The sequence below is a fragment of the Prionailurus bengalensis genome, chromosome A2 (assembly GCF_016509475.1).
Source record: "Prionailurus bengalensis isolate Pbe53 chromosome A2, Fcat_Pben_1.1_paternal_pri, whole genome shotgun sequence".
NCBI lineage: Eukaryota > Metazoa > Chordata > Mammalia > Carnivora > Felidae > Prionailurus > Prionailurus bengalensis.
In genome coordinates this window covers 115615346-115687434 of record NC_057348.1, presented here as the reverse complement: position 1 = coordinate 115687434, position 72089 = coordinate 115615346, and the positions used below count along the sequence as shown (strand labels likewise).

Genomic DNA, 72089 nt, shown 5'->3' with positions numbered 1-72089 from the left:
GCTAAGCATCTGACTTCAGCTCAGGTCACAATCTCACAGCTTGTGAGTTTGAGCCCTGCATGGGGCCCTGTGCTGACAGCTCAGAGCCTAGAGCCTGCTTTGAATTCTGCGTGTCCCTCTCTCTCTGCCCCTCCCCTGCTTGAACTCTGTCTCTGTCTCTGTCTCTCCCTCTTAAAAATAAATAAACATTTTAAAAATTTTTTTAGAAAATTAAAAAGACTGAGGCAAAAGGTTTCCTGTGCCAGGAAGATGGGGATAGGAACTGCCCAAATCAGGGAAGGTGGCTGGCTAGGGACAGACAGTGACCTATACTGGGAGTAGGATTGGGGGAGTGAGGAGGGACAGGAGGGCAGGAGAAGCCCTGCACTTGCAATAGAGAGCATTTCAGAGGAGAGTGAACAAGAGATGGGGTAGGAAACCACCTTTCCCTGGCCACGTCAACAGGAGCTTACGCCAGGGTGGACTTTTACAGCAGAAGCAACAGGATGTCCAGTAACTAAAGAGATGCAGGACATCCCTATAGAGGTACAGAGACCCAGAGGACCACACAGAGACCAGCACCTGAGTCCAGCTTCTTTCATCAAAAGCTTCCTTTGGTATCTAGACATCATCTTGGCTGAAAAAAGGCAAAAGAGAGAAACCCACAAGACTGATATAGATCATTTACTAAAAGGAGACATTTTTGTGTCTCCTTTAAGTGGCAAATTTAAGTTTCCCTGGCTGTTTCCCCACCACCATAAGCAAGGAGAAGGCAAGTTTTTTTTCCCAGAGCAGTTACAGGAAGTAAGAGAAATTGTTCTTTTGACCGTGATTCAGTTGTTCTCTGCAAGTTATTGACCCCATATACCTAAGTCATTCAAAGCAGAGAGATCCTGTTGGGTTTTTTTTCTTTAAAGTAGCCTAAGAGGAGGAGAACATGGAGTGATCCGAGTTTCTCCATGAGACCTTAAAGGAGGCAGAAGAAAGATCTAGCAAGAAAACACAAACAATTATTGTAGTATCTGCTGAGTACTGCACTCAAGTAAGGCTTATCCCATACCACAATGCTGTTTTAAATCTGGCCAGTTAGAGAAAGTGGTTTCTCAACTATCTGTAAATTTGGTAGAAAAGGGACTATTATGTCACTTTATAGCCAAATCAAATGTCATAAAGAAGTTCTTTTCAGACTTTCCATGGCTTCTTAGGCCACTATTTGGTGGTTATCTCTTCCTGCCTCCCCTGCATACCTGCCCAACTGCTTTCTAGGCCTCCAACCCATCCCAGGATAGGATCATTAAAGGGGGACTTCTCAAAAGGACACAGGCTCTTTAGCATATGCACGAGGTTGTGTTGAGAGGCCACCAATTTAAGCAGTAGAAATAGTCACTTAAAGTGTTCTCTTGTATTAAGCATGTCCTGTTTTCTGTATTCAGATGCTTTGACATGTAGGGCCTCACTGACCTTGGACAGACTGCCCCTCCCAGGCCTAGCCAATTCCTAATGATAATAAATGATCCACCTATGAGCATGCATGCCTTTCATTAGTAACCAACTAATCCAGAGCCCACACTTCCAACCACCTCCTCTGTTGGGCCCTCATGCTCAGGGCCACTATTTCCCTGCCCTAATTGCCCCAGAGCCAAGCGCCAGATAACTAAGAACTGCTCCTGTGCCCCAGAGCCCTCTGAAATTATTCAAACTAGCCAGTCCTATATGTGCTTACCTGCTTCGCCCATTCCTTCCTGTGAAAACTAAAATAAAGGCTCTTGCCCATGTTTTTGCCTTACTCTGCTGCCTCCTACTGACCCTGGTGATTCCCTGTGTGGCCCTGTGTGGTTCTCCACACCTTCCATTTCTAGGGAACTGTGACTAAATTTCTTCCTTCATGAAAATCATTTCTGCATCGATGTCTTACCACACCCAATTAACACAAATCGCAGATACCCTTACAGCACTTGTCCTGTTAATGGTCCAGACCAGGAAGGGTCACTTGCTCATTTCCCCTCCTTGAAGAATGCATAGCCTCTCCACCTTCCACCCCAACACCAACCCCAGCCTCAACCCCATAGAGAAGGAAACAAAATTCAATAGGATAGCCAATGGCCTGAGAGAGAGAATAAGAGGAGTTAAGAAATGACACGGCTGAAGAGGGGAGACAAGAAATGCAGGCAAGAAAGGTGGCTGGCTGGGGGTGCCTGGATGGCTCAGTCAGTTAAACGTCCAACTCTTGATTTTGGCTCAGAACATGGTTGCACGGTTCATGAATTTGAGCCCCACGTAGGATTCTGCACTGACAGCACAGAGCCTGCTTGGGATTCTGTGTCTCTCTCCCTCTCTCTGCCCCTCTCCCAGTCATTTTCTCTCTCTTTTTCCCTCTCTCTCCATCTCTCTCTCTCTCTCTCTGTCCCTCTCAGACTCTCGAAATAAATAAACTCTAAAAAAAAAAAGAAGAAGAAAAAAGGAAGGTGGCTGGTGGAGTGAATACTGAGAGGCAGTTCAGAAAAGCAAAGAATTTTTTTGCCTTGTCCTTTTTGGTTCCCCATTCTGGTTTGATCCTATAACAGAAAAAATCCCCCTGCCTCACCCCTCCAATGACCACCACCGCCTGGACGGCAAACCATCAACAGTACTTTCCTGCCCTTCCAAAAGTCAAAAGCAAAAGGGGTCAATCATTTCGCTACCAGTGCAGTGGCTTTCCAAGTCCTCTGATAGTTCCTCGCTAAGTCTTCTGGTTGCTCACCACATGATTAAAGTTTAATCTAGTTATGTGGCATTTTCATGTGGCTTTTTACCATTTATTTACAAACAAAGCACTTCTGCTCCCCTCACCTCATTGGATTCCCCCAACAATCCTGAGAGGTCAGCAGGAATTAATTTTCCAATAAAATCCCTTCTCTGTTCATCAATCCCTCAATTTCAAAGGAAACCTCAGCAAAATTTCATTATCAGAACACACTCAATACCAATGGGATTCAAGTCTTTTGAGGCCATTTCCACCAATCCTCATGATGAATCCTGACATGAAACTTGAGACAAGGGAAGTTATTCTAATACCATTTAAGTCTCCAATACTTAAATCAAGACCATGAACAACAACAAAAAAATCCATATTCTACACATTCATTCACTTGGGAAAAACTCAGATGCAAGAGGTTCAGGAAAGAGATGTGGAAAAATGCATTTGAAATCTCACTACAGCTGAAGCCATAATTAGGAGCCTTGCACTCACTTGCCAGCTCCTAAGTGCTAATCTCTAAGATGGTGCAGATATGCAGGAAAACTAATAAATCCCTATTAGCACTATGCTTCTCCTTATAGCACATGAAAATGTGATTTTTAAAAAGTGCAAGTTGGGTAATAACTTACAGATACACCTTGCTTTGTACAAAAGATTTCTTTTTTAAAATGTGTGAGTTGTCTGTGAGTCAGACTGCATTTGATATGAAAGGATATGGGGAAGGGAGAAAGGGTGGATTTGCCTTTTAAAAGAACCCAACAGATATCTTTTATAACTGGAAGAATAATTGCCTTAAAAAAGCAATTATCTTCTCATTTCAATACTGTGTAAATGTGTGATTTTACATGTCATATTTGCTTAAAGTGGGATGCAGACAGATCTAGTTTGCAAAGCACTTCATTTAAATTCCCTTAATTAGAAGACTTTTAATGTATGAAAACAAGGTTCATACATAATTGCTGGTGCTGCACCTAGTATGGGGTCTGAATATCCTTTTCTATTTCCAGTTTTGTTACGAACTATTTGTATGACTTAAGGTAAGTTACTTATCTTGTCATGATTTGGTTTCTTTTTCTGTAAAATAAGAAGTTTCAAATAAGTTATTTTTACTCACTGGTTTTTCTTTATACACTCATTGGTTTAACTTTTGTATTTAACATATATCAAGATGTTAATGTATATCAAGATGAACAATTCGGAGAACAATTTTTACATTTTTCCCCCTTGGCTTTAATGATATTAAGTTCAAGCCTGCTTAATGATTCCATTAGCTTGAGATTTTGCAATATGTTTTATGTATCCAGCCTTGTTTACTCCTGTGAAGCAAGGAATATTATTGGGGGAAAAAAACTATATGCTGTAATCCAATGGATAATCATTACATTTATTATCTTGAATTTCTATTGAATTTCTCTCTATGTGTTTATTATCCCATATTCAGAAAATTACCATATGTTCTCCTCTAGATAGCTATTATTATGTCAGATATATGCTTGTAAGATTTACTTTTTGTCATTATTTATCTTTTAATCATAGTTATGCTATGCCATAAATGAGAGAAGACAGATGGATCATTTCCCCAGTCCTGGCAGACAAAAAGGGGTATATTTAAAGTCAAATAAACAATGTAGCAAATACTCACTTCTTTTGCTTCAAAACAGACAGTGCTAGAATCAGGGCTGCCGCGTATGGTTGTGCAGGTTGTATACTGCACAACTCTCACATATACCATTAATATCATGTGAATGCTACCTTTGGCATTGTGCCAATACAACCTGCTGAGCCATATGCTGAGGCCCTTGCAGAAATTTATGCAAGACTTAGACCAGTCAGCATATTTCCAGGGGAAAATGCAATTCTAACAGTAGGGTGTACAATACCATGAAGTTTATACTAGATCAGCAATAATCAGAGATAAGATAAATCAAACCGAATCAACCACAAAGCGTCCATAACTGATAAGTTTCTCTTTACTACTTAATTCTTACCATCTAAAGGGATACCTGCTCTATTTTCTCATTACCTTCAAGACTCTGCAGTACAGCTTCATCCAACTTACTGATCCAACTTATTGTTCCCTCTCAGGTTACCAGCAACATGATATGGAATTAATTTCTTTGGAGTCTCTCCAGCATTTATTTCTGCTGGTCACCCCCCTTTTTCTATGGCCTTTCTTGCTGAAATGGTTTCTTCCTTTAGGTTCAAAGATGGATGGTAAAGATCCTACCAGAAGAGCACACTGCCTGTATGGATAAGACCTGTGTTTTGTTACAAAAGTTGGAACTACATCCCAGGCAAGAAAAATAAATCATCTGGGTGCCCCTAAATGGCACCTCTCTTAGAGACACATGGAAAAGGATCTTCCATCTTAACAGAAGTATAGATCATGATGGAGGGAAGAAGGATGTAGTATTGGGACCACACTCTGACCAGGACTCTGGTTTCTGCCTGGCCATATCAGGTGGCTTTATGTGAAACTTAGTGACTCTTATCACCAATGGGAGTGCACTCATGATCCAGACTTCCAGGACTTGAGCATCCCATAAAGGAGTGTGATTCTGGAAACTCACTCTGGATTCTCAAGGAAGTGCTAAGAGAGGATTTGCCCCAGGACCAGCCACAGAAGGAAAGGACAAGCCCTCATCAGTGTAGTCTGAACCCTAATGACAGGGCAGCTTTACCTGCAAAGATAGAGTCCTTGCTCTGTGTAGCCAAGGAACCCACTCCACCCTGAACTTCAGCCATGGAAGAGAGCCAGCACCCCTCTCCTCGGCGTCTCTAAATCATCTGGGATACTCATCCACTGTAGCTCAAACCTCCACAACCTCCTTATCCTGAGATATCAGGAATTGAAGAATGTTAACCCCATGGCCACTGTGGGAGCTGGGGCTTCACCCAGCTTCTGCTATTGAGACACAACTCCCTGAGATAATCTTCTACTTATTCTTAGCCAGAAAATGAGGTAGGACTGAGCCAGACTGGACATCCTCAGTCTAAGTCTCAAGTCTCATAAGCCCTAGGGCACCCTGAACACTAACAGGGAAAGGATAAAGTCCTGGAAGGGAATAGTCAGGATGTGGAGACCTCTATTTTCAAAAGACAGGAATGTAGATAGGTCTCGAGTATTATTCCTCTGGGGAAAAACAGAGCACATTAGTCATAATACCAAAGTGTAGAGGCACCCCAGTCATAGTGTTAAACGTAGACAACCCTTCTCCTTCCACTGAATAACTGCTCTTGTGCCCTTTCCCTGTCTTTTCTTTCTCATACCCCATCCCAAATATCCCTTAAGATTTAGGCTAAGGTGCACATGTCCACTCTGTGCTATTCTTTCTCAAATATCTTTTTCTTACAGATATAATGAACTTTCACAACTTCAACACTCTCCTAAGGCTATAGTTGGAAAAGCCCTTGGTTTGGAAACAGCCAAGAAGAAGCAGTCCTGAAGACATCCTCACACGGCCAGTCCAAACCAAAGGCAGACTGCTCATGCAAAAGATCACAATAAAGATAAACCCACACACTGAGAAGAGAGAAGAGATCCCATCTGTGAATAATTAGAGGACCTGATTGACCTGATAGAGCCAGAAATGTAGAAACCACAACCAGAGAAATAAAGATGGTTTTGGTGATTTGAAAGACAGGCTAAGCCTCACTAATAAGCAGACACAGGCACAGAGTTCCCATCAAGAATAAGTCTCAAAGAAAGACTCCCTCCAGACAGAATAATCTTCCAAGTTTTAGACATTAAAGACAAATGACTACACTTACAAATCACAAAGAAGAAAGGATAATGTTTAAAGCAGAGAGAAGAACGATATCAAACACTGCCTCAAGTGAGAAGACAAGACTTCGGGAGGACACCTACATATCAGAAAACAGATGTGATCACAATGCACACCAACCCAGCTGACTCTTCTCTCTGCAAGAAGGAGCATATTCCAAGACCTCGTGACTGAATCAATTCAACAACAAATTCTTGATCTACAAAGACGGCTCCAAAAGGCTATGAAAAATTGAAAACAGATGAAAGCCATTCAAAGGAGACATTTGTGAGAGTAGAGACCAAGGTCGGGTTAATCATATGAGGCAAATCAAGGAGACAAAAATTATAAAAGAGTTTATGAAGCTGAACAATAGGTAATGCTGTAACAGGCATATGGGAAAATTTTAATGATAACCACAAACATTTTCAAGTATATCCTGAGAACTTGCATGGATCATGAAAAATGGATCATTTTGTAGGAGATCAGAATATGCCATCCCAAAATATTCTACTTTGACATATGGATTATTGGGGGCTGAATAAAATTGAGAAGCAGACAAAAGAAAAACCCTCTGCTCTCCCCCTCGTTGCTAGCAAGGGAGGATAATTCTTAATCACTAAAGATGACTTTAAACCATCATCTTAGAGATAGTAACAGAGGAATCTACATAACAGACTTTACTAAAATAATGCTTATTTTCTAACTTGCCCTATATTTAGCTTTCCACAGTTTGCTACCCCTGAAAACCTAAATTCTTTCTCTTTGTCTTGTCACTTCCCTCCAAATTTATTGTCCTTCATGAAGATGCTATATAAGTCTGAAATTAAAACCACCTCTTTCTCCCACATATATGTACTCTGTATGTGTTAATAAACTTATTTGTATTTCTCTTATTAATCTGTCTTTTGTCAGTCTAATAGGTTGGATCCCAGGTGGAGAATCTAGAAGGGTAAAAGGAAAAGTGTTTCCTCCCTTATAATATTCTGGCATGTAATGTGTATTTAATAAAATCAAAAGTCAAAATTTAGTCTTCCATATTCTCCCATTATAGTGCAATAAAACTGAATTTCATGTCATGCATTAAAGTGTGCCTAGCTCCATGAACATTACAAAAAGAGGTAGGATGGGGCGCCTGGGTGGCGCAGTCAGTTAAGCATCCGACATCAGCCAGGTCACGATCTTGCGGTCCGTGAGTTCGAGCCCCGCGTCGGGCTCTGGGCTGACTGCTCAGAGCCTGGAGCCTGTTTCCGATTCTGTGTCTCCCTCTCTCTCTGCCCCTCCCCCGTTCATGCTCTGTCTCTCTCTGTCCCAAAAATAAATAAATGTTCAAAAAAAATTTTTTTAAGAGGTAGGAAAATTCTTAGACAGTATATGTACTCTTTCCCCTCTCCTTATAGTCTATGCTCAAATATTTTTGATTTGCCAAAAGCCCTATTCCAAATATCCTGATTCCTTCCTGACCCCTTCTCTTAAGCCAATTGAATTAAACATTTTTAGCACCAGGCTCTTAAGAAAGAAGCCTATTTCTCAGAGCCTCTTACGACATATTGACATCTGTCCACCCTATACTCCCCCACTTGGGTCTAGACTTTCTCTCTGGAATGAAATGGCAAGTGGTAGGGACTCTTCTTGGGCCATGGCCAGATCCCCTACCCTCAGTGACTTATTTGAGAGAAACTAAATAGCTGAGATAGGCCACCAAAAAAATACAAGGTTATTTTGCTTACTTTTCTAAGTACTTTAAGTACAGGAAACATGCTCAGCCCTTGATCTCTTTTCATACTTCCCTGTAGAATCACAAAGCTCAGGCTTTGTGTTTGCTATCCCCTGCCTGAAAAGACTGTCCCTCTCTCTGTTTCTTTGTCAGCTGGCCAACTCCTACTTGGTTTTCTCATCTCAGATTAGACAACCTTTTCCTCTGGGAGCTTTCCTTGACTCCCTAAGACTGGGTTAAAACACTGCTTAGTGTTCTTCCACGCTGCTCCCTATCAATAGCCTAGCACTATGCAACTGTTCTGTAGTCGGGCACATTCACCTGTATGGTCGTATAGACTGTAAGATTCTGGAAGGCAGGAAGTGCCCTTCAGATATCACCTTCTTTAATATCGTCAATGCCTAGCACAGAGCTGGGCACAGAGAAGGAACACAGTAAATCTTATGTTGAAAAAAATGTAATATAGATCCAATATTACTTATAATATCTTGAGGTAAGTTCCAGCTAGGTTGAAAGACTTCAGCAATTAACAAATGAAATAAAATTGAAGAAAGAATTTGGAATCTCTGTAAAGAAACTACTCTAAATACTGAAAATATTGAAGTTGTCATCAAAGATAGATATCTTTATAAATATAAAATGAAAACAAAATATGGTAAAAATCCATTTAAATAAGTAGGAATGCAACAGAGCAAGGGAAATGTGATAGACATAACTAAAGCTTAGCATTCAACATACATAAATATGATACAAATATATATAAGACCATATTCCATAATTGGAAAAGAGAGATCTATGCTAAAGCATACAAACTGTAAAAAAAGATCCACTGTTTCAGTAACAATTCAAGAAATGGAGATTTTAAAAGTCTGGAGGTGACATCATATATTAAAATAAATAAAAATAATAAACCCACATATTTATAATTCTGTGGGAAAATGCAATTATTACTGTTGACATTATAAGTTGCTTCAGCCTGGAGAGCAATCTGGCAAGACGAGAAAAAGAACTAGAATATGTTCATACATGATACTTTACAATTTCACTTTGAGGGGTACATCCTAAGGAATTAATCTCATTAGAAAGCCAAGGATGAGTTATATAAAGAAGTTCGTAACTAAGCTATTTAGGGATTATAAAAACTGGATCAATCCAAGTGCCAGTTGATAGAATTATGGTATAACTGCACTGGGCATCTATTAGAGTAGCATTAATATGGACTATGTCCCAATGTGGGAACCTGATATAAAGTACAGAAAAGAGAAAAATGCAAAATCTAAAACATGTACACAGTGTTTGCTGCCACATAAAGGTCAGAAGGGTATTCAGAGATACTATATCCTGCTTAGCTTTTGATCTTCCCCAGCTTCTGTGATAAAACTGCTTTCCCCCACCTCAAGTATTTTAGGGGGAAAAGATAAGAAGGGTCTAAAAGGAAAATGTCTGTACAGGCATTTTAATTGGTATGCAATGTACATAAAGCTGATTGCTGGCTATTATGATTACAATCATTATTATTTAATGTACCAAAGCTAGAATTGTTTTATTAAGTAAAAGCCAACTAATTAAAAAAAAAAGAGGGGGTAATCAGTGGTTGCAACAACACATCCTCCATCACACATTCTTTCCCAGCCACATGCACACACATCCCTCTCCCATCTCCCCTCACTCCTTGGCCAGTGGCCCACCACACCCCTCCTCTCACTAGTCATTTCTGCTACTGACTTATAATTAAGCAAGATTAGTTCAAAATTTGTAGGGATTATTAAGCCTTGATGTCTATGAAGTAGTGATACTTTTTTGATTCTAGAAAGAAAACACCATGAACGATTTGAGGTAAGGAGAACTGCAGAGACTCACTAAAAAGGTAGAGAGGTATGAGGAAAGATGACTACCCAAGAAGCCACATTCCAGGCTAAAGAACCAACTCAGCCCTAAAGGTTCCTTACCTCAGACAAGTTCCTCACTCTCTGAACTTCAGATTCCTCAGGTTTCATATGGTAGAGTTGAGCTACAAGATTTCTCAGTCCTTTCCTTCCATTGTATTCTTCTTAGTGAGGTGGGGAGTGTGGTCTGTTAAATGGTTGACACACAGTTGAGGAAGCATAATTTCTCTAAACTTTATTTCCCACCATTTGCCTTTTTCTCAATTCCTGGGGTGATTCTTTTATTGATTGTCTCAATTTCTTCCCCAAACTATTGAAATGCCATTTTTCTTTGGCCATTATATTCTCATTTTTCTTCAAGTCCTCTGAAGCATTTTTAAAAATAAACCTTACTTTAAGAACAGTTTCAGGGGCACATGAGTGGCTCAATCAGTTAAGCACCGACTTCAGCTTAGGTCATGATCTCACAGTTCACGAGTTCAAGCCCCATATCAGTCTCTCTGCTGACAGCTCGGAGTCTGGAGACTGTTATGGATTCTGTCTGTCTGTCTGTCTCTCTCTCTCTCTCTGTCTCTCACTGTGCCTCTTCCATTCATGCTTTGTCTCTCCCTTTCTCTCTCACTCAGAAATACAATAAACATTTTTAAAAAATCAGTTTCAGATTTATAGACTCTGAAGCACTTTGAGACATATAAAAACAAAAAAGAGGGGTTTTTAAAAAACCTGTGTAAAACACAAAATATTCATAATTTTGGTTAAAATAGTTACTTTGTAAAGACTAAAATATTCCTACATTTTCTTTTAGTAGAAAAATAATGGATAGGGGCACCTGGGTGGCTCAGTCAGGTAAGCGTCTGACTCTTGACTTTGGCTCAGGTCTTGATCTCACGGTTTGTTGAGTTGGATCCCTGCCTCAGGTTCCGCACTGGCAACATAGAGCTTGCTTTGGATTCCCTGTCTCCCCCGCACCCACCCCACCCCTACCTGTCTCCTGCTTGCCTACCTATGTGTGTGCTCCCTCTCTCTCTCTCAAAATAAATAAATGAAACTTAAGACAAAAGAAAAAGAAAAAGAATGGGGATAAAGCATCTTGATTCTTAGCTAGTCTCTGGGCATAGTTAAGTAGCTAATCTGTTTCTTCTTTTTCTCCTTCTTCTGCTTCTGCTTCTTCTTTCTAAAACATCATTGTTCTCATTTGTGAGACAGAAAAAAATAGTATATAGCTAAGCTGTTAGAATTTTCATCATTTATAAATTTAATGTCACATTTGATATAGCAACAAATAGCATAAAGATCTGTATGCTAAAAACTATAGAAAGTTTATGAAGGAAATTGAAGAAGATATAAAGAAATGGAAAAACATTCCATGCTCATGGATTGGAAGAATAAATATTGTTAAAATGTCAATACTACCCAAAGCTATCCACACATTCAATGCAATCACAATCAAAATTGCACCAGCATTCTTCTCGAAGCTAGAACAAGCAATCCTAAAATTTGTATGGCACCACAAAAGACCCCGAATAGCCAAAGGAATTCTGAAGACCAAAGTGGGAGGCATCACAATCCCAGACTTTAGCCTCTACTACAAAGCTGTAATCATCAAGACAGCATGGTATCGGGACAAAAACAGACACATAGACCAATGGAATAGAATAGAGACTCCAGAATGGACCCACAAAAGTATGGCCAACTAATCTTTGACAAAGCAGGAAAGAATATCCAATGGAAAAAAGAGTCTCTTTAACAAAATGGTGCTGGGCGAGCTGGACAGCAACATGCAGAAGAATTAAACTAGACCACTTTCTTACACCAGACACAAAAATAAACTCAAAATGGATAAAGGACTGAATGTGAGACATGAAACCATCAAAACCCTAGAGGAGAAAGCAGGAAAAAACCTCTCTGACCTCAGCCACAGCAATTTCTAACTTGACACATCCCCAAAGGCAAGGGAATTAAAAGCAAAAAGGAACTATTGGGACCTCATAAAGACAAAAAGTTTCTGTAATGCAAAGGAAACAATCAACAAAACTAAAAGGCAACCAATGGAATGGGAAAAGATATTTGCAAATGACATATCAAAGGAATAGTATCCAAAATCTATAAAGAACTCACCAAACTCCACACCCGAAAAACAAATAACCCAGTGAAGAAATGGGCAGAAAACATGAATAGACACTTCTCTAAAGAAGACATCGGATGGCCAACAGGCACATGAAAAGATGCTCAACATCGCTCCTCATCAGGGAAATACAAATCAAAACCACGCTGAGATACCATCTCACGTCAGTCAAAGTGGCTAAAATGAACAAATCAGAAGACTATAGATGCTGGAGAGGATGTGGAGAAACAGGAACCCTCTTGCACTGTTGGTAGGAATGCAAACTGGTGCAGATGCTCTGGAAAACAGTGTGGAGGTTCCTCAAAAAATTAAAAATAGATCTACCCTGTGATCTAGCAATAGCATTGCTAGGAATTTATCCAAGGGATACAGGATTGCTGAGGTATAGGGGCACTTGTACCCCAATGTTTATAGCAGCACTTTCAACAATAGCCAAATTATGGAAAGAGCCTAAATGTCCACCAACTAATGAATGGATAAAGAAATTGTGGTTTATATACACAATGGAGTACTACATGGCAAGGAGAAAGAATGAAATATGGCCTTTTGAAGCAATGTGGATGGAACTGGAGAGTGTTATGCTAAATGAAATAAGTCATACAGAGAAAGACAGATACCATATGTTTTCACTCTTATGTGAATCCTGAGAAACTTAACAGAAGACCATGGGGGAGGGGAAGGAAAAAAAAAGTTAGAGAGGGAAGGATCCAGACCATAAGAGACTCTTAAAAATTGAGAATAAACTGAAGGTTGATGGGGGTGGAAGGGAGGGGAGGGTGGGTGATGGGTATTGAGGAGGGCACCTGTTGGGATGAGCACTGGGTGTTGTATGGAAACAAATTTGACAATAAATTTCATATTAAAAAATAAATAAATAAAATAGAAAACAAAATGAAATAGCAACAAACATATTAAAATGTAAGTGATGAAATTATTTTTTTTTAATGTTAACTTTTGTGGAAGAAGAGCCAATTATTCACCGGTCATATCTCTATTAGATGTTCCTATAGGATTTTACTGCAGTATAGAAGTTTCTAGAGCTGGCCGCTCTGTATAGTTTACATTTCTTAGAACTATTAGGGATTGACTCCTTAAAGAAATAGCTTAAGACTTAGGGACCCACTTGAGACATCAAGGCAACCTTGAGAAAACTGATAAAGTAGAGATTTATACATGAACCACAGAAAGATCAAATGGTGTAAAGGTTTTAACTTGTCTGATTGTGGGTTGTGGACTTCAATGACAGATGGAATTGGTCTCTTTGTTATCACTGTATTTGCTTCCCAGCAATGAGGTTCAATTCCTAAGAAATCTCTTAGCAAGAGAATTCATGTTTGAGAAATTTATAACAAAATAGAAATGGAGCAATAGGTTGGAAATGACCCAGTGAAAGTTTTATGAATAGTCCTTCTATTCTTGAAAAAAGGTATTAAGATGGGCAGAGCATAGAGGATTTTCAGAACAGTGAGACAACTCTATATGGTACTATAAGTGGGGAACATATGTTACTATTTATGTGTCCAAACCCATAGAATGTACATCAAGAAGGAACACTAATGCAAAGTATGTACTTTGGTTGGTAAACTATGGACAATGTAAGTTCATCAACTGTAAAAAAATGTTTTACTTGGGGAATGGGGTTGGTATAGGGGAGGCTATTCATGTGTGAGTACAGGGAGTATACAGGAAATCTCTGTATCTTCTGTTCAGTTTTGCTGTGAACCTAAAAATACTCTAAAATACAGTCTATTTTTTTAAATCTCCTAAAATAAAAAAATATGAATAATACTATCCAAACCTTAAATTAGCAACAGTAAGTACTGTATTACCAATTTCCAGGTACTATTCCTCACTGAAAACTTTTTTGCTTACTTTTCTCGGAGATTCAGTGTGATGTTTATAAATTCGTTTTGTTTTGTTGTAGAAATTTGCACAATAATGCGGATTATGACTCAGAGTTCCTACATCCTGCTTCTGGGAAATTGCCTCATTTCAAAAGGCCCAGAATAACCTGGCTATAAGACGTTTTGGATAACGCTGTTCAACCTATTTGTTGCATATCTCTCAGTTCCCTCTTCAACAATGTAGATTTAGCTCTATCCATAATAAATAACCTTTTGCCAAAACATCAACTGCGATTCTCCTCCCCCTTCCCTGACACACCATTCAGCTCCTCTCTCCTCTGATGTGCCCTGTTCAGTTCTGAGGTCTGCCTGAATCATCCTTAAGTTCTTCCGGAGGCTTATGAAACAAATATCTACTTCTCTACCATCTACTATTATCAACTTTGTATGACCGTTCCCTAGTTTACTCATTTTCTAAGTATCCCCAACAAGACCTTATTTGCTTCCTGCCTATCTTCCTACATTCCTGATTTTCCTGGCTGTGTTCCTGCATTTCTAAATAATATAGTCTGAAAGCCATTATGTGGGCCAAGCAAGCCAGGCATCTGTGTTGAGGGTAGGGTGCTATCAGGGTCAACTGCAGGCATTGGAGCCTCAGTGGGATGGCAAGGGCTCCTAAACAGGTTGGGGAGTAATGATATAGCCTAATGTGCAGCACTGGAGATGAGTGGGGTAAGGAATGAGTGGTGGGAAGAGGGCTATGGCAGCCCAAAGTTGAGTATAAGAGCCAGAGAAGTACAGCAGCTGCTTGGGACAGGAACAGGAGAAAGTGATGGCTATAGGAGACTGATTACACACAGGGAGAGTTAATCTAATTACTAAATGTGTTAAGGATGATTGGAACCAAGTTTCTTGCTGTTGGATAAAGGAATTACAAATGTGTTGGACTGAAACTGAAAGTATTAAGTTCATTTATTAGTTCACGAATATTGAACTCATAGGTCTCAGTATAGAGATGTAGGAATACAGATATTCCAGAAAACCTGGTTATCAGATCTTGGTTTTTAAATGCCATTGTCCTTAAAAGGAACCGGTGCTCCTTGGAGAAATGTTGGATTTCAGAGCTGAAGCAGGGCAAGTACAAGTTGGTCTGAAAAATCATATTATGCTTGAAAGTAAGGATGAGTTCAAAGAATAATGGATACATGTCAAAGGGAAACAGGATCCAGCTTTAAGGGTATCTCACTGGCTAAATCGTGGACCATTTCAGAATCAAAATAAATAATTATATTAGTATATTATAATCCATTGACTACAACAGAAACCCATGATATAAACAAACAAACAAAAAAGCCGGGAGAAGAAAAAGTTATTATTCCTCCTAATACAATGCCAACTGATAAATGTAGAAGTAATGATAGAATTAGAAAAATCACCATATAACAATTATTATAGTAATAATTAACTAAGCAAAGAAGCATCAAGGGATGCTTACAGTAGTGGATAACATTTTGGTGAGAAATAGAATATTTCATAATATCAAAGTGCCTACTCACAAAATTCTTATTAATTACAAGGAGAAAAAATAGTAACTTTATAGTGGAGAAGCCTGGCAAACAACAGCAAGTGACCAAAGATAATATTGCTAGTAATGGGTTAAATCAAAATCATGTACCACCTGGTGGGATGCAATGAGAACACAGCATCATTTCTGTGATATTCCTGCTCACACACAACACTCCGCGCCAAATGTATAATCTGAATCTAATCAGGAGGAGATATCAGACAAACCTAATTTAAAGGGCATTCTGCAAAACAATTGTTCTGTAATCTTCCCAAGTGTCAAGTCATGCTGGTCAAGGAAAGACTAGGAAACTGTCCCAGACTGAAAGTGGTTAAAAAGACATGACAGTAAATACAAGACAAGATCTCAGACTGAATTCTTTCATAAGTAGGATATCATTAGGATAATTGGTAAAACCTGAAGAGGGTCCAATGATTAGATAATAGTAATGAATAAATGTTAATTTCCTGATTTTGATGGTTCTATTATAGCTATGTGAGAGAATGTTCTAATAGGTAGCAACTATATGCTAGTGTATTCCAGGGTAATGGTACTAGGTACACACCTTACAAATAATTCAGGGGAAAAAATGTTCTTGCAAGATTTCTGTAAGTTCAAAAAGATTTCAAACTAAAAAGGGGAAATGTGAAATAGAATATGCTGGTTGGGGATCATTGCCTGAACGCAAAGAAACTGATGGTGACCAACTTGAAAAATAAAGAAATGTATTTACTGGCAGGAGACTGGATAAGCATAAGGAAGCCTTGAATAAAAACACAGCTTCAGAGAAGAAAAGCATAAGGCAGCACTGAGAAATCTGGTTCAACCCTATCCTGAGGTCGGAGCTCTTTGGAGCCTCCTCTTAGAAACTCCACCTGGAAAGCCTTGAACATCCTTGGCCTCCCCAAGTTTAGGTTTGGCAGAATCAGTAGTTCCATTTTTCCACTTGCCTCTATGGGTTCCTGCTTTCCCTTGGTTTACCCTCTTGTCAGTTCTTCCATATATTCAAGATTTGTTTTCAATGGAAGAGTTTGTCCAAATAATCTAGATGACCCTATTTCCATAAAGAGAAATTCCTGCTTTATTCTCTTCATAGCCCTTACCTCTTCCTAAAAAGCCTATATATTTCTTTACTTTCTGTCTCCCTGCACTAGACTGAAAATTGAGATGACAGGGCTCAAATGCCTTCGTCACCATTATATCCCATCCCAAGGAAAAAGCAAGCACGGCCACAAAGAACCTTTGCTACCAGAGGTCTGACAAATGATTGACCTAGGCACAACTCTTCAAATTAGCCTGAGACAATAAAAGCACATCCGTTCTTCCACATGTTATTGTTGAAACGATTTTCAAGATCTGGCTCTCCTGGGCTCACTGTCCCCAGCTGCTCCCTTTCAGATATACACCTTACCTCTTCCTCCTCCACCAAGTACATACTGAGAATGACTCTTCTTGATTTGGTTGCTTATCTTTTCATAACCTGCTCAAATGTTACCTGCTCTATGAAACTTTCCCTTCATCCCTATGCAGAGCCCCATAGCCTCTTCTGCCTATCTGTACCATAGAGACCCTTACCATACTGTAATGAATTCTTTGGTTATATCTCTGGTCTTCTCACTATAATGTTCATGTTCATCACTGTATCCCCAATACCTAGCACAGTGCCTGGACCATATTAGAAGATCTTTATGTTGACAATACCCTAGGGCATCAGAGCCAATTGGTGCTCTCTGGTCAAACTTCTCTCAACTACGTGTTACTGACTCTCAATACCAGGGAAGTCAATAAAAACTCATTTTAAATATTAAAAAATAAAATATCCTATTAGGCTTAGGATATTTTAATTCTTTCATTTGACATTGTGGCCCAAAGATCTGCATTTTGAACAAACATCCCTTGTGATTCTGGGACAAATTTTGCGAAACACTGTTCCAGACCATTTTAAACTTTCACTACATTCCCCATCCATTCCAGTCTTGGCTAGTCCTCTCTAGCTAATCAGCCTCTATAAAACAAGGCAGACATCCCCTACAGTTCTGCTTTGCTGCTTTGGCATTTTGATGCAGATTGCCACTGTCTTAGTTGGATTTCCACAGAGACTTTGAGGCCTCAATTGTTTTGTTGAACTCTACTTTAGCATTTTATGTGATTTTATGTCCTGTGTCAACTCATTCTCATTTTGATTTTTAATTCCCATGCTTTATGGTTTCTAATCCCAATTCTAAATCAGCTATCTGAGACTCTCAGCTCTATCTCCACCCATGTAATTTTCCATAATAAAACCACAGGACTTCCTGGACCTTGAAAGCCACTCTCTACCCAAGGCTCCCAAAGGTCTCTTCTACATAAGTTTTTCCTCACATCCACAGTCCTTCCTAAAATGCTGTGTGGTAAGAAGCAAAATGAATGCAAGCTTTGAAGAAAAATTCACCTCTTTTTTAGTTATAAAACTGACATTTTTGTTTCACTTGATGTTGGTTTAAGGGGCTGAAATATCTGAGTTCTCTAGCTTCATTAACCACTATCCCATTAAATGTCGTGTCAAGTGAAGAGGAATCCCAAGGCTCTGCTGCTTCCTGGGATGTGGCATGTTTTATCGTTATCCCCCTTGATGAATCCCACTAAATTTGTTTTCTTGTCTGGTTCCCCCAGGAACACAAGTAAGTTAGATATAGCCTGTTTATACAATATCAAGATGGTCCCAGCAGAATGGCACTCCTAAGAGTTATTTTCAGGCCTCAGTGAATGTCAGTAAGTGATGTGATCAGATGTACATTATCATGTCCAGCCTGTAGAACATTAAAGAAACCCTGCTTATTATCATAGGATGTTATAGGAGTTTTCAACATGAAAAGAAAATAGATTGTTTCCAGGAGTAACAAACTCAAATGTCAACAGGAACCTGGAGGATAATATAAATGTGTGAATCTAGTAGATATAAGAAAATAGGGCTTGGTGGGAATTGTGGGGAAAGGAAAATATATTTCACCAAAAGGTATTCAAATTGAAAAACAAAATTGCTAGAAGTCCCTAAAATATAAAATCTGCTGAACTGCCATCCTGCCACATTAATCTATATTCTTAAAAAGATATACTTGATCCACCCAGTTTTTTTTTCTTTTTCAACTAGGTATTTTAGTTAGGCTCTAGGTTAAGCTACTGTAACCAAGAAAACCTGAAAATTCAGTGGGTTAAATAAGACAGAACTTTATTTCTCTAAGAGACCAGAAGTAGGTAGTCCACGTCACTGGGCAGCTCTGCTCCATGAGCTCTCTCTGGTGTCCAAGGTGGTAGAGCAGTTCAGCCATCCTACACACATGCTTACATCTGTGTGTCCAAGTGTCTGTTCCAGTTGCCACCACTTCTCAAGAGGCAAGAGAAAGAGGGGGAGTAGATTGATTTTAAGAACATGTCCCAAAAGTTGTACAAATCTCTTCCGCTCAATTATACCATCTCTCCTGGGGCACGATGAGCACTGACAAAACCCATAGAGGGAGTTGTAATACTAAAAGACAGCAGAGAGTAAGAAATACTGGGGGGTAGGAACAGTTTCTGTCAAGCTAGGTTTTCAGGTAAAGCCAAACCAAGTTTCATAAACCATAAACCTAAATGTTTACCTACTCTTTAAATATGTGTTTATTGGCAAGTCAATTCTAAACCAATCAGCTTTCAATATTTGTCATTTAACTCTACATGAAATTCACTCTATAGGACTGAAGAGAACTACTCACAAATTCACTTGAGTAGTACAGTTGTAGAAAAGCAAGAATAACATAGAGAAGGCTGGACGGCATTGAGTCTTAAGAGCCTCATTTGATAGGTATAATGAAAATGACCAACTACAATTATTGCTAGAACATTACCTACTATGACAACAACTGCAAAGGAACAAAAGGTAAAAACTAGTCCATTTCAGGGCAAATGCAAAGGGTGAAGGTCTTATTCTCTATTATTTAAGTATCTAATTATTGTTGCTATTATTAACCCATCTTATTCCAAAAAGTAATGATGGAAACACAATAAGGATACATAAATACAGAAGGTAACAAATTAGACCTACATAAGAAACTTTTTAAAAACAAAGGTAAGGGTATAAATGGGTCTAAGAAGAAGCTGGCACTGCTTTGATAAGTGACTTTTAGCAGGTGGCAGCTTAGGCCATCAAAAAGACTGATTAGCTGCAAAATTCACAGCATTACTAAGGTTATTTCCATTCAATTTCTATTCCTTCAGCTTAGTTCTCTGCGTGTATCTTGCATTTTCATGGTACATGACTATCCACGCTGTTGCCTCTGCCTGCATACCATCTGCTCTACCTTCTCTTTAGCACAGTCTCCCCTAGCCCAGGCCAGGCAGTCGCTGCCTTTGGAGGTCTTCCCAGATTTTCCCCAACAGAGTTAGTCATTCTCTTTCGTACTCTCACAGTTATATGTACATTATAGCAGTCATAATCTAAACTTATGCTGAATTCCATTTATTTTGTGATAATATCCCCTTCAAAAAGGTGTATATTCATTAAGCATGCTCAATAAATGTTGCTGAATCTGTAGGAAAAAATATGCATTGCTAGCTGCACACTCTACTGAAAAATGCTCCTCATTGCCCATTCATCCTCACCATCTCTTGAGCACCCCATACTGCACAAGGAGCCATGCATAAGGATGTTCACTGCAACTTTACTTACAACTGTGAAAAACTAACAACCACCTAATTTGTCTATCAGTGAGTAGATATAGACATAAACTAAATTCATATGCTAGAATATAATATAGCAATTAAAATGAATAAATCAAAGCACATTTGTTAGTCAATGGATTGTCTTTTCACTAAAAATCTAGGTAAATTTTTTTAAAGAAAAATAAATTTAAAAAAATAATAAGGACTCTTCCCTTAACCCCAATTTACCTCTAACTTCTGTTCTGTCTTTATTTTTTTTAATATTTTATTTTTAAGTAATCTCTACACCCAACATGGGGCTCAAACTTACAACCTTGATATCAAGAGTTTCATGCTCTGACTATTGAGCCAGCCAGGCATCCCTGTACCATCTTTGTATGGCTTATTCTGGTATGAAGCTTAGGAACTGTGAACAAATTTCCATAAGCAGGAAGACAAGAGCTCAGAGGTTCTGTCCCATACAGTTCTCAAGTTTCTATCACATGGAGAAGTTCAAACCCTACATCTAGATACCCCTGAAGAATGTCTAAGTAATTCTTTGACCACATGTTAGTGATGAAAAAAAAAAACCTGAGAACGATGCTAATATACTTTAGCTCTAAGAAACTACTCAGAGTACTCAGAGAAAATGGAATTTTAATATGTGGATTTAAAATCCTTAGCAGTTAACTATGCATTCATCCATTGGTGAGTGGAAAAGAATCCACAATGCAGAAAGGAAGACTAGAAAATCTTTACTCTTAAGAGAGAGGGTTCAGTGTTTCCTCCCCTTTAGGGGAGAACATTACACTCAACCCACTTTACCAAATTTCCAGAGTCTAAGGGAAAAATGTGTTGGGAAGAATATTCAATGGGAAATCAGGAGATCTGGGCTTGTGATTATTCTCCATTTGCTCCCACCCCAGATTTATTCTCTGCCCTACTCCAAGTTCTGAGAGGCTGGACTCTCTGGATTATTTTACCCAGGCATCCAGTTGGGTTTGCCCAATGGGAGGCACTGACAGGAGATGGGAATAAGGAAAGCAAGAAATTGGGGAATTTCTCCCTCCTTTCCTTCCTGCATTGGTGCCACATTTGGGGCAGTGGCTGTGTCCCTCTACAACAGGTGTCAGGTAACATCTCCCCCAGGCTGTGGCTCTCAGAGGATTTAAGGCCTCAGGGAGATAATAGCTTCCTGCTGTCACTAGTTTCTAGGTGTCTGCCATGTGGGTTTCCTTAAGTTTACCCACACCTCTATAAAAATGACCTCATGAAAGTCCCTTCAGTTGAATCATCAGACACTGCCCCTAGCAAGCTGCCCCTAACAAGCTGCAAGTGCCAAAACAAACCACTTCTCCATGAGCCTCAGTTTACTATTAAGTGAGGGAAAGACAGATGACATTCAAAGTTTCATCCACATTGAACATTCTTCAATCCACTTGAGCCTGAGACAGGGTAGAATCCTCAAGTTTTTTCAGCACATCTGTTTAAAGATGCTCCTTTTAAGAGAGAGCTACAGATGTTTGCCTTCCCATTTTCATTCCTTCTGAAGGAAATGTTTCAGCAGAATGAACTTGAGTTGACAGCCTGTTGGGCCAAACATTTTCTTAAATTTCATTTCCCTCCCCTGCTCTGAGTCTTTGCAGAGAGATGCAGGGTGATCAGCCCTACTTAGATAATACCCACTTATAGGGACAGCTCAGAGCACCAGAGACACCAACAAGCTTTTGGAAGCCCAAACTGATTTCAAGTCCCAAAACGACTTTGCTTTCCTGCCCTCTTTGCTCTCCAGTTCTTTTCCCTCTTTTCCAAACTCACCTCCTACTCCCTCCTTCATTTACTACTTCTTATTGACTCCTGTCCTTTTTGTGTCACTTCCCAAGACTATTGGGGGTACAAGAAATACAGATGTCTTGGTCCCATAGCCTCAATGGTTTATTCAAAGACCCGAACAGCATCAAGGCTGATCAGCAGCTTCTGAGCCTAATGCCAAGAAGCCCCTGCCTCTGCAGGCTATCAGTACCTCTACTGGAGTAAGACACCTCACAAAGCAGTCCACCTGGAATGGATGAGCAGCTGGCATAAAGGATATCTGGGGTTCTTCCAGCTAGGCACAAGGTAGAGATTGCCTGCCAGAACTGCTGACATGATCTGAATGTTTGCTTACTTTCTATTTGAGCACTCATTCCAGGGCTGGCAGGAAACTTAATTTCAGTCTGTTTTGGCATCCTTCATCTCTGTGTCTACAGAGAAGGCTATTTCTGGGTCACCAAGGCACTAGAGGACCTTCTGGTCATCAAGTCATACTTCATAGCATGGCCTCTTCTCTGAGTGAGCCTCCTTGCTGCTTCTTCAAGGCTGTTCCTCAGACCTTGGATCTTTTTATAGGCCTCCTTGGATAAACCACAGAGGCATTGCTTTCTCAGCACACTTCCAGGAAGAGAGGGCCAGGTTCCTTCTTCAGGATTCACAGACTCCTCTGCTCTCATCCACTCTAAACAGGAATTACAGTCTTCAAAAGGGAGGAAATCCTTCTCCTTCCTGTTTCTGATCAAGACACATTATCCATGCCCTGAATCTTCTCTTCTCTTTGGGCTTAGGCTTTTAAAGGCAAAAGTCAGGATTTCTGTCTTCTGCCCTACCACCTGCTTCCCCTGATTCAATAAGCACAGCACTAGCCCATTGCTTGAATAGGGGAAGGAAAAAGGAAGGGGCTAAGAGAGAAATATGAAAATAGATTACACATTCAAAGCTTCAGAGTAACACCATTCTTATCACAACGGATGTATACTTTCTTCAGTTCACATTTTAGCTAATGTCAACCTCCCAACCTCACCTCCACCACTACATAGCTTTAACAATAAGTGTTAGGGGCGCCTGGGTGGTGCAGTCGGTTAAGCGTCCGACTTCAGCCAGGTCACGATCTCGCGGTCTGTGAGTTCGAGCCCCGCATCGGGCTCTGGGCTGATGGCTCAGAGCCTGGAGCCTGTTTCCGACTCTGTGTCTCCCTCTCTCTGCCCCTCCCCCGTTCATGCTCTGTCTCTCTCTGTCCCAAAAATAAATAAACGTTGAAAAAAAAAATTTAAAAAAAAAAAAAAAACAATAAGTGTTAAACACTTTCCTTACACAGATAACTTAACAACACAGGGACACATGTTTAGTGAGTTTTGTGAGCATTTCCATCATGCACCCATTCCCAACCAGCAGCCCACTGGGCCCTAGATACAATTGTCAGGGGTCTCTCAAAGCATCCTAGTGCTCTCTTAGACTGGTGCTAAGGAAATAATCCAAACAGCCTGGGAGTGCCACTGAAAGGGAGACAGGGAAAGAATCTTAAACAAAGCTCAAATCAAAAGCACAGGCTTTCCTGCAGGCAGGTTTTGAGTCCAAACTCCCACTTTGCCAACCATGAACAGTGTGATTTTAGGCCTCAGTTCCCTCTACTGTAAAATGTATATAACAACAGTACCTACTTGCTGCCATGAAACATGAGAGCGTACACAATGCACCATCTTTAGCATTTGAGTGCTCAATAGGTTATCCTTGCCTTCATTAAGACTATCTAGAGGAGCCAAGATGGCAGAACAGCATGGAAGTTTTTTTTGTGTCTCACATCCATGAAATACAGCCAGACCAACACTAAACCATACTGCACACCTAGAAAACTGATTGGAGGATTAACACAACAATATGCACAACCTGAACCACAGAACTCAGCAGGTACCTCGTGCAGAGAGGTGAACTGGGGGAGAGAGAAGCTGTGGAGGGCAGGGAGGCATTTTTGTGTGTGAAGAGAGAATGGAGATGGGGGGAGAATATGGGAAAAACAGCCCCCAACCCAAATGCAGCTGGAGAGAAAGTGGAAAGTGGAAACAGCTGCAGGGACTAAACTAAAAAGGGAGAAAGGAGAAAGGAGAGGGTTTAAATTCCATTAAGACTCTATAAACAGGGGGAGCTCAGAGTCTGAAACACCATAGCTCAATACCTGGTGGTGTTCTGGTGGGAAGGGTGAATCCCAGGAGCAGAGTGAAGTCCAGGGGTCTTTGGGCCACATGAGAGGCAGTTCCCCTGCTGGGAGGACACCTGGTAGAGGTGGTTTGTCACCCCCATCCCCTGCTACAGGCAGAAACCCAGATGATCTGGGAGAACAATCATATTTGCTGGTGCTGGAACAAAGTCGCTGGGGATGAAGCCTGGGTGCCAGATGTTGTGATAGGCCACAATCCCAGAAACACTGCTGCTACATGATCGTGTGAAATTTTTCTGGGGCATGCAGGCTGGCACCCGGCCACAGACTCTGGGCATTGGCAGCAGCACGGTCCTGCAAACGTTCCTGGGTGTGGCCATACCTGGCCATTGCTCAATAAGACTCTCCCACAGAGGGGCAGAACAGGTCAAATCCACAGTTCCTCAAAAATAAGGGGTCAGAAAAAACAGCCGCATCTGAGATAAAACTCATGAGGGAGGTGCTGCATGGGTCTTGGACATGGACTGTGTAAAAGCAGAGAGTGGATGGAAGCCGAAGAGAAAAGACAGGTGCTTGATTGCTGATCAGGGAGAACAGAGTTCCGATACTACAGTCTGGCTAGCTGGGTGATGCCATTATCATAGCTCCTGTGCATGCACATACACACCTACAAGCACCACAACAATCCACCCCAGTAAGCTAAGCAGCGCCATCTAGTGGAGAACAGAGCCGTTACACTAACCCCTGCGCAACTGGGCCAACCTTATTCTTCAGGAACAAGAGTCTCTCCACCTGCTTAGTTTATGGACTATAAAGCAGTTCATAGTTTGATTTTTGGGGAAATGAAGTAATTTCAGTCGTATTTCAGTCTGTTTGCCAGTCCATCTATTTAATTTCTTTTTTTTCTTTTATCTCTTTTTCATTGGTTTTCTTTTTCTTAAATACAGAAAGAGAGAAAACTTATTTTTATCTTCAATTTTTACTAAAATATTTTTCTTTAATTTTTCTCAACTATATTTTCTACTTTTGTGTAAATTTTTCAAATTCTATTTTTCTTCTATCATTTCATTTTATTCTGCTTCAGTGTATTCATTTTTTCAAATTTTAAATGATTTCCTTTTTCTTTTCTTTCCCCTTTTTTCTCTATCTATCAAGCCCCTTTCAACACCCAGACCAAAACACACCTAGGAAATATAATCATTTATTTGATTTTGTGTGCATGTGTGTTTTTAATTTTTTAACTTTAACATTTTTTTAATTTTTATTTTTTTTATTTTTTTACCTCATTAATTCCTTTTCTCCCTTCAAAATGATGAAATGAAGGAATTCACTCCAAAAGAAAAAGCAGGAAGGAATGACAGCCAGGGACCTAACCAACACAGATACAAGCAAGATGTCTGAAACAGAATTTAGATTCACAAAATAAGAATACTGGATGGAGCCAAAAATACATTAGAATCCTTTTCTGTGGGGATAAAAGAAGTAAAATCTAGTCAGGATGAAATAAAAAATGCTATAACTGAGCTGCAATCTCAAATGGATGCCGCAGCAGCAAGGATGCATTAGGCAGAACAGAGAATCAGTGATATAGAGGACAAACTACTGGAGGATAACAAAGCAGAAAAAAAGAGGGAGACTAAGGCAAAAGAGCACGATTTAAGAATTAGAGAAATCAGTGACTCATTAAAAAGGCATAACATCAGAATCATAGGGGTCCCAGAAGAGGAAGAGAGAGAAATAGGGACAGAAGGGTTATGTGAGCAAATCATAGCAGAAAACTTTCCTAACCTGGGGAGAGACATATACATCAAAATCCAGGAAGCACAGAGGACTCCCATTAGATTCAACAAAAACCGACCATCAGCAAGGCATATCATAGTCAAAGTCACAAAACACTCAGGCAAGGAGAGAATCATGAAAGCACCAAGGGGAAAAAAAGTCCCTAACATACAAGGGAAGACAGGTCAGGTTTGCAGCAGACCTATCCACAGAAACTTGGCGGGCCAGAAAGGAATGGCAGGATATATTCAACGTGCTGAATCAGAAAAATATGCAGCCAAGAATTCTTTATCCAGCAAGGCTGTCATTCAAAATAGAAGGAGAGATTAAAAAGTTTCCCAGACAAACAAAAATTAAAGGAGTTTGTGACCACTAAACCAGTCCTGCAAGAAATTTTAACGGTGACTCTCTAAGGGGAGAAAAGATGAATGAATGAATGAATGAATGAATGCATGAATGAATGAATACCAAAAGCAACAAATATTAGAAAGGACTAGAGAACACCACCAGAAATTCCAACTCTACAAGCAACATAATGGCAGTAAATTCATATCTTTCAGTACTCACTCTAAATGTCAATGGACTCAATGCTCCAATCAAAAGACATAGGCTAACAGAAAGGATAAGAAAACAAGATCCATTTATATGCTGTTTACAAGATACCCACTTTAGACATAAAGACACCTTCAGATTGAAAGTAAGGGATGGAGAACCATCTATGATGCTAATGGTCAACCAAAGAAAGCCAGAGTAGCCACTTAAATCAGACAATCTAGACTTTAAAATAAAGACTATATCAAGAGATGAAGAAGGGCATTATATCATAATAAAGGGGTCTATCCACAAAGAGGACCTAACAACTGTAAACATTTATAGGCTAAATGTGAAGGCAACCAAATATATAAATCAGTTAATCACAAACATAAAGAAACTCATCGATAGTAATACCATAATAGTAGGAGACTTCAACACCCCACTCACAGCAATGGACAGATCATCTAATCAAAAAATCAATAAGGAAACAATGGCTTTGAAGGACACACTGGACCAGATAGACTTACCAGATATTGTCAAAACATTTCATCCTAAAGCAATGGTATATACATTCTTCTCCAGTGTACACATTCTCCAGAACAGACCACACACTGGGACACAAATAATCCCTCAGCAAGTACAAAAAGATCGAGATCATACCATGCATATTTTCAGAACATAATGCTACGAAACTCGAAATCAACCACAAGAAAAAATTTGGAAAGGTAACAAATACTTGGAGACTAAAGACCATTCTACTGAAGAATGAATGGGCTAACCAAGAAGTTAAAGATTAAATTAAAAAGTACATGGAAGCCAATGAAAATGATAACACCACAACCCAAAACCACTGGGACGCAACAAAGGCAGTCATAAGAGGAAAGTATATAGCAATCCAGGCCTTACTAAAGAAGGAAGAAAGATCTCAAATACACAACATAACCTTACACCTTAAGGAGCTGGAAAATAAAAGCAAATAAAACCAAAAATCAGCAGAAGACAGGAAATAATAAAGATTAGAGCAGAAATTAATGCTATTGAAACAAACAAACAAAAAACAATAGAACAGATCAATGAAACCAGAAGCTGGTTCTTTGAAAGAATTAACAAAATTGATAAACCACTAGCCAGTTTGATCAAGAAGAAAAAGGAAAGGACCCAAATAATTCAAATCAAGAATGAAAGAGGAGAGATCACAACCAACACAGCAGAAATAAAAACAATAATAAGAGAATATTATGAGCCATTATATGCCAATAAAATGGTCAATCTGGAAGAAATGGACAAATTCCTAGAAACATATACACTACCAAAATTGAAACAGGAAGAAATAGAAAATTTGAACAGACCCATAACCAGTAAGGAAATCGAATTAGTAATCAAAAATCTCCCAAAAAACAAGAGTCTGCAGCCAGATGGCATTCCAGGGGAATCTTTCCAAACATTTAAGGTAGAGTTAACACCTATTCTCTTGAAACTGTTCCAAAAAACAGAAATGGAAGGAAAACTTCCAAACTTTCTGTGAAGCCAGCATTACCTTGATTGCAAAACCAGAGACCCCACCAAAAAGCAGAATATTGACCAATTTCCCTGATGAACATGGATGCAAAAGTCCTCAACAAGATATTAGCCAACCGGATCCAACAATACATTAAAAAAATTATTCACCATGACCAAGTGGGATTTATACCTGGATGCAGGGCTGGCTCCATATCCATAAAAGACCAATGTGATTCATCACAACAATAAAAGAAAGGACAAGAACTTTATGATCCTCTCAATAGATGCAGAGAAAGCATGTGACAAAATACATCATCCTTTCTTGCTAAAAACCCTCAAGAAAGTAGGGATAGAAGGAGCATACCTAGAGATCATAAAAGCCGTATATGAACGACCCAATGCTAATATTATCCTCAATGGGCAAAAACTGAGAGCTTTCCCCCTAAGGTCAGGAACAAGACAGGGATGTCCACTCTTGCTACTGTTATTCAACATAGTATTGGAAGTCTTAGCCTCTGCAGTCAGACAACACAAAGAAATAAAAGCATCCAATTCGGTCCGGAGAAGGTCAAACTTCCACTCTTCGCAGATGACATGATACTCTATATGGAAAACCCAAAAGATGCCACCAAAAAACTGCTAGAACTGATTCATGAATTCAGCAAAGTTGCAGGATATAAAATCAATGCACAGAAATAGGTTGCATTCCTATACACCAACAATGAAGCGACAGAGAAATCAAGGAATCGATCCCGTTTACAGTTGTACCAAAAACCATACACCTAGGAATAAATCTAACCAAGAGGTGAAAAAATCTACACACTGAAAATTATAGAAAGCTTATGACAGGCATTGGAGAAGGCACAAAAACAATGGGAAAAGATTCCATGCTCCTTGATAGTGATAACAAATATTGTTAAAATGTCGACACTACCCAAAGCAATCTACATATTCAATGCAATCCCTATCAAAATAACACCAGCATTCTTCACAGAGCAAGAACAAACAATCCTAAAATGTGTATGGAACCAGAAAAGACCCCGAATAGCCAAAGCAATCTTGAAAAAGAAAACCAAAGCAGGAGGCATCACAATCCCAGACTTCAAGCTATACTACAAAGCTGAAATCATCAAGACAGTATGGTACTGGCACAAGAACAGACACTCAGATCAATGGAACAGAATAGAGAACCCAGAAATGGACCCACAAACGTATGGCCAACTCATCTTTGACAAAGCAGAAAATAATATTCAATGGAATAAAGACAGTCTCTTCAGCAAATGGTGCTGGGAAAACTGGACAGCAACATGCAGAAAAAAAGAACCTGGACCTCTTTCTTACACCATACACAAAAATAAACTCAAAATGGATGAAAGACCTCAATGTAAGGCAGGAAGCCATCAAAATCCTTGAAGAGAAAGCAGGCAAAAACCTCTTTCATTTTGGCCACAGCAACTTCTTACTCAACACATCTCTGGAGGCAAGGGAAACAAAAGCAAAAATGAACTACTTGGACCGCATCAAAATGAAAAGCTTCTGCACAACGAAGGAAACAATCAGCAAAACTAAAAGGCAACTGACAGAATGAAAGAAGATATTTGCAAACGACATATCAGATAAAGGGTTAGTATCCAAAATCTATAAAGAACTTATCAAACTCGATACCCAAAAACCAAATAATCCAGTGAAGAAGTGGGCAAAAGACATGAATAAACAGTTCTCCAAGGAAGACATCCAAATGGCCAACCGACACATGAAAAAAATGCTCAACATCACTTATCATCAGGGAAATACAACCAAAGCCGCCATGAGATACCACCTCACACCTATCAGAATGGCTAGCATTAACAACTCAGGCACAACAGATGTTGGCAAGTATGTGGAGAAAGAGGATCTCTTTTGTATTGTTGGTAGGAACGCAAGCTGGTGCAGCCACTCTGGAAAACAGTATGGAGGTTCCTCAAAAAATTTAAAATAGAACTACCCTACGACCTAGCAATTGTACTACTAGGCATTTATGCAGGGGATACAGGTGTGCTGTTTTGAAGGGGCACATGCACCCCAATGTTTATAGCAGCACTATCAAGAATAGGTAATGTATGGAAAGAGCCCAAATGTCCATCAATGGATGAATGGGTAAAGAAGATGTAGATAGATAGATAGATAGGTAGATAGAGATAGAGATACACACACACACACACACACACACACACACACACACACACACAAAATGGAGTATTACTCGGCAATATATGTACACACACAATGGAGTATTACTCAGCAATAAAAAAATGAAATCTTGCTATTTGCAACTATGTGGATGGAACTAGAGGGTATTATGCTAAGCAAAATTAGTCACAGAAAGACAAATATATGACTTCACTCATATGAGTACTTTAAGACACAGAAGAGATGAACACAAGGAAAGGGAAGCAAAATATAATATAAAAATAGAGAGGGGGACAAAACGTAAGAGACTTAAATATGGAGAACAAATAGAGGGCTACTGGGAGGGATTATGGGAGGGGGGATAGGCTAAATGGGTCAGGGGCATTAAGGAATCTACTCTTGAAATCATTGTTGTGCTATATGCTAACTAATTTGGATGTAAATCTTAAAAAATAAAAAATTTAAAAAAAGATTATCTAGTACATGTGCCCCAAACTCTTCTGAAGCTCTTCTGGCCCCTTCCTGTCCATGGGGATCTAAAAAGACATATTGGTTACAAAAAAGACAAAGCAGACATATGGTTACAAAAAAGACAAAGCAGAGGTATCTAGGTGGCTCAGTCAGTTAAGTAAGTGACTCTTGGCTTCAGCTCAGGTCATGATCTCATAGTTCATGAGATCAAACCCCACATTGGGCTTTGTGCTGAAAGCACAGAGCCTGCTTGGCATTCTCTCTCTTCCTCTCTCTCTCTGCCCATCCCTCTATCTCACTCTCAAAATAAACAAACTTTAAAAAAGGAAAAGCAAGTAACATGGTGCCCATGGTGCAATCTCAGGAACCAGAAATACTACATTTGGTCTCCCAATGACATGTCAGGTGATAATTCACTAGGCATTGCATTGGACGCTACTAATGCATGTACAGCTTCACCAGCATAATAGAAGCACTCGCAATCCCAACATGGAGGGTTGCAGAAGGCTCTTAGAAAGCATGATGCCTAAAACCAGTCTGGAAGAAAGAGTTGAAAGTTTCCAGGTGGGTTGGAGAGATGAAAATGAGGGAGATTCAAAACAGTAACTTTAGAGCATGCAAAGTAGAAAGTGAAAATGGAAGTCAGGTCATAAAGAGCCTTGCAGATCATACTGAGAACTTCAGACTTTATTCTGAAGCTACTAGGAAGTCACCAAAGGATGTTAAGAAGTGAAATAGATTTAATTTTAAAAATGAAATCTGGTGTTAGTGTGGGAAATGAGTAGGAAGCAGAAAGACCTGTAGTAGGAAAACAGATAGGAAGCAATTGTAGTAATCCAGGTAAGAGGTGATAGTGCTCCAAACTAAGTCAGTGGTGATGGCAAAGAGAGGGTGCATAATAATAATTATAATAGATAATATTTTTGTTTCCTATATGTCAGACACTGTTCCAAGGCTTTTTATGGGTTAAGTCATTTAAAGTTCATCTAAGCTCTTTCTGTCAGGTTTCTTTATTATTCCAAATTATCAGATGGGGAAAATGAGGCAGGGTCACACAGACAGCAAGCACACAGAGCCAGAATTCCAACTTGGGCAATCTTCTCCAAAGTTCTAACCATCATCCTGTGCTCCTAGGAGATTAATGGAAGGAATTAGCAAATTGGTTGTGGAGTTTTGATAGAGGGAGAAGTCAAGGGTTTTGTCTAGTCTTGGATAACTGAGTTGATAATGAAGAAAAAGGAATTGCAGAGGATGATGGACTCGTTTGGGAGAACGTGACTTTCACACACCCACTAGACATCTAAGGAGAGATGTCAAATAGGCAGTTGGCACCTTGGCAGCTGGAGGGAGACTGTGTCTTACTCACATTTAAGTCCTCAGCACCTCAACTGTTAGTAGGTACTTAATAAGTGTGCATTCGATGACTGAAAATTTGGGAGTCATCAACAGAAACTATGAGAGGACTTGTGATCACTCAGGAAAAGAATATAATGTAAGAAGAGAAATGGATCAGTGGTAGATTCTATCTGAGAAAGAACCAACATCTGAGGAGTACACACAGGAAGATCAGCCACAAGGGTGTTCATTCAACGTATTTTAAATCCTCCATCTATAAAATATGGAAAGCAATACTTCCCTCCTTACCTGGTGGTGAGGAAAGGAGGGTGACAAGATAGGAAATAGAAAAATTATCAGCATTGATTAAAATTATCAACACTTAGTTTATAACTAAGCATCTAATCTGCTATGAGAAAATACCCAGCAAGACTTCTAAATAAAAGGATGACTTGGACAGTGAAGAACACGAATGAGGGGAGGATAGAGTCTGGCTGGCCAGTGCAAACCCTACCAGGCTCTGCCTATCAGACAAGGCATGACTTGAATCCTACCCCTGTCAGAGACTTTTCCTGCCCACTTCACTTACTGATGGGACCTTGTACAGACAGAGCATCCCTGAAAATGTACACTAGCTGGGTTCATTTCAAAGAAAGCCAGGCTACTTCAAATCCATATTTAGCTGCAAAAATCCCAAACCAATGATTTCTGGGATACCAGAATTTAGGATAAAATGAAGATTATTGAAAAATATATATACATACATACATACATACATACATATTTAAATTTTTTTAATGTTTATTTCTTTTTGAGAGACAGAGAGTGCAAGCGGGGCAGGGGCAGAGAGAGAGGGGGACAGAGGATCCAAAGCAGGCTCCGCACGGACAGCAACAAGTCCGATATAGAACTCAAACACATGAACTGCAAGATCATGACCTCAGCCGAAGTCAGACATGCAACCAACTGAGCCACCCAGATGCCTCTATTGAAATATATTTTTTAAAGGAGTTTGTATTATTTTTAATAATGTTTACTATCCATTCACTGATAAAAAGGTGAACTAGTACTTGATTTTTCCCACAGACACATAATACTTAGTGGCATTCCCACCAATATATAACATCTCTAGACATTTGATTTTATTATTCTTAAGCAGGTAAAGTTTATTACCATCATTTGTTTTTTGTTTTTGTTTTTGTTTTGGGGGGTGTTTTGTTTTGTTTTCCAGAAAGGCTGCTTTATTGGAAACTATTCTGACATCATTTTTCAGACTCCGTGGCAGTCTTGGGCCCAGGGATGGGAGTCCTCTTATGACCATGGGGGGGCAGGGGTAGGGTCTCCACACACCAGGGCTCATTTTCCTATGGCTCCTGTGAATGGCAGCTGAGGACTTGATGGAACAGGACTTGATGGTCCCAGGCCCTCCACCGCGGGAAAAGCTCAGGGCATTACCCTGCATGGCTCCCCCAAAGGCCAACATGACCAGCCCACTGCCACCTCTGCCAGTGGAGTTCACCACAGAGATATTCACACCTCACACACCATCTCTGGCCAAGTGGCTCTCCTTGCCCTCCAGCAGCTTGCAGTAGGTGGTGATCTCAATGTCCAGGGCCAACTTGACGTTCATGAGCTCCTGGTACTCACACAGCTGCAGTGCCACGTCCTGCTTGGCTTGCTGCAGGGCAGCCTCTAGCTCCTCCTGCTTGGCATGTGCATCCTTGAGTGCCAGTGCCTCCCCCCCCACACTCTTCCTCCTTAGCAACAGCAGCCTCCAACATAGCACATTGGTTCTTTATATTGTTGATATCAGTCTGCAGCCTCTGAATCTCACAGTTCATCTCCAGAGTCTCCATTGGGGTTTTCCAGAGGTCATCCTCGTGCTTCCTGGCCTGGGCCTGGAGGGTCTCAAACTCGGTCTGGTACCAGGCCTCAGCCTCAGCCTGGGTGCATACTTGGCTTTTATCTCCGTTATGATGCCATCCAGGTCCATGGACAGCACCACAGATGTGTCCAAGATCTGGGAGTGCCTACTCTGGCTCAGACAAGGTCTTGAAGAAGTTGATCTCACCATTCAGGGCATCCACCTTGGCCTCCACCTCCACCTTGTTCATGTGGAAGGAATTCACATCCTTTTCAGCAGCACGAACTCATTCTCAATAGCCATTCAACAGTTAATTTCAACCTCCTACTTGTCTTAAAGTCTTCCACAACATCCTGCATGTTTCAAAGATCTGCCTCCAGGTGGCCCCCATCCAGCTGCAGCAACTCAAGCTGCCTCCACAGGCCAGCAATGTGGGCCTCAAAGTTGTCATGGAGATGGCTGCTCTAGGCTGACTTCTGCTCCTACAGCAGGGCCTGCTTGGTCTCCAGCAGCTTGTTCTGTTGCTCCAGAAACCACACCTCATCAATGAAGGAGACAAACTTGTTGTTGAGGGTCTTGATCTGCTTGTGGTCCTCCTGGTACATCTGCTGGATAGAAGGGCCAATGTCCACCTGCAGCAGAGCCAAGCAGACTCTGATTGATGGTGACCTCACAGATCCTCAGTGCCAACTGGACACCTGTAGGCTGAGAACAGGGCTATGCATGGCCAAGAGGCACCCAGACCATAAAAGTGGCTGTTGCTGAAGTTTCTGGGGCTAAGGAGCTCAGGTGCACCTGGGTGGCCCACCCCAATAAAGTGATGGAACTGGAGCTGAAGACCTGGGAGCTTAAGTATGTAGACATGCTGGCTGGACCAGGCTGGACATAGTGGCAGGTACAAGGGAGCCGAACTCCCTTACCATCATTTGTAATGGGTCAGTCAGATGCAGAGTTGTCAGATACACCAAATAAAAAACAAGATGCCCAGTTAAATTTGAAATTTAGATAAATAATTTTTAGTACAAGTATGTCCCAAACGTTACATGGCCTGACATGTACATAGAACTAGACATCCTTATTTTATTTGGATAGCTATTCTAATAGCTATGATCTTCTTTTTGTAGGATTCATAACATGAATCTGTCTCAGAGATTTGAAGCCCTCTGGTGTGGCAGATAAAAGAGTTCTATCCTTGCTGGTTAGGGACTAGGTCTGCTGAGGTGAGAGCAGGCTGGGTGGCTGGTTCATATATAAGATGCAGCCTGGATCTCTGGTTCTCCATATTCACTTCTCTTCTGAGCTCTCAAACCTACCAGGAAATCCCAAAACTCTGACAAAGAAATAGGTTGGACAACTTGAACATCAGCTCTGAGGGTAATAACAACTTCTTTTTTACCTTTGTATTCCATGCTGAATTCCCCTCTTCTACTTTTAGCTTTATTTACCTTTATTTTCTGTTTTGCTTCAATTCTCTGAGAATTCCCTGAACTGGTGAAAAGTTCTCTAACTGTGGACCCAGCAGAGTGGCCATTGTGAAACTAAAGAGAAGCTGATCCTGTGCTCAGCGCACAGACAGACAAAACTTTGCTTCTCACTACACCCAGATGTAGATATAGATATAGATATAGATATAGATGTAGATGTAGAGATAGAGATAGAGATAGAGATAGAGATAGAGATAGAGATAGAGATAGAGATAGAGATAGAGATAATTGTCAAGTTAGCTAACATACGAGGTATGCAGTGTGCTCTTGGCTTTGGGAATAGATTCCCACGATTCATCACTTACATTCAACACCCAGTGTTCATCCCCACAAGTGCCCTCCTCAATGCCAATCACCCATATTCCCCACACTCACACCCTCATCAGCCCTCAGTTTTTCTGTATTTAAAAGTCTCTCATGGTTTGCCTTCCTCTCTATTTGTAACTATTTTTTTCTTTCCCTTCCTCCAAGGTCTTCTGTTCAGTTTCTCAAATTCCACATAGGAGTGAAAACATGATATGTCTTTCTCTGACTGATTTATCTCACTTAGCATAATACCCTCCCGTTTCATCCACGTTGTTGCAAATGGCAAGATTTCATTCTTTTTCGTTGCCAAGTAGTATTCCATTGTGTGTGTGTGTGTGTGTGTGTGTGTGTGTACATTTGTATACACACACACACACACACACACACACACACACACACCCCACATCTACTTTATCCATTCATCAGGTGATGGATATTAGGCTCTTTCCATAATTTGGCTATTGTTGAAAGTGCTGCTGTAAACATTGGGGTACATCTGTGCCTATGAATCAGCACTCCTGTATCCTTAGGATAAATTCCTAGCAGTGCTATTCCTGGGTCATAGGGTAATTCTATTTTTAATTTTTTGAGGAACCTACACACTGTTTTCCAGAGTGACTGTACCAGTTTTTATTTCCACCAACAGTGTAAGAGCGTTCCCATTTCTCCACATTCTGGCCAACATTTGTTGTTTCCTGAGTTGTCAATTTTAGCCATTCTGATTGGTCACTACACCCAGATTAGAAGCAAGGATACCATCTTTCAAACCATCATAATCATCCATATATGAATTATGTATTGTTCGAAGACATTTACAAAAGTATCCACGTGTCTATCCACCTCTTCACAAGTTCTACCAACAATTGATACTGATCACCTTATTTTACTAATAAAGCAAAACCAAACCCCACCTCATGGAAAGGTACTGGTGTTGGAACAAGGTCAGAGTCACACTTAGTGACAAGCAAAGACACAATAATTATGGTGGTTTTTGAACACTCAAGGCTTTATGCACCGGGCTGTTCATCCTCACTGAACATAAAAAGCCTGTGTTTGCTCTTTGTATTATTATCAAGGTGTATTATCTTTGGGTATTATCAAGGTGCTCTTTAGTTCATAATGCTTTGAATAGAGAAAGTTTTAAAATACTCTTTTTGCCCCTTCCATTCTCTATACTTCATATGGTTCCTTCCATTCCTTGTCCTTAGGATTTTATCACTATCTGTAAAGCCAAATCACATTCTTAAGATTTCCCAGGATGGTCTCAAGGACTCAGTTCTCAATGACTAGTAAAAGAATTCATTCTTACATCTGTTGACCATATGTCAACACCAAATCTATGCTAGGTGTTTCATATCATATAAGCATTTTATAATGCATATAGGACAGAAACTCATATGTGCAAGGGACTGAACAAAGACAGTTAACACTTCACAAAACAAAATTAAAAATACATTATTGTACTAAAAATTAAAAAGACAATAAATGTTCCTTGAAGTTTAAGTTCAGTTTTATAAGTTCAGATAACTGCTAAATTGATAATCTTGATACAGATGAAAGAAGGAAACATGTTTTCTCTTCTCCCTGGAGAGGAAAATGCATTATCTTCTCTTCACAGCTTTCAGGTACCTGACACCTGAACTTGGCCTTGGACCAGTGAGTGACTCACTTACTCAGTTACTGCCAAGGTAATGAAAGGGTCTTTTGTTCCATCAATTGCAAGTTTTGCAAGATGTTATACAGAAACACAGTTTAGAAATGTCAGTGGACACCACCCTCTCAGTAAGGGAGCCCAGAGTCCTGGGGCCCCATGGTGGCTCATACCTTGTCTCAGATAGTCTATCAAAGAGGCAGTGTGAAGAGATCCAGGCTCCAAGACTCCTAAGCCAAGCTGAGAAGAACTGCCCAGGTAATGGCTTTGGCTCCGCTGGAACATTAATCCAGGCAGAGATAGCACAGGGGAGCTTGATGGCACAAATCTTCATTTAGGCAGCAACTTGACTGTTTCAGTCAAATTATTCAGCATTTCTGAGCCTCCCCTCTTTCCCCTCAGGTGATAACAAAGATCCTGAACCACCGTCGCTCAGCTATTCTGAGGGATAGGTAACATAATCAAAGGATGTTCAAGAAGACATAAAATGATAGCCTTAAATTATTCAGCTTTCATTTTACCTACCACTATGTCCCTAAGACCACATCAAATCCAGAGCACACGTTTGCTTCAGAAGACTTTTTTGGGAAAATTTCTGGGAACAGATGAAGTTCAGGTGAAAGAGGAGGTGAAGCATTTAGGATATATATTGATGTAGATACGGGTTTTTGTTTTGCCTTCTTTTCTTCTATTTTGGTTTCTTAATGATATGACCTTAAACTAGGTGATTTTTTTTCACCTTTCTTGGTCTCCATTTCAATATCTGTAACATAAGAAATTTCCACTTGAATGCTCGATGAGCTTCTTGAAGCTAACTGTACTGAATCAAATTCTCCAAACTAGCCCATGACAATGGCATCAGTAACTCCATGCTGTAATGGCTCATCCAGACACTTGGGGTCTGTCTCCCTTGACTCTGCTCTCTTATACCCCACATCCAATCCATTTACAAATCCTGTTGGCTCTACCCCCCAAAACAACCACAATATCCAACCATGCTTCCCACTCTCATGAAATTCCTCTGTAATAACTGGAACTCATTATCCTCTATCACCTCTCCCTGAAGAATTGAATCATCTCTAATTGCTCTTTCCACTTTTCCCTTGTTTGTCTGCTTTTTCCCAGTAATTTCCTAAACCCTCTGTATCTCTGCCTGAGGATCCTGATGGTAAAGTATGAGACAAAGGTTTCTGAGTCCCAGAGAGCAGAAGTAAGGAATAAGCATTGAAATAGGAAAGGAGGTAGAGTCAACAAAAGTGTAACTCAATCAACTGATGCTTTGTCCTCAGGGGAACTTGTAAGGGGCACCATGAATACATCTCAGAACCATGCACCTGGGAGAAGGGAAAAAGCATTAGCTTCTGTCTCCCAGTGATCAACGGATGCTCCAAGGGCCTGTTGTCTACCCACCCACATGCCAAATTGGGTAGTACACGTGTGAGTCTAAGGGGACGTCCTATACCATAGGCTTAGAGGAGCTCAGGGCAGGACAGTAGGTATGTGGCACAAGCCAGCAGTGAGGCTTGGCTGGGAGCAACCCCAGTGTGGGTAATGGAGGCCTCACAGATGCATACTGGGTTCTTGGCTGGGCCCAGCTGCACCCAGGGTGGGGTTCCGCAGGTGATTGCAGCGACAGGGATGGATGTAGAGGAAGAGAGCTTTGTGCTGTCCTTCTCTTCCACCTCCAATGCAGAATTTGATGCTGTGATCGGATATTTACAGGACTTTATCATGGATGATGAGTTCCAGTTATTACAGAGGAAATCTATGGACAAGTACTATCAGGAGTTTGAAGACATGGAAGAAAATAAACTCACTTACATGCCTATTTTTAACAAATGTATGTCTTTGCTAGAAAAGTATATTGAAGAATAGCTGCTGGAGCAGATTCCTGGATTTAACATGGTGACTTTCCCAACAACTCTATAGCACCATAAAGATGAAGTGGCTGGTGACACAGTTGACATGCTGCTCACATTTACAGATTTTCTGGCCTTTAAAGAAATGTTTCTGGACTATAGGGCAGAAACAGAAAAGTGGGAACTGGATTTAAGCAGTGGTTTAGTGGTGACTTCATTGTCCAAATCACCTTCTCTGCCACCTTCCCTGCGTGACCTGCAGCCCTAGGTCCCACCATCAGACAATGGGATCTTTCTGGACATTGCCAGCCCAATAGACTGGAAGAGGCTTTGGCTAATGTGACAGAATACATCTTGGAAATACTGACTCTGTTCCTCAACTCTTCATTAATTTTAAGTATTGACGGGTCAGAAGACAATCATCTAACCCTCCTGGGACCCTGAAGCACCTTCTTGTCTTCAGTAATCCTAGCACTCCTCCCCCAAGTAGACCCCTCTCAGGCCTCTGAGTCAGGCTCCTCTGGAGCAAGTCCAAAGCCAGCATTCCACCCTGGCCCCTTCCCCAACATACATATTGGTAGGTCAACAGCATTCGGAAGAACCCACCACTTCCAGCCCTCTTTGTCTCAGCAGGCTCCACATGTCCACCAGGCCTTTTGTGTGCTCACAGCTTTCTACATGCATCAGTTTCAGTCCTGCAGCCACAAAGGGGTTTTTGTCTGTTTGGGAACATTTCTCTAGGGTGTTACTCAAGCCAGATGAGCTTTCTGAAGCAGCTCCCTTTCCAGCTAGTATTGGCTATAGGAATCAACTGAGAGAGATATCCCTTACCTGAAGCTACATATGAAAATCAGTTCCTTGTCTTACACTTGTTAGTCCTTGCATCACTGTCTTCTGCTAGTCCTGATGTAGTCTGTTTCTAGAGTTCTCTTTTAAGCATTTTTAGAAAAATATTTTTATAGATGAATCCTCAGGCTAACCTAGTGTATATAATCTTGGAGCTTCCATGACTACCCACTTAAAGATCAAGTTATTATATGTTGTGTGCTTTTTAGCTGTTAGTGCTATGAAAGCAAAAATGCTATCTGTGTTGGAATTCTTATTTCACTGGGTATCAGTGAGTGTGTGCTTATGCTAGAAGTATAAAAGATCTCTCTTTCTTACAGCATGTTACATGTACAGGTTTGCTAAAATCCTTTCTGTATAATCAGTTAGTTTAGGTTTTCTGTTGGGGTAAAGGCTCTGTAGTTCCTTCCTCCTATCAAAATGTCCCTACCAAGTGTCCCCAATGTTCCACTGGGCTGGCTCAGCACAAGTAGGAAATAGCAAACAGCTTTGCTGGTCATCAATGCTTTTATTTAGCATAATGTTTCATAGAAATTACTGACCAGAAAACATGGATGTCACATCTCTAGAAAGAAAAAACATAGTATTTCAATTCTCAATGTGTACCTTCTATATCTTTCAAGTAGAAATAAGACTCTATACTTACTCCAATCAGCTCTTCTGGTTTTAAAGTATAAGCTATAGACTATATGTATTTCTGTAACTGATGTGTGGTGCTTGTTAAATACTTTTGTGCCATGAGTAAACTTTAAAAAAAGAAAAAGACAAATACCATATGATCTCACTCACATGTAGAATTTAAGAAACAAAACAAGCAAGCAAAGGAAAAGAGAGAGAGAGAAACCAAGAAACAGACTCTTAACTATAAAGAGCAAACTGATGGTTACCAGAGGGGAGATGGGTGAGGGATGGATGAAGGGGATTAAGTACACTTATCTTGATGACACTGAGTAATGTATACAATTGTTGAATCACTATATTGTACACCTGGAATTAATATAACATTGTATGCCAACAATATTGGAAATAAAATTAAAAACAATAAAAATAAATAATTTCTATTTCAATAAAAAAAAGAAATGCAAAAACTAATTAATGGGGAAAGAATAGTCATTTCTGGAACTGCTAAATATCCACATGAAAAAGAATGAAGTTGGACCCCTACATCACACCATAAGTTAAAAATTAACTCAAAATGAGTGATAGACCTAAATGTAATAGTTAAAGCTAAAAAACTCTTGGAAGTAAGCATAAATGAATCTTTATGACCTAGGAGTAAGCATTAGTTTTTTAGATATAGTACCAAAAGCACTAGCAACACAAGAAAAACAAATTGGACTTCATCAAAATTAAAAACTTTTGTGCTTCAAAGGATGCTATCAACATTGACGTTGGTACAATCTATAGAGCTTATTCTGAGGGAAGGTAACCAACAGAATGAGAGAAAATGTAAATAAATATCTGATAAGGAACTTGTATTCAGAATATATAAAAACTCTTAGAAATCAATAATTTAAAAGTTATGATGAGGGGCCTGTGTGGCTCAGTCAGTTGAGCGTCTGACTCTTGATTTTGGCTCAGGTCATGATCTCATGATTCATGGGTTTGAGCACTTTGTCAGGCTCTGTGCTGGCAGTGTAAAGCCTACTTGTGATTCTCTGTCTCCTTCTCTTTGCTCTCCCCCACTCTCTCTCTCTCTGTGTCTCTCAAAATAAATAAACTTTTAAAAAGATATAATATTGTACTAAAGTTATATAAGATGTCACATAACATATTTATAAAATGCACAGAAGACTTCAACTGACATTTCCTCAAAGAAGATATACAAATGGATAACATGTGCATGGAAAATCTGTTCAGTATCGTTAGTCATTAGTCATTAAGATTATCAAAACCACAGTGAGATATGATTTTCACACTCACTGGTACTGCTATAATTAAAAAAATACATAGACAATAACAAATGTTTGCAAGGATGTAAAAAAAAAAAACTAGAATCCTCATATACTGCTGGTGGAAAAATATAAGTGGGGTAAGCCACTTTGAAAAATGGCTTGTTTTGGAAAACATTTCCTCAAAATGCTAAACATAGAGGTACCATATGACCCATCAACTTCAATCCTAGGTATATGCCAAAGAATCATGAAAACACATATCCACACAAGAACTTGTACACTAATTTTCATAGCAGCATTGTGCATGATTACAAAAAATGTGGAAATGACCCAAATGTCTACCAACAGATGAATGGATAAACAAAATGTGGTACATCCACACAAAGGGATGTTATCCAACTATAAAAAGGAATGAAGTTTTGATACATGCTACAACATTGATGAGCCTTGAAAGCATTTAGCCAAGTGCAAGAAACCAGACCCAAAGGCCATATTGTATAGTTCCATTTACATAAAATGTTCAGAATAGGAAAATTCATACAAACAGAAAGAAGATTAGCGGTAGCCCTAGGCTGGCGAGGAATAAGGGATGGAAAGTGACTGCTAATGAGTAAGGAGTTTCTTTTTGAATCATGAAAATGTTCTAAAATTAAATAGTGGTGATGGCTGCACAATTCCATGAATATACTAAAAATGACTGAATTGTACACTTTAAAAGGAGAAATTTTATAATATGTGAATTATATCTCAATAAAGCTGGTATTGAGAAAATAGTGATGATGTGAAACATTTGCAAGGATGCAGAGAAACTGGAACTCTCACACACTGCTGATGAGAAAGTAAAATACTACAATTATTCCTGGAAGATAGATTGACAGTTTCTTTAAAAACTAAATGTATACTTATCATACCATCCAGCAATCACATACCTAGGCATTTACTGCAGAGTGAAAATTTATGTCCACACAAAAATCTGTACAATTATTGTTTCTAGCAATTTTATTTGTAATAACCAAATACTAAAAAGAGCCAAAAGGTCTGACAAAGAATGAATAGTTGAACAAACTGATACATACCATGAAATACTACTCAGCAATAAAAAGGAATGAATTTTTGATACATACAACAACTTGGATGGATCTTAGTTGATCTTAATGCTAAGTGAAAAATGCCAGTCTCAAAAGTTCATATACCATATAATTCTAATTATATAACATTCTTGAAATGACAAAATTATAGAAATGGAAAACAAATTAGTGATTGCCAATGGTTAGGGAGGGAGAGAGGGTAGGAAGAGGGTGTGACTATGAAGAGGTAGCACCATGGAGAGTTTTGTGGTGATGAGATCATTCTATGTCTTGAGTAAGTTGGTGGTTACATGAATCTAAGTGTGATAAACTGACATAGGACCACACACACACACACATACACACACACACACACATTGTGACAATGTCAATTTCCTAATTATAATATTGTATTAAAGTTATATAAGATGTAGCCACTGGTAGAAAGTAGGTAAGGGTACCCCTGTGCACTATCTTTGCAACTTCTTATGAATCTATGGTTATTTCAAAATAAAAGGTTCAAAAAATACCTAAAAATTCCCAAAACACTGTTCTAGAGGCTCTTTCAAAAGTTCCTGTATAAATATTCCAGGAAAGGAAAAATTGATAAATAGGACTTCAGCAAATGAAAATCTTTGACTCTGCAAAAGACCCTGCTAAGAGGACAAAAAGACTAGCTAAAGAATGGAAAATAACATTATAAACAACATATCCAACAAAGGACTAATATCTATAATGCATTAAAAACCCTCAAAACTCAAAAGTAAAAAAAAAATCCAATGAAAAAGTAAACAAAAAGTATGTACATTTCAAAGAGGATATATATATATATACATATATGTGTATATATATGTATATATGACAAACACATAAAAAGATATTCAATACCATTAGGGGAATGCAAATTAAAACCATAATGACATCATTATGCATGTATCAGAATGATTAAAATAAAAAATAGTAATAACATCAAATTCTGGCAAGGATGTGAAGAATCTGCATTACTCATTCATTGCTGGTTGGAATATAAAATGATATAGCCACTCTGGAAAATAGTTTAGCAATTTCCTTCCAAAACTAAAAATGATCTTACCACTTAGAAATTGCACTCTTGAGTATATATCCCAGCATAATCAAAACTTATTTTCATGCAGAAACTTGTACAGCTTTTTTCATAATATCTAAAACCTTCTAAGTACCCAAATGCTCCTCAACAGATAAATGGTTAAGTAAACCATGGTACATATATACCATGGAATATTACTCAGCAATTGAAAGGACCAACTATTGATACAGCAACTTGGATGAAAGTCAAGGAAATTTTGAATGGAAAAATCTCAAAAGGATACATACTGTATGATTACATTTATACATTCATGAAATAACATAATTATAGTGATAGAGAACAGATGAGTGGTTGCCAGGGGTTAGGGATTCAGGGAAGAGGTATGATGGTAGCTATAAAGGGGTATCACAAGAGAGTCTTGTAATGAAGAATCTTGAGTCAAGAATCAACAATCAAGAATCTTTATCCTACTGGTGGTTATATAGAGATGTGCCTGTGATAAATTATACAGATATACACACCCACAAATATGCACGCATGCACAAATGATACTTATATAATAGCTGAAATCAGAATAAGTTCTATAGATTATACCAATGTCAGTCTCCAGGCATTGATACTGTATTACAGTTATATAATATGTTAACACAAGGGGAGGCTAGTTTATTTTTTTTATTTTTTTTAATGTTTTTATTTATTTTTGAAGGAGAGAGAGAGACAGAGCATGAGCGAGGGAGGAGCAGAGAGAGGGAGACACAGAATTTGAAGCAGGCTCCAGGCTCTAAGCCGCCAGCACACAGCCCGATGTGGCGTTCAAACCCACAAACTGTGAGATCATGACCTGAGCCGAAGTCAGACGCTTAACTGACTGAGCCACCCAGACACCCCAAGGGGAGGCTAGTTTAGTGGTACACAGAAGTTCCCTGTACATTTCTTTGTACTTTCTTGTGAATAATTATTTAAAAATAAAAAGTTTAAACAAATAATTTAAATAAAGTTTTTTGAAAAGAAAGAAAACAACCCCTCTCCCCAACCCCTATCTGTATCTCCTACTCTTCCTTTTCACATAAAAGAAATTGAAAAGTAACTTCTTCAAATCTTCAATATCAAACAATAGAAGCCTATTTTTCTTGGTTTATAGACTTCTGTTTATTCAACTTTTTTTTTTTTTTTTTTTTTTTTTTTTGGACAGAGAGAGACAGAGCATGAACGGGGGAGGGGCAGAGAGAGAGGGAGACACAGAATCTGAAACAGGCTCCAGGCTCTGAGCCATCAGCCCAGAGCCCGACGCGGGGCTCGAACTCACGGACCGCAAGATGGTGACCTGGCTGAAGTCGGACGTTTAACCGACTGCGCCACCCAGTCGCCCCTAGACTTCCGTTTAAAGTATGTATTAAATGAAAACATCTACTAATATAACAATAGGGGGAAATTAGCTCTATAAAATTTTCTGGTCCAAATTAAAATGTCTAAAATTTATATCATCGAAGAAAGCCAAGCATAACATAAGACTGTTAGACAAATTAAAGTTTCTAATAGTACTTTAAAAGAGATATTATATGGCAAACAACTGCTTCATTAACTCTAATACTGGCTACATTTAAAAATTGCATACTAGTTCTCAGTCTAATTTGAACCAATTGTCCACAATTCAAATATACATTCTCTGGATTTCAAAACTCTCTAAATATAAAGACCATATTCTCCCACTGGATACACACAGTGAGTTAAGAGTTCAGAAAATTTTCTCCTTCCCTTAGATCAAAGGGATTAAGTGTCTGCTTGGATTCAGCTCCAACTTGGATAATTCAGGAAACTTTGATGATCTATAGAATGCATTATAGATAAAGTCTGGTAAAAAGCTCAGAAGGCAAAACATGCTGAGAGCACAAGGAACCTTCCAAGAATGGGTATTTGACTCTGACGAGAGAGCTAGTGAGAAGAACAGGAAATGTTGGAACTGTGAAGTAAATTAGGATAATGCAATAGGAATAAAGACCTTTTAGGCTCTCAGTGAATTATAAACATAAATACAGAATTCCCTAAAAGAGTAATGAAAATGAATTAGGAAAATAAGACTATCTGTAAGTGCTCCTATTTGCAAATATCCCCTGGGTATTTTAATTTCCTTCACATTAACATTAGCACAAATCTTCCTAAGTTAGTAGTCTGTGCTCTCATTTATTCAGCACAATTAATTTTGCCTCATCTTCTCAAGCTGTCATTTTCTGATGAGTTTTTCCTACTCTTCTTTGTTTTCTATTCGCCTTCCTTGAATTATGGGTTTCAAATCACTTCACTATAATAAAAGCAAACATGAAGCACTGGGACTTCATCAAGATAAAAAGCTTCTGCACAGAAAAAGAAACAATCAAACCAAACTAAAAAGGCAGTTTATGGAATGGAAGAAGATATTTGTAAATTACATATCAGATAAAGGGTTAGTATCCAAAATCTATAAAAAACTTATCAAACTCAATACCCAAAAGATAAACAACCCAGTTGAGAAATGGGCAGAAGACGTGAATAGACACTTTTTGAAAGAAGACATCCAGATGGCTAACAGACACATGAAAAGATGTTCAACATCACTCATCATCAGGGAAATACAAATCAAAACCACAATGAGACCTCATACCTGTCACAATGGCTAAAATTAACAACACAAGAAACAAGAGGTGTTGGTGAGGATGCAGAGAAAAGGGAACCCTCTTGCACTATTGGTAAGAATGCAAACTGGTGCAGCCACTCTGGAAAACAGTATGGAGGCTCCTCAAAAGTGCAAAATAGAACTCCCCTATGACCCAGCAATCGCACTACTAGGTATTTACCCAAAGGATACAAAAATACACATTCAAAGGGGTACATGCACCCCAATGTTTATAGCAGCAATGTCAAAAATAGCCAAACTTTGGAGAGAGTCCAAACATCCATCGACTGATGAATGGATAAAGAAGATATGGTATACAACAGAATATTACTCATCAATCAAAAAGAATGAAATATTGGTATTTACAACAATGTGGATGGAACTAGAATATATTATGCTAAGTGAATTAAATCAGTCAGAGAAAGACAAATACCATATTATTTCACTCACATGTGGAATTTAAGAAACAAAACAGATGAACATATGGAAAGGGGGATAAGAAGAGAGAGGGAAGCAAACTACAAGAGGCTCTGAACAACAGAGAACAAACTGAGGGTTTATAGAGGGAGGTGGGTGGGAGACGGGCTAGATGGGTGATGGGTATTAAGAAGGGCACTTATTGTGATGAGCACTTGATATTGTATGTAAGTGATGAATCACTGAATTCTACTCCTGAAACCAATATTGCACTGTATGTTAACTAAAATTTAAAATATACATAATTATTTTAAAATACTAAAATATATAATATATATAATTATTTATATATATATAATTATTGTCACTGTATTCCCTGTGTGTAGAGAAAGCCTTTCACACAGATCCTTAAAGAAAATCAAATCCCACTCAAACCTAATCATGAAATCCTTACATTCCACCTGTGTTGAGCCCCAATGGATGAGTAAAAGCTTAAGACACAATACTCTCAACTTACAGCCCCTTCCAGGACAGAGCACGCCCCAGGAACATGGAATTGAAGCTAGCTTCCCCATTTTCAACATCAAAGACTAAGAAGAAGGACTACCTTTCTTCTCTGGGATCCTACCTCTCTTCACAAGAAATTGCACATAGGAAAGTCAAGCTCCTTCCCCTGCCCCTATCTTTTTGGAGAACCACCTTCAGTAAGCTGTCCCTACTTTTACTGTGTCAAGAAAAAATGTATAAGTTAATTTATGATAGCCTCCCCCATCCCCAAATAATTTCTCTCAATGCAGGGGCGCCTGGGTGGTTCAGTCAGTTAAGCATCTGACTTCGCTCAGGTCATGATCTCTCACTCTGTGAGGACAAACCCCACATCAGGCTCTGTGCTGATAGCTCAGAGCCTGAAGCCTGCTTCAGATTCTGTGTCTCCTTTCTCTGCCCCTCTGCCTCTCATGCTCACTCTGTCTCTCTCTCTCTCTCTCTCTCAAAAATAAATAAACATTACAATTTTTTTTTAAATTTCTCTCCATGCATATATGAAGATATTCATGTAGAACATATTCAGAGCATTATTTGCCCCCTTCACTCCTGCCAACTGGCATCAACTTTTAGTATCTGGACTTAGTATCTGAGTGGCAAATAGATAATGTACAAAAAAGGGACGATGAATTTAGTCATTTCTAAGTTAATTTGTATTTTATTCACCACAGCAGCATAAAAGACTTATAAAGTATTGTTTAATTCATGTGTGAAGTCTATTATTTACTTCGTTCACAGTCAATATGTGTAAGTGCTGATGGATCCTTTTCAATAATTCTTCATTCTGTTCTCAGTTTGGAAAACACCGTTCTGGGGAATGTTCTTGAAGCAGTGGGTTGAAAACTGTTTCCTGTGGCAGAAACACATTAGGCTGGGATTTTGAAAGCATGGCCATGGATAATGCATGGGAAATTTAAAATATCATGAAAAGAAAATACAGTGTACAAGTGATTTGGAGGTTTCACTGAGATATCCTGGGGTGTCATTCATGAGCACCAACAAAATTGCATTGCCAGACAGGCATACCACACGTGAGAACCTATGTCAAGGCAAGTCTTCCAGCTCCTGGGGGGATATCTTGTGCCACAATACTGCTTTCAGTCTCACTCACTATTTCTCTTTTTTTGTTTCTTTTTTGATATCTTGTTTCTGGGTGAGTTTGCATTGCCCATCATTTTTTATGACTTTCATTGGAAGCATGGCATTGATTATATGGTCCAAGAATCTGGTCTCTTTTGACCGGAAGATGACAGAGAATCTGGTTTCTGTTCAATGAAAGATGAAAAGAAATCTTGTCGGTTCATATTTATTTGTTTGTCTGGAGGATTCTGACATCTCCTGGCTTTCTCTCTGTGTTTTGTCTTGTTTGTGCACCATCATGAGTTAAAATCACTTAAGAAGAAAATAAAGTTATTCCTACTAGAATGGAGAGTAGCCTGTGGATCAAAGAATAGCCAACCTGAGTGGCTTTGAGATCCACTGTATATTCTTAGTCATCCTGTTACCCAGCTGCAACCTACCAGTGAGTTTTGCAAACCCAGTGCTGTAGTTGTGACATAGAGGTCACTAGTCCTTTCACTATGTGTGTGTAGATGAATATTGTCTTTACCCTACTTCACAAAAGTAATTAGCCTTGTTAAATGATTTATGAATAATTATAGTTCTTTCTATATCTGTGTCCAGTAATAGTGGTTGTGCTTACTTTCTCTCAAAAATTTAGAAAATAAATGTGTACACACTATAGGGTATATAATTCAATCAGACAGATGTACCATCAAGGGGAAGAAAATGCACACAAAGACTTAAATTCATGACATTGGTTTTGTGTGGACTTGAAAACAGATAGCTCTGACCTCTGAAAGAGCTTCATGTAGTTTGTACAATTTTGAAATCAACTGTGGGAATAAGCCAGAATTTGCGTTGGAATGCACAAAGCAGGATCACTGCTAGCTTGTCTGGTATTTTATGACCTCCAGAGAAAACAGAAGGTTCTGAATACAGTAGCCTCTGTTACCCATGGGGGATACATTCCAAGACTCCCAGCGGATGTCTGAAACCACAGATAATACTGAACCTTACCTATACCACAATTTTTCCTATACGTACATACCTGTGATAACATTTAATTTATGAATTAGGCATAGTAAGAGATTAATAACAATAATAATTAAATAGAGCAATTATAACAATATACTGTAGTAAAAGTTATGTAAATATGGTTTCTCAAAATATCTTATTGTACTGTACTCACCCTTCTTCTAGTGATGATGTGAAATGATAAAATGGCTACATGATGAGATGGAGGGAGGTGAATGACGCAGGCACTGTGACATAGTATTAAACTACTATTGGCCTCCTTTCTGACAATAAGTCAGAAGGAAGATCATCCACTTCTTGACCGAGGTTACCCTCAGGTAATGGAAACTGCAGAAAGTGAAAGGGCAGATGGGGGGTGGGGGGCTATTGTACACCACTTTTTCTCTTCTCACTCAAAAGAAAATAATTACAGAGAAGTACCCAAATGAGACAAGTCAAGATATAAAGAAAAATAAACCTTAGAGTTCAGCCCTTAACTTCACTCACAGTCAGACGGAACAAGCACCACACGGTTTACAATAAAATAAAGAAAAATTCAGCTATAAACTCTAGCTTGCCCAGGAGTTTATCAGATTCCTCAATTGTGTGAGGTGAGTGGGAAGTATTTTCTGAGAAATATATCTTGGTATATCTTGTCTACCTCCAGTGCAAATTAATAAATTAGGTTATAGGGGCACCTGGCTGGCTCAGTCAGTTAAGCGTTGGACTTCGACTCAGGTCATGATCTCATGGTTCATGAGTTTGAACCCCGCATTGTCCAGGCTCTGGCTGACAGCTCAGAGCCTGGAGCCTGCTTGGGATTCTGTGTCTCCCTCTCTCTCTGCCCCTGCCCCCTCTCAAAAATAAATAAACATTAAAAAATTAAAAATAAATAAATAAATAAATTAGGTTATAAATTCTCTAAAATTTATCAGTTCTCCTGTTTTGATTGGCTTATAAAGACTAATAAGCATATGTATGTTTAAAAGTAGAAGAAATGAGGAATTTCAGGAAAGAATACCCAATGGGAAAAAGACAGTCTCTAGCAAATGATTCTGGGAGAACTGGATAGCAACATGCTGAATGAAACTGGACCACTTTCTTATACCATACACACAAATTCAAAATGGATGAAAAATCTACATGTGAGACAGGAAACCATCAAAATCCTACAGAAGAAAACAGGCAACAACCTCTCTGACCTTGGCTGAACCAAGTTCTTACTTGACATGTCTCCAGGGGCAAGGGAAATAAAAGCAAAAATGAACTATTGGGACCTCATCAAGATAAGAAGCTTCTGGACAGCAAAGGAAACAATCAACAAAACTAAAAGGCAACCAAGAGAATGAGAGAAGATATTTGCAAATGACATATTGAATAAAAGGTTAGTATACAATATCTATAAAGAACTTACCAAACTTAGCACACAATAAAAAAATAATCCAGTGAAGAAAGGGGCAGAAGACATGAATAGACCCTTTTCCAAAGAAGACATCCAGATAGCAAACAGACATATGAAAAGATGCTCAACATCACTCATCATCAGGAAATACAAATCAAAACCACAATGAGATACAAATCAAAACCAGAATGGCTAAAATTAATAATTCAGGAAACAATAGATGTTGGCTAGGATGTGGAGAAAGGGGAACCCCTTTGCACTCTTGGTGGGAATGCAAACCGGTACAGTCAATCTGGAGAACAGTATGGAGGCTCCTCAAAAATTTAAAACTGGAAATACTGTAGGACCCAGAAATCTCACTACTAGGTATTTACCCAAAGGATAAAAAAAAGCTGATTCGAAGGGGCACATGCACCCCAATGTTTATAGGAGCACTATCAACAATAGCCAAAGTATGGAAAGAGCCCAAATGTCCATTAACTGATGAATGGATAAAGAAGATGTAGTATACATATATAATGGAATATTGCTTAGTGATGAAAAAGAATGAAATCTTGTCATTTGCAACAATGTGGATGGGACTGACTTATTATGCTAAGTGAAATAAGTCAGTCAGAGAAAGACAGATATCATATGTGGAATTTGAGAAACACAACAGATGAACATAGGGGAAGGGAAGGAAAAATAAGATAAAAACAGAGGAAGGTAAACCATAAACAACTCTTAAATACAGAGAACAAATTGAGGGTTGCTAGAAGGGAGGGAGAGTGGCAGGGTGGGTTAAATGGGTGATGGGCATTAAGGAGGGCACTTTTCAGGATGGGCACTGGGTCCTATATTTAAGAGATGAATCACTGTGTTCTACTCCTGAAGCCAAGACCACATTGTATGTTAACAAACTTGAATATAAATAAAAAATAAAGTAAAATAAGAGTTTCCAGAAAATAATTATTTGAACTTCTAATGCTTTTAAATAAGCTAGTCCTTTGAGAAAGCTTCAGACAGTCACTGAAACAGTATTTCAAGAAAAAAAATAAAGGATGGGGGAGGGGAGGGGAATTTAGCTTTAAATTAAATCATTGCCCTTGGTTGCTAAGTTCCAAAATAAGATGCAAAGAAATATAAGTTGTTAGGGAAAAATAATTGTAAGAGAACTTCAGTACTTTTAAATAAAAGTTAAAAGAGTTTTTAAATATGTATACAACTATAAAATGACATTCAGACGTATTGCTAACCAAGGTGAATCCTTGACAAAATAAACTTTTCTCAGCATGAAAAATGTTAACATAAATTTGGTTTAATTTTCCCATGAAAAGTCTAACCCTTTAAACTATCCAAATTCTCTAAAATAATTTTATGGGTCAAGTAAATCATCATTTCTGCAAAATATTTAGAATTATAGGAAATAAAAATCATAAATTCTAAATTAAATTATAATAAACCATGCCTTTATTAAAAAGTATTAAATACTATGAAGCTGTACCAAAAAAAATATTTTTTTAAATTTTATTTTAGGGGGCAGGGAGAGAGAGCAGGAGAGGGGGAGAGAGAGAGAATCCCAGGCAGACTTCACACTGCCAGCACACAGCCTGACATGGAGCTCAGAACTCACAAACTGTGAGATCATGACCTGAGCTGAAATCAACAGTCTGACACTTAACCAACTGAGTCACCCAGGCACCCATATACCAACAAATTTAAATGTCACCTCTCTGGTAAATTCATAATACCAAAAGGAACTGTGTTTTTCTGTATTGCATAAGCATAAATAATTTCCAAAATCCTCAGTTAATTATAAGAACTTTGACTAATAATAAACTGAGAAGTTTTTGGTTACTTGAACAATCCTTTAAAAATTTAAATTCATAGAGAGGCGCCTGGGTGGCTCAGTCGGTTAAGCGGCTGACTTCAGCTCAGGTCATGATCTCGCGGTGGGTCCGTGAGTTTGAGCTCCGCGTCGGGCTCTGTGCTGACAGCTCAGAGCCTGGAGCCTGTTTCAGATTCTGTGTCTCCCTCTCTCTGACCCTCTGCCGTTCATGCTCTGTCTCTCTCTGTCTCAAAAATAAATAAACGTTAAAAAAATTTTTTTTAATTTAAATTCATAGAAATAAAGACAATGCAAAAACACCAAGCATAGTTTATATTCAATGAATAGGGGGACAAGGTCATGCAAATACCTTGGGGGCATATTAGCATACATGTTTCTTTTTCCTACCTTAAGAAGGGTGAAGTGGATGTAGGTGACCACAGGCAAATGCCTACCATGTGTGCCTATGAGGCACAGCAGCCCAAACTGGAGCTCTGTCGATCTGAAAGGAGCTTATGTTGACAACCTGCTCTCAACTTCCTGTTTGTTTCCCAGAAGTCCCTATACCTGTGGAAGGAAGTCAATTACCTCAATTAAAGGTTGAAACCAATTAAGAAAAAGATCGAGACTACAGTAGGTATAATCATTACAAAGGAATATAAATGCATTTATAAAATAAGGGATGTGACTTCACTGTTGCTTTATACAGGAAAAAATGAATTTTGTCTTAAAATTTGATCATGCAAGAATGTGAAAAGAAATAGTAAAAAACAAATTTTGAGAATATACAATGAGTTGTATAAGATCAGAGGGAAGTAAATTGTATTTTCCTTGGTCTTATATCTGTAAATAATGAGTTTGAAAGAAGTACTAACAAGTATTAAAATATTTAGCAAAATTGGCTTAACTTTGAAGAACTAATTTATAAGGTAGAATCCAGGGTTTGGTAACCTGGTTCTGTAAAGGGCCAGATAGTAAATACCTTCAGTTTTGTGAGCCATAGGTCGCTACGGCAACTATTCAATTCCTCTCTTGTAGCCACAAAAGCAGTTACAGACAACAAATAAACAAATGGATGTAGCCATTCTTGACAGATGGCCCTAGTTGTGGAGCCCAGAGACAGATAAAAGGCTGTGATAACCACTGGGTGTTGTATGTAAGTGATGAATCACTAAATTCTACTCCTGAAACCAATATTATACTGTATGTTAACTAACTGGAATTTAATAAAAACTTAAACATACAAACAAAAAATGGCTGTAAATTCTTTAAAGAAAAATGTTACATGGGTGATATATAAAAAGAGTAAAACTAGAATTTGGTTTTCTTCCTATGAAAATGACAAATTGATCTTTGAGTAACAGTTTGCTCTTAAGAAATAGTAAAAATCATTCTATACCTTCTCTATACTCAGCAGCCTCTTAACTCTCTGTACTTCCTTTATTTGTTCTTGAATTAATTTTAACAAAAGTCCACTTTTGAAAAAGCTAGAACATCTAGTAATTAGTTACAGGCTGCTATGGTCTGAAGCTAATCATTTCTTGCCTTTAGGTGCCTGTGACTTAAGCTCATACCCTATTTCCTCTGACAAATATTTTGGATATTGCCTTTCCCAATTGAGTCCCACATTCAAAATAATTCACCCTTTATAACCTGATCTTTGGGATTACCCAGACTGGATAATATCAGAGATTTGCTCCCACCCCACACCACCCCACCTTATAAAGAAGAATTGCTAGAAATAATTGGATATGTTGGAAAGTCTCCACAATTTTACTTACCTCCACACTATTTGTCAAAGCCCATAATAATGAATAAACTACTATCAAAAGGGAAGTTCAACCTCCCTAAGTTAATTATATACAAGTAAAATGTTATTAACATAAATATGTTTTGGAATTGAGTATCTTTTAGATTGGATAGAAATATATTGACAGTCATGTACAAAGACTGGCACAATAACTCCCAACAAATGAAGTTTTTTAATTAAAATTGTTTCTAGGCTTAAATATCCTTGCTAATTAGCTCACAATACAGTATGACTTAAAAGGACTTGAAAATTTGTCAATGTCCACAACATATTTTTAGTCTACGGGTAATCACTGAGTAACTCCTTATAAATTCCATAATACATTATACATCAAGAGAGGAGTCCACCATTCTTTGTGAGATTATTTGTCATAATAAATCAACTGAAGTCATTTCATCTTATCACTGACAGGTATTTTTTGCTTTTCCCTCAAAGTTGCCTAAAGGTTTCTGCTACAAAATTCAGAGCAGGAATTTGAGTCTTCTGGAAGAAATATCAAAAAAGCTTCAGTAAATTCTATGTTCTTTTAACTAGTTATATTAAAGTAATAGACTAATGGGTGTAGGCTTGCCAGGGTAAGCTGACCTTGTCGTAACTAACAGACATCTATCAGTCTGTACCAAAGATGTAAATCAGTAATCCCAGGACTCCTAATCCAGAAGCAGAAAAATTCATGAAAGCTGGCTGCTAACTAACCTAAGATCAGCAAAACAAGAATTGCCTGGAGACAAATGAAACTGACTCAGGTGTGATTAATGATGTAATTTTAACATGAGAAAATCCTTTCTTCTCAATCTGTCTTTATACCTCAATTTAATAGGGTATACATATGTACATATACATATATTAAACTAAAATAAAATACTCTTCAAATAGTACCTTGTTTCAATCAAACTCAAAATTCAGAAAAAAAAATCTATGAAAGATCTTAAAATTACAAGCTAATAAATAATCAGAAAAAATCTAAGATCTATGATTCTGGAAAAAGTGACAAAAATTGATTGGCTTTTTTATAAAATAACTCAAAAAAGGGATAACCATGAATAAATATTATGCAAAGTACTTTACTAAATCTTTTTACTTTCCCAGATCATGTTATTTACATAGACTTAATAAGAATGTGTCCTCCTTTCTACCAGAATATAATTGAAAAAATCAAATTTATAACCTTTGTCATGCTAGAAATGTCACATAGAAAAACAAATGTCATTTAATTGGGTATAATAATAAGCATATGATTAAGGAGTAGAAACTATACATCATAGGTGAAAATGGTGTCTATACATTTTATTGGGTTGGCACCTGTCTTGTGGCTTCTGAGATCCTAGCTTTATTGATGTTATAGAATGTAGTGTCCTGACTGGCGAGAACAATGAAAAATGGTAGGAAAGCCCTGGAGTTTATAAGTACCACAGGTACAACCTGGGAAAAGAGAATTGGACAATTCTTTGTACCTCAGAAGACAAACTAATAAGGGAGTAAACGTCATTCTTGCACTTAAAAAGGATAAAAATTCAGCCCTGGAGCCTTCATAAAATTTTCAGAGAGAAACTAACTCCCAAGCCTTAGTTTCCTATGGCTCTAGTTTTATTAATCACTTCAAAAGGAGATATTTGTGCATTAATCAACATTCCTTGTATAACTATAAAATCAGCCAAATAAAACATCAAATTAATTATGTTTTCCATAAAAGTTGTAAGTAAACACATGTGATCAAACCAGCACCTTTAAGGAAGAAGGTGCTTTGAGGAGGGTCTATGAAAGCAAAATTGCCACCTTGCTTTGCATCTTTGATGAGTTACCGCAAACTATGCCATTGAGCACTTTGCACCTGAGAACAATACTAACAAGAAAACAACCAGGACTGCCCTGTCTAGCTCTGATTCTCAAAATAAATGAGACCTTGAGCCACCAGGTCACTACTCCTTAAAAACAACAACAAAACTTTATTCATGACTTCTGAAATCCCGCTGTCCCCAGATACAGGATCCCTTGGAGTATGTGATAATCAAGTAAGAAAAGTGTTTTTCCACCATCAACATACTACAGTAGTCTTGGCAACTTTAATTTATTTTCTTTAAATTATTGTTATATATTTTATTTGGAGAGCAGTCTCTAAAAGCCTGGAATCCCGTGCAGAATCTCTTTGCAAGTAAGCTCCTTTTCTGTTCTAAATGCTTTTGTCTCTGTGGCTTCCTTCCACATTTAAACCCCCTGCTCTTCAACATGTAGCCCCTGCAAAGTAGCCTTGACAAACTCATTGTGAACTTGCTTTAGATACCCTGACCCTGGCACAGTTACAACTAGCAGGCAGCTGCCCCTTTACAGCCCATGGGATGTCTACCCCAAGGTCCTAGAAAGCCTTGAACAGCTCTAAGGATTTGGTTTTTTTGCATCTGGCAGTAACACACAGCCATCTCTCTGGCACCAGAGGGTTATCATCCCTTTTCAGCCCCACAAGCTTCTTTCAGCATGCTCCCCTTCCAGTTTAAAAATGACCCTGAGAGGGAGGAAAGAGAAGGCAGCCTCAGACGAGGTCTTTGGACATTAAGTCAGCCCAAGCACAGAAAATCCACCGTGGATAAATCTTCCATTTCCTTTCCATTATGAGCCGGTCTATATGAACATAGTCACCCTGCCTCTCAGCTGTTATCTGCCTCTTCAAAAAGTTAATGCAGCTCCCAATTAGATCTTTTTTTCCTCCTGTTAATCTTGGTTCTGAAACCAGACTGCTGCTCTTCCTTTGCTGTCATCCCAGTAAGCCAAGTCTCAATTAGCCAGCCTAGTGGTGATTACCATCTTGTCACTTCACTGTTCAGACATTCTTTAATTTCCGGGAGCATGCCAGCCCCCTTCCTCCTGTCTGCCCTCCCTCCAAAGCACTTTTGCTAAAACTGTAGCCCACAGTGTCTCAAGCTGTATTATTCCACAGGGGGTGAAGGGCTGACAGGAAGGATGCCTTTTCCAGTTGGTCCAGACACATTCACATGTTAGGAACGTTAGAAGATGAGGGTTTTCTCCTGTGCTACCAGGAGTCTCTAACTGTCCTAAGTGAGACAGTCCTAAGTGAGACCTAAGTGAGGTCAGGCCTCCTGACCCTGCAGGCCTAAGGAGTTTAGATGGAACTAGTCCTCAAAGCAGATTCTAGCTTTAAAAACAAAATTTAAAAGAGAAGAGGGAGGAATCAGGTCCTCTTTTTCAATTATAAAAGACGACTAGTTGAACCCACTTTACTGAGATCAGTAAATCTCACCTCAGAAGTTAATTCAAAATTTCTAGAGTTCTGTTCTAGTTCTGCCAGTAACTGAGTGACTTTGAGTAAAGTCAAATCATATTTTGAGTGCAGTGTTTTGTTTATTTGTTTATTTGTTTATAAGATTAGGGGTCTTCTGTTTAACTTAGAGCTACAAATACAAACTTATCCTCTTTATTCTATTCTAAAGGCACACTAAAATGAGTACATGGGAAAGGAAACAAAGAAAATAAAGGAAGAGCAGACAAGAGAGGTCCACAAAATTTAGAAGCTGAGATGTGGATCAAGGAATTAATAGAGAAGGTAAATCCCAAGTGAGGATTGCACCAGAGAGGGATGAAAGTGAGAACCAGTCATCTCACACTGCAGACCCTCAGAGGACTCATAAACTGAAGACAAATAGCCACAGAAGGTGGGGACAAGGCAGGAGGCTGAAAAGACAGAGGGGAAGGGAATGGCATTGAAAGTCATCAGCAGGGGGGCACCTGGTGAGCTCAGTCAGTGGGGCATCTGGCTCTTGGTCTTGGAGTCATGAGTTTGAGCCCCATGTTGGATATAGAGATTACTTAAAATAAAAACATATTTTAAAAAAAGAATAAAAGGAAAAAAAAGCAAGTCATCAGCATAACGTTGAACCTCGGCCCCCTCCTGCCCACCAGCCAGTCTACATACCTACCCCCCTTCTGTCTTCCATTGCAGGACACTGAGCTTTATTCTGGGGTGGAGTGGGGAATTGAATTAGAGTGTCTCCAAACCCCAGTGCACCAGCTAGAGCAGAGGCATCTACTAAAAAGTACAGTGAAATAGATAATTGGAACTCTACCTACTGAACCAGAAGACCACCAGCCCCCTACTCAACTTCAAAACTTCCCAGCTAATCAGAGGGTAGCCAGGCAGAAGGACATTGGTAGATTCTTCTCTAGAGAAATAAAATGGCCCCAGAAAAATGACTGTAGGGGAGGAAAAAAATCCTCTACTCTCTTAGATTCAGTGCCTGGGTTTGTGAAACAAAGTGACAGGAAGACATATCAACAAAACAAAAACAGAATTTATTAATATGTGTATCATGCATATGTGTGGGAGAACTCAGTGATGATCACTCAAAGCAGTGGTCAGAACGTGAGGTTTATGAAGCATCTTAACAAACAACAATAAATTTTGGAGAAGTGAGGGGACATAGGAAAACAGGTTTAGGCTTTTAGAGATGGCAGACTGTGGGAAGGTAAATAAATGGGGGAAACTAATGGAAGATAAGAATTATTTAATTATCTGTTAGGTAGATTCTTCTTGGTGCCTGTCTGTGGGTTAATAAGAGTCTAGAGTTCTCTCCAGTGATTAAGAGTTCTTCCCTTCCTGATATAGGAAAAAGAGACAGCTTTACAAATATATGTCCAGTTCTTGGGCAAATAGAGGGAGGGTAGAGAGCTTTCCTTTTATCTGCTTCTTCCCAATTGCCTTCAGCCCAAAATAATCCTCATGCCAAAGTGTCATATTTGGGAACGGCCTATTCTGATACCCTATAAAACCCATAAAGATGATCCACAAGTGCTGAGGATTTGGGTTTCCCGAAGAGATGGCCAATCATTCTATATGAACACTATCAAATGGAAAGTTTACATAAACACAGCTTTCAGTTAACTTTTTAGGACCTTGCTCCTAAGTATGAAAACATCAAAGCATCCTCAGATATTTGGGGATAGCCTAATATGAAACACTAAGAACCAAACATACAAAGAGAAGAAAGAAACTCAAATGAAAGAGAGGCAATAACCAAAAAGTGAAATATGAATAACAGACCAACATAAACTATAATTAATATCAGAGCAGTAAGAGAAGATATTGGATCCCCAAAACAAGATCAGTGTGTGTAAGAAAGAGAAAAAGGAGAGAAGTAGAAAAAGGAAGGATAAAGGAAGGGAGGGTAAAGAGCAGAGAAGAGAATATACAAGAACAAGAAAAACTCTGACCAAAAAAAAAAAGAAAAAAAATCCCCTGAAATTTTGAAAACTAGAAAGAATGTGTTGGAAGATGAAGTTGAGAAAATCTCTCAGAAAGTAGAAGCAAAAGACAAAGAAAAGGGAAATTGGGATGGGGGTGGGGGAGAAGACTAGAAAAGTAGACAATTTTTCCCATGACCAAATCTGATTCATAGTTAAAGAAAGAGAAAATAGGGAAAACAACAAATCACTATTAAATAATACAAGAAAATAACAAAAGAGCATAAATTTACAGTGTAAAAGGGCCCACTGAGTGCCCAGCACAATTAATGAAAAGAGATCCCCTTTAGTACACATGACTGTGAAGTTTCTGAAATTAGTTATAAAAGAAAGAGTCTCCAAACAGAAACATTGAATTTTGCAGGCAATCAACCAACACCTTCAGAAGTCGTATAGAGTGATTTCTATGACTCTACAACCATTTAAACTATCAGTCAGTTTGTATGGGGAAATAAGATCATTTCAGACCTACAATGTCTTTTTTTTAGTTCATTTATTTATTTTGAGATACAGAAGAGAGGGCAGAGTCAGGGAAGAGAGAATCTCAAGCAGGATCCCCACCACCAGAGGAGAGCAGAGCCAACACAGGGCTCAAACCCACAAACCATGGGATTGTGACCTGAGCCAAAATCAAGAGTCAATTGCTCAAACGACTGAACCACCCAGGCACCCCTCAGACCTACAATGTCTTTTAAAAGTTATCTTGGGGCTCCTAGGTGGCTCAGTTTGTTAAGCATCCAACTCTTGGTTTTGGCTCAGGTCATGAACTCAGGTTCGTGGAACCAAGCCCCAAGTCAGGCTTCGAGCTGAGCATGGAGCCTACTTGAGATTCTCTCCTCTCACTCTCTCTCTGCCCCTCCCCTATTCCCTCTCTCTCTCTCTCTCTCTCGCAAAATAATAAATAAACATTTAAAAAAAGATATCCCAATGCACTTTCTCAGGAAGCAATTTTATCAGTCATGAATTATATAGTTACAATTGTATAGAACCAATTACTGTCAGATTAAACACATAAAGGTTTCTTTGTCTCTCTAGTGAAAGTAGGTCTAGAGAGAGTCAAGCCAGCATGTGACTCCAAGAAATCATCAAGGACATACTATATTTTGTCTTTATGATTGCTATTATTAGTACATTCATCCTCATGGACACTATATAGCTATTAGAGCAGCAGCATCACATCCATATCCCAGGAAGAAGAAAGAAGAGAGCACAGAGGGAGAAAAAGCTAACTCAGAAATCCTACTATTTATGTTTCATTGACCACATCTATCCATAAAAGAGCCTAGGAAATATGGTTTTGTTACTTGCTGAGCCTAATAATGTAATTCCATTAGGTGGCAAGAAGAGGATAATGAATATTGGTTAGGCAACTGGAAGTGTAATGAAAGATACACTCCACTAAATGAGGGAGAAAACCAAGAAAAAAGGAGGCATGGTATTTGAGACACAGATAAGCTAACACAGTGGGGGAGCTGATGGAAAGCCCCGTACAGAGAACAGCTAGTCTAGATGGGGGCCTCCAAGAGAGAGGTGTCTACAAGTGATTGCCATGCCTGATGTGTTTAACCAGATATAGAAGTTTTAAAGGGTTGGTTAATGTGATAGAAAGCTAAGTAAAGGTGGGGGGGGGTGGATTATACAAAAAAGGAAATGTAATCATAGCATACATCTTGGTTCATCAGTGGACAATACATTTTCATAATATGGAGAACATTGAATGTTTTTAATCAAAGACTACTATTATATTCATAGGATGTATGAAGTAGAAGCATGGGAGATAGAAGAGCTCTAATTCTTCTTCTTTTTAATTTTTAATGTTTATTTATTTCTGAGAGACAAAGCACAAGTGGGGGAAGGGCAGAGAGAGAGGGAGACACAGACTCTGAAGCAGGTTCCAGGCTCTGAGCTGTCAGTACAGAGCCCAACATGGGGCTCGAACCCATGAACCATGAGATCATGACCTGAGCCAAAGTTGGAAGCTCAACCTACTGAGCCACCCAGGCACCCCAAATTTTTCTTCTTTGTTTAATGTTTATTTATTTTGAGAGAGAGAGAGAGAGCACACGAGCAGTGGAGGAGCAGAGAGAGAGGGAGATCAAGGATCCCAAGCAGGCTCTGTGTTGTCAGTGTAGAGCCCTACACAGGGCTCAAACTCGCAAACCGTAAGATCATGACCTGAGCAGAAATCAAGAGTTGAACACTTAACCGACTGAGCCACCCAGGCACTTTTTCTTCTTCTTTTATAACAGGAACTCATTAGACATGTTTAAAAGTGATAAATTAAGAAATAGTGTAAGCATACTGTTTTAAAGGTAATTACCAAAAGCAACAGCTAAAAGTTTGGGGAAGGGGACATACAGGGATGACTGATGTTCTTCCTCATAAGCTTTAAGTTACCACTTTAAATGTTAAATATACTTTATACATGGAAAAAAATTTTAAATAATTTTTAAACATTTAATGACTAAGGAAAATATTCATAATATACTGCTCCAGAGAAAGTCAGGTTGCAAAAAATATAGCCTCGGGGTGCCTGGGTGGCTCAGTCGGTTAAGTGTCCAACTTCAGCTCAGGTCATGATCTCACAGTTCATGAGTTCAAGCCCCACGTCAGGCTCTGTGCTGACAGCTCAGAGCCTGGAACCTGCTTCAGATTCTGTGTCTTCCTCTCTCTCTGCCCCTCCCCAGCTCGCACTCTGTCTCTCTCTCAAAAATAATAAGTAAACATTTAAAAAATTTTAAAAAAGGGGCGCCTGGGTGGCGCAGTTGGTTAAGCGTCCGACTTCAGCCAGGTCACGATCTCGCGGTCCGTGAGTTCGAGCCCCGCATCAGGCTCTGGGCTGATGGCTCAGAGCCTGGAGCCTGTTTCAGATTCTGTGTCTCCCTCTCTCTCTGCCTCTCCCCCATTCATGCTCTGTCTCTCTCTGTCCCAAAAATAAATAAACGTTGAAAAAAAAAAATTAAAAATAAATAAATAAATAAATAAATAAATTTAAAAAAATTTTTTAAAAAGTTCCCCAGGGCATTTGAGTCAACCCAGGAAGTGGGAAATGGGAATGGGAAGGAAGGATTAGATGGTGACAGAAGCATGTGCATGAAGTGACTTCAAAGGTCACTGCTGCTGCAGATGGAGAAAATCAGAATGGAAAAACACTATGATATTGGGTGCTTAGAATTTAAATTCAGTTCTACAGGGGCACCTGGGTGGCTCAGTCAGTTAAGCATCCAATTAGGCTCACAGTTTGTGGGTTCAAGCCCTGCATCGGGCTCCATGCTGACAGCTCAGAGTCTGGAGCCTGCTTTAGATTCTGTGTCTCCCTCTCTTTGCCCCTACCCCATTCATACTCTGTCTCTCTTTCTCTCTCTCAAAATAATAAATTTAAAAAATTTTTTAAATAAATTCAGTTCTAGAAATTTAATACACACACATGTGCATTTGCCTATGGGAGTGAGAATTCATGCCATCACAGTAGTACAGCTTCATTGAAGGAATGGCAGAAGTTCCTGCCTTCCATCTGGCTCCAGGTGACAAGTCCAGTGTTAGAGAAGAAAGCTGGAGTGGGGTTTGTTCTAGTAGGGGAACCCCATGGGTATGGTAACCAGGGGAGGAGAGAGAGCTCTACTGGGAGCTTGCCATTCTGGAAGATAGAGAGGGAAGGAGGGTTGGAGAGAGAGAGCCAACATGTCTCTCTCTTGGCTAATCTCCATGCCCCACAAGAGACAGAGGAAATTATGAGATCTCTCTTTGTGATGTGGTAGGGTCCAGGGGTCCTCACTTGTCTACATGCACTAAATCTCTACTTCTCTGTGCCATCACCCATGTGCAATGGCACAGATGGAGCTGTCATTCGTAAAGACCCCATGGGCAGCAGGGCACCAGTGATCATTCACTCCTGGATCCCCAAATGTTGAGGTTGCATTTGCTTTGAGCCCAGAACCTTGCTTCCTGCTAACCTCTGAAGGTTTGGGGGGAGAAGGGTCAGAATGCAGTTCCTAGGTTTTTTTTCTTTTTCTTTTTCTTTTTTAAAATTTTTATCTTACAGAGAGTGAGAGCACAAAAAGGGGAAAAGGGAAAAGGAGAAGGGCAGAGGAGAAGGGCAGAGGGAGAAAGAGAGAAAATCCCAAGCAGGTCCCAAGCTCAGCATGGAGCCCAATGTGGGGCTCAATCCCATGACCCTGGCATCATGACCTGAACTAAAACCAAGAGTCAGACACTCAACTGACTGAGCCTCCCAGGTGCCCCTATTTTTTCTATCCAAATTTCTCTTCCTCTCCCCAGTCTCTAGCCCATTTCCTCTAGTCCTCAGTGCATATCTAGTACCAATCCCTTGCTGTGTCTGTCCATGCTGGTGAGTAAATCCATACTGTACCACATCAGAGGAAGGGGCTTTTGCTTTTTAACTTAAAAGCTAAAAAATAAAGTGTCTTTGCCCTGAGGTAAACCATTCCTGGTGTCAATGTTCACCAGCCAAAGACCACCAGGAACACATTTGTTTAACATTTGTAGTTAAACAAGTTGAGTTTATTGCTTGTTGCAGGAGTAGAGGAAGCCACACTTTGGAGAACTGTGGTACATCTCATTAAAAGGGGGTTATTAAGAACTTGCTATAGGATTTTGGCTTATATTAGGTGATTTGGGGGAGGATTGAAGAAAGCAGACTTTTGCTCTGAACTGGCTACTGCAGAAAGCAGGGGTAAGATAATTCTATCTTAGGGTATCTTAATAAATCTTTTCTGGAAGGAGAGAAGACTAGATCGAGGCTAAAATCATATTTGGTTAAGAACAACAGTCTTTCACATTAGCCAGAAGAGGAAATGGTTCCTATTTTGTGGTTTACGCAACACAATCATATTTTGTGGGGAGTCAATCATGGTTATAAAATGGGCTTGTTTTTGTCTTGCTCCATCACAACCACAGAGTGGCCTCGCCTAATGTTGAAGTTCTGTAATATTGATCATGTTCAGCAAGAGAACACCAAGGCTTAATCAGTAGTGCCAGGCAGGCTTCCAGATACCAGGGGCTGCTCTTCTCTTCCGCACTGGTTAGCTGCAAAGGTTTGCATCTGTACCATGTCAAGCAGGAAATGGCACATTAATTATGAATTTTTTTAATGTTTATTCATTTTTGAGAGACAGAGCACGAGAGGGGGAGGGGCAGAGACAGAGGGAGACGCAGAATCTGAAGCAGGGTCCAGGCTCTGAGATGGCAGCATAGAGCCCAATGTGGGACTCAAATCCGCGAACCATCGTATCATGACCTGAGCTGAAGTCAGATACATAACCGACTGAGCCACCCAGTGGTCCCATCAGTTATGAACATGAAGGGGCCTGCCACACTGGGCCTAAACCTGATGATGCAGTTTGTCCCTAATTTGGTTCCATGTGTCTGATCTCAACTGGTCAAAACTCAGAGAAGTTTTGTGAAGGTTGTGAAGGTTTGTGATTCACAGTCCTAGCACCCAATGTATAGAGAAAACCTTGTGAGCAAATACAAGGCCCAGCATCTGAATTACCAAGCCCCATGCTGGGGCCACATCAGCCAGCTGGAGTGCACACGAACCTTTGATCCCTGTTGGAACAGCGGCTGGACATGGCTCTGGGTCTGTGGCCTCAGCTGAGCAGGTATATCCCTGGGAGGGAGTCTCTTTATTCCAGGGAATCCTCACCTCCAAAAAAGGTGAAGGTTTAGCATACAGACTTTTTAGTGACAGGTGTATGGAATAATTTTTGCAACGAGGGCACGTTTTCTTTCCTCTAAATGTGTCTTAGCCAGAACTACTGTAAACAGTAAAGAGTACTTAAGTTCCCCATGGGCCACTGAACATTAACATGTGAACTTGATCTTTAAACCCTTAGTGCAAAGCATCATAAGAGGCACCACCAACTGCCCCAAATTATGTCCTCCTATTTCAGGTCTTGCAGTTCTAGAAAAAGTATACAAGAAGTGGCAGATTTTTATGAATGAACAAATACAGAGGAACTGAGTGGCTAGCACAAGAGGGGTGGAGTGGTTTATCACAGAGGAAATAAGTCGCCTTCTTAGAATGAAAATCAGAAAAAAAAAGTCCATGAAATTTATTTCAAACCCAGAGTCTTAGAAAGGAATTAGAAAGACTTTAGCAGGAACATGCTGTCTGTACAAATTAGATTTACTCAGTGACTCAAGGGAGAATCAGATCAGCTTAAGAAACAAGTTTTAGTCCTTCAATCAGAACACTGGCTGTGGGAAAGAAAAAGAAAAAATACATATAAAATAAAAAGACATACTGACTAACCTGCAGGGAGAAAAGACTTGCCTTAGGAGAAAAGTTGGAGACCACCAAGGCCAGAGATCTCAAAACAGACTTGAAAGGAAAAAAGGCTATACTCAGACCTAACTTCTCAAAAAGCTGCAATCAGGGATGGTTTGGTTATTGCTAGATCAGAGAGGGTGATGGAATAAGGGTGACCCCACAGAGGAAAATGGGGAGACCACAGAGAGCAAGGGAATAATCACCTGGGGACACCATGGTTCGGGAAACTCTTCAGGGCAACCCTCTCTAAGCCTCAGGTGGCAAATTGATATGAACAATGGGCAAACTACCCTTAGGTGATTGGAACACTCACAGGAGACTTACAGGACGTGTGCACTGACTTGAGAGGGGAAGACCAGGAAAATCAGTATGAAAAACTTCAGGAATTAGTAAATGAAGGTCAAGACCTGAATACAGACATAGCTTGCATCATGAGAGATAAATGCCTGAGATATGCAGGGGAGTAGGTGTATGGAAGAAAAGATGATGGGGTAATGTACAGCCTGGCAGGATACTCGCACGTCGAGTCCTGGACTGAGTTACAGGCTGGGTGTATTGTGGAATTAATAGCCTGAACCTAGGGAGGGAAGGTAGCAGGATTTCTTTAAACAATGGAGAATTCCATGAGGCCCGTATGAGTCAGAAACTGAGCCAGCTTGAAAGGGAAGAAGTCCTTGTTGGCAGGGAAAAAAAAAAAAAAAAAAACCTTGAGCTCGTGTATATGTGTTTCATCAATATGATGAGTTTGGGGCTGGTGCCATAATAATCTTGTTAATCCTACTGACTGCATAAGATTACATCAACTTTGAAGAGAATAGGACATTCTAGCATGTGCCCAGAGTGTCAGCACTGCAGAGTAAGCCAGGCTTTGCAGAAGGAGGTCTTTCTTACTGCAGAGAAAGCAAACAGGAAAGCAGGAATTGGGCATTAATCTTTTAACTGCAATTAGCAAGCCAAAAATTTTAGTTTTGAGTCTTTGAGGACTTTAAAAATGAGAGTGCATATTCAAATTTGAGGCACTGGAACACTGCAGGCACTGTGTTATTTGAGCTAAGTTTAGGAAGGCTGGCTTTTAAGTTTACTTAATCATCTCTGGCGAGCTGTATTGAGCTGCATGCCTGGACCTAAGTGGATTTAGGATATAGAAAAGGGAATGAATTTTTGGCCTAGGGTACACTATGGCCTTGGAGCTGCTTTAAGTCAAATCCTGTTCTGACCCATGTCAGGGGGCATTAAGCACTGGCACCTGATTTGGCAATTAGTGGATGAAGGGGCCAGACCCCCCTCATCCCCAGCCAAATTTAGTCCATGTCCTTCTTTTGGACTGTCAAATCAACTAAGAATAGTTTCTTACAGTTTTAAAGGGTTGGGAGAAAAACAAATAAATAAGAATACGCAACATAGACTATGTGTGACCTCAAAAGCTTAAAATAGTACTATTTGGTGTTTACAGAAAAAATAAATTGGCTAACCTGAGAGAAAATACTTCCTTCTCTCCACATTCCTACCTCAGCCCACCAACCCTGCCCATCTCTTTGAAAAGTGTTGGGTGAGAGCTTCCACTTTTTTCCCATTCCTCCTCCTGAGAAATGAATGGCTAATGAGTGGTGAGGAACACCGTAAGTTGGGCTCTGTCCCACATAATGAGAGCTGGCATTACTTTGCTCAGAAGGAAAGTCAGCTCTTTCCCTCCCACTGGCTGTGCCTGGTGAGTGGGTTTATGAGACCATGTGCTAGACAAAGGTCTACTTTACCAAGTCAGCTCTGCCACTAGCAAGTCCCTCTGTTCAGACTTCTGGGAGGTAAAAGTAGAGAACCACACTTGGGCCATAGGTCCAAGATACATTCTCCATGCAAGTCTTACCCAGAAGCCTAAGAAGGGTGCTGCGCACACTCCTGGTCCATCAATAAAGGCAATTTCAGGATTCTTAGCAGGTGACTCATGGCTGCCTTCACATGACTAGAACTTGACTGAGAAGGCAGGCTCCATCCCCCAATGGTTTTATTCATATGTGCATGGGTCCTTGAAGCCCTTATATAAATTAGAAGGAAAACTGAGGAAACTCCTTTAAAGAGGCTTTATCTTTCTCTTAGAGATTCAGGTCTTGCTGTAAAGAACACTGAAATTATGCAATTAAGTTTCTAGAAGCAGACATACTCGGACTCCAGCTTAGTCATTTGTTATCTCTGCTAACCTTTGGCAAATTCCTTTAACTTCTGACTCAGTTCTCTCATCCATAAAGTGGGGGTTAATAATACTACTATAATAGCATGCTTTTGAATACAATTTATAGAAAGCTCAACTCAAAACTGAATAAACCATAAAATAATTCATTGTCTCACATATCTCATAGTTGAGAGGTTAGGCAGAATTCAGGGTTGGTTGATTCAGCAGTGCCATCAAGGACCTCCATTCATTTTTCTGCTCCACTCTCACCAGCGTCAGCTTCCCCCTACAGCACTAGGAAAGTAGGCTGTCCTACCTTCATTTGAGGGCTTTGGCTTTTCAGGGATAGGAATAGGGCTCTGAGTGGGGGAAGGGGTGAACTGTAGCAGTCTCTGTCAGCTCCTTGTCTACATCCTCTCACCCTGACTATGTCAGGGCATAGTGACTTGACTTCCAACTGCCAGCACATGCATTTCTTCACCTGAGAGCTTTGTCTAGCTTCCAGAGCTGGCATCAGGACAGAAAAGCCAAAGTATAAAACGTCCATCTACCTACCTCCCTCAAGAAGGACAACAGGGCAGCATTCTACTCTAGCCCCTGCAAGTTTCCCTGGGCAGTCACCCACTCGCACTTGTTTGGGCTGCCTTCCTCTCTCTTTCTTACTTCTCTATTCTGTTTGCTGGCAATTCCTGTGCTTTCAAACTCCTGTATCTGGGTTTGATTTTCCAGAAGCCTGTCTAAGACAGACACCTTCAGAGCTGCTGGGAAAACAACTCATTACTTTAAAAACTTGCAGAGATAGGGGCACTTGTACCCCAATGTTTATAGCAGCACTCTCAACAATAGTCAAATTATGGAAAGAGCCTAAATGTCCATCAACTGATGAATGGATAAAGAAATTGTGGTTTATATACACAATGGAGTACTACGTGGCAATGAGAAAGAATGAAATATGGCCCTTTGTAGCAACATGGATGGAACTGGAGAGTGTTATGCTAAGTGAAATAAGCCATACAGAGAAAGACAGATACCATATGGTTTCACTCTTATGTGGATCCTGAGAAACTTAACAGAAACCCAAGCGGGAGGGGAAGGAAAAAAAAAAAAAAGAGGTTAGAGTGGGAGAGAGCCAAAGCATAAGAGACTCTTAAAAACTGAGAACAGGGGCGCCTGGGTGGCGCAGTCGGTTAAGCGTCCGACTTCAGCCAGGTCACGATCTCGCGGTCTGAGAGTTCCAGCCCCGCGTCAGGCTCTGGGCTGATGGCTCAGAGCCTGGAACCTGTTTCTGTATCTGTGTCTCCCTCTCTCTCTGCCCCTCCCCTGTTCATGCTGTGTCTCTCTCTGTCCCAAAAATAAATAAATGTTGAAAAAAAAATTAAAAAAAAAAAAACTGAGAACAAACTGAGGGTTGATGAGGGGTGGGAGGGAGGGGAGGGTGGGTGATGGGTATTGAGGAGGGCACCTTTTGGAATGAGCACTGGGTGTTGTATGGAAACAAACTTGACAATAAACTTCATATATTGAAAAAAAAAAGAAAGAAACCAATTTGACAATAAATTTCATGTATTGGAAAAATAAATAAATAAATAAATAAATATTTGCAAAGAAGGAGAAAGAAACAAGCATTTATCCTGCCTATCCTATATAGAATGAAATAACAAATATTGGACAAGGAAACTTTTTCTTTTAAATAGAAGACCTCCAACAAATAAATGAAGAAGAAATGATTGAATTAAATATCATCATTTGAAAACTACTAAAGAATTGTTGCATGATAATAGGCAATGATCATCAATGACTTCTAGCCTCAAAACAGAGACAACTGGATATACTGATATACCTCCTATTGGAAGCACACAACATTACCTGTGATGTAGTTTTGTTTCCCAAAACTCGTGCTGAATCTGATCAAGACTCTAGACCTAACTACCAGTTTACAGGAAATGCAAGTAATAAGGAACATATTAAACCCTACTCCAGGGAGGCAATCAGCAAATTCGAAATTATGACAATACTATGCAACTAAAGGACATCTTAATCAGCTGTGATAATGAACTTCTTTTTTTTTTTTTTTTTTGGATTATCCATGAGGGAGAAGGAGGGAAGCAGTGGGAAGAAAAGCAGAGGGGAGAAGAACAGAGGGAGGAAATGGGATCTTTGTCCTATTTTCAAGTGACTTGTCCTTGAAAGAAAAGACTGTTTATTCAATAAGATTTACCTACTAATTGACTAGTTGTCATAGCACGACTGCTTCTTTGCATCAGAGAGTAAAAAAAAGATGAGAAGTGTAAGTGGAGTTGGAAAAGGCTTTGAAAGTGAGAATGCAAACTTAATGAGCATTTGGTACTCTATCTTTTTTTATTTTTTAACGTTTATTCATTTTTGAGAGACAGAGCATGAGCAGAGGAGGGGCAGAGAGAGGAAGACACAGAATCCAAAGCAGGCTCCAGACTCTGAGCTGTCAGCACAGAGCCTGAGGCAGGGCTCAAGCCCACAAACTGTGAGATCACGACCTAAGCCGAAGTCATATGCTTAACTGACTGAGCCACCCAAGCGCCCCTGGTACTCTATTTTTTAAAGTGTATTTAAATCTAACCTAGAAACCCTGGAGTTTATGAGATCTTGGGGAGAAAGAAGGTGTTTCTAAGCCATTTATTATTAAAACATTCCTGTCTTTGCCCTCTCCTCTGCTTTTCTTATTTCCTTCTTACAAAGAAAAGACAATTTCTCCTTTTCCTTTAAACTGAACATCCATTCATCTCTGAGAAAATGGCACCTGTGCCCCCAATGAACCTCATGAAGTTGAAACTCAAGGACCTTGTCAACATCAGAGACAACTTGAATGTAAAAGGTTTTACTGTGCTTGTTTGAAGGGCAGCTTTTCTGAATTTCAGGCTTGTTTTTGAAGGCAAAAAAGAAGACTATATTAGTTAGCATAAACACTTGCTTCAGCATTTCCCCCATTTATTCTACCTGAGCAGGTGCACAGTCCTTTAATCATAACTGTCAAGAAAGGAAGGCTTGCAATTTCCATCACTTAAAAAGACAGAAAGATGAAATAGAGGGGAGTCAAGAAGAGGGAGAGAGAGTGTGAAAATAGACACATTTACTGAAAGACAGGGATTGGGGGAGAGAGTGGGGTGGCAAACAGAGAAAAGGAGGAAAAGAATGAGCACATGGTTTCACATTTTTCTCTGTTATTAGTTCATGAATAACAGATAATTCTTGTTGAGTCAAGAAAGAATGGTTTCAAAAGTTTCATCTTACACATAGGGTGGGAAGCTAGCGACCTTTCAGAATGTTCAAAAAATAATAGAAGAATATTCAAAATAAAGAATTAAATTACTCGTTGTTTATGTTCATCCCTCCTCACCTCGTGAGGAAGGTAGATATCAGAAAAGACTCTTTTCTTTTTTCTTTCTTTCTTTTTTTTTTTTTTTTTTTTTTTTGGCTGAGGACATAGAGGGATACATTTTTTTTTTAATTTTTTTTTCAACATTTATTTATTTTTGGGACAGAGAGAGACAGAGCATGAACGGGGGAGGGGCAGAGAGAGAGAGGGAGACACAGAATCGGAAACAGGTTCCAGGCTCCAAGCCATCAGCCCAGA

General features: G+C 39.4%; 2 pseudogenes; one reads left to right on the top strand and one right to left on the bottom strand.

Moving 5' to 3' along the window:
• Positions 1-22527: 22527 nt before the first annotated feature.
• LOC122488287 lies at positions 22528-34790 on the bottom strand (annotated as a pseudogene).
• A 4180-nt stretch (positions 34791-38970) lies between these two features.
• Positions 38971-39459, top strand: LOC122486451 (annotated as a pseudogene).
• The last annotated feature ends 32630 nt before the right edge of the window (positions 39460-72089 follow it).